The sequence below is a fragment of the Lagenorhynchus albirostris genome, chromosome 4 (genome assembly GCF_949774975.1).
Source record: "Lagenorhynchus albirostris chromosome 4, mLagAlb1.1, whole genome shotgun sequence".
NCBI classification, from domain to species: Eukaryota; Metazoa; Chordata; class Mammalia; order Artiodactyla; family Delphinidae; genus Lagenorhynchus; species Lagenorhynchus albirostris.
The window spans coordinates 73525896-73597984 of NC_083098.1; positions in this window are offsets into that span (position 1 = coordinate 73525896).

Below are 72089 nucleotides of genomic sequence, written 5' to 3' on the forward strand. Positions count from 1 at the left end.
TCAATGTGTTAGCATCAGGAAAATCTAATAATGTTCCTGGAGTTAATCTTATATTTTATTTAAGTGTATTATGTTCTCTTTAAAGTAATGGTCATCAGTTTCATTCAAGACTGAAATTACAGCCTTCAATGTCACTGTGGCGTATCTCAAAGATTGCAGTCATGGTGCTCTTATTTGGGAGTGCTATGCACATCTTGTGTGAAAACCACAAATTTAGGGCTCCTATTCTGACCACTCCTCACAGACTTTCTGTATTTTTTGATCTGATCACATCTTCTGAATCTTAAGAGACTTAATTTTGAGAACTTCCTGGAATCCAGCCAGGAGAAGGATGGAGTCTCAGTTCTGCTTTTGGGTCCTTGGTGTTCTAGGGTCACAGAGAGATGCCCAGGGGAGGCTGTCAGTGGTTCTTAAATGCTAGTTCATGCATCATTGATATTCTCTGATATTTCTTCACCTGCCAGAGAGCAAATGAGAAAGATATGGGCAAGGTATGCTTTTCAGAAAGCTGAATTTATTCAAAATTTAAAAACAAGGTCCTGTTTTAGATTTTCTTTCTTTCTTTCCTTCTTCTTTCTTTTTCTCTTTCTTTCTTTCCTTTTCTCTTCCTTCCTTCCTTTCTTCCTTCCTTCCTTCCTTTCTTTCTTTCTTTCTTTCTTTCCTTTCTCTCTCTTTCTCTTTCGTGCTTAAGTATCATTTATTTCATGAAATAATGTTGACAGTCCTTGGTAGCTGTTGTTTTAATGTTCTTACTTGACACACACAAGCAAAACAGAGGTTGCCAGCTGCACATCGTATTCTTCCACTGCCCAAATTTAAAAAAAAAAAGAACTGAACTGGGAAATCCCCAAATCTGGATGCTAGTGTACTTTGTTAAACTGTTTTGTCTTAATGAGGGCTCAGAGCTCAGTGTTGGGAAATGCATCCTCTAAACTTCTGGTTTGCTATTACTAGTTTTATGTTATCTATCAAAACAGCATTACTTAGTCTTGAAGAGCCTGGGCTGTGAGCCCAGGCAATTATGGTTCCAATTTCAGTGCTGCCTTTGTGAGCACTGGGCCACTTATTTAATCTTTCAGAGCCTCAGGTTCTCGTCTGTGTAAACAGTGACAACAGACTGCTAATTCATAGAGGGTTGTGACCACTGAGTGAGTTAATACATGTAAAATGTTTAGAATAGTGGCTGGCATATATTAACATATATGAATTTTGCAACTGATTGTATTTTCCTTCTTTGTTTTGGTAACAGAACATTTATAGCCAGACTTGTCCCTCTTTAGCCCAAGATTGTCTGGGACACCATCAAGTGAAATCATATGGCTGGCCTTGGTTTTTTCCGAGCTGTATTCTCTCCACCCTCTGATTCCCTCAACTGTTTATTTCCACCATTGATTATGTACATTTTAAAAACACCCCACCAATATTGGGATTGGGGTAAGATATAAATACATTAAATAATTAACTTAAGGGACTTCCTGTGGTAAAGAATCTGCCTTGCAATGCAGGGGACACGGGTTCCATCCCTGGTCAGGGAACTAAGATCCCACATGCCGCGGGGCAACTAAGCCTGCGTGCACCACAACTACTGAGCTTGTGCGCCTCAACTAGAGAGCCCACATGCCTCAAACTACAGAGCCTGTGTGCCCTGGAGCCTGCGCGCCACAACTAGAGAGAGAAAACCCGCACACCACAACTAGAAGTCTGTGTGCCACGACAAAAGATCCCGCATGCCTCAACGAAGATCCAGTGTGCCGCAACTAAGACCTGACACCCAAAAATAAATAAATAAATAAATAATAAATCTTTAAAAAAAGTAATTAACTTAAAAGTCCCATTTCTGGCACCAAGCCTTCACATGCCTCTTCAGGCTGGAGTGATTTCACCATCCTCTGACTTTAGAGCTGCTTTGATTATGCAACTCACTTGGCCATCCATGGACTCTTAGAATATTAGAGCAGGAAATGTAAGTGAGTTGGCTATGGCCTTGAGGCTCTGTGGGACCCCAGAGAGCCAGCTGCCAAGAAGAGGCCATTGATAGAGCCAAGCCCAAGTAGGAGAGGAGCAGAGGAACTGACACAGCTGTAACTCACAGTATCAAACACTACCATTTACTGGACACCTTTTAAAAGAATTGGATTTGTGATAAGTATATTACTTGCAGTAATATTTAATTCATTTAAGTCTCATAACTCTATTAGCTTTTATTCTTTTTTTTTTTTGTGGTATGCGGGCCTCTCACTGATGTGGCCTCTCCCGTTGCGGAGCACAGGCTCCGGACGCGCAGGCTCAGCGGCCATGGCTCACGGGCCTAGCTGCTCTGCGGTATGTGGGATCTTCCCGGGCCGGGGCACAAACCCGTGTCCCCTGCATCGGCAGGCGGACTCTCAACCACTGTGCCACCAGGGAAGCCCTATTAGCTGTTATTCTTATTCCCTTTCACAGATTAAGGAAAAAAGCTAAAAGATCTTTTAAAAGTTGTTCCAGGGTCCAAGACTAATAAGCTGTTGGACTTATTAGCCTCACACTCAGAGTCCCTGACTCTAAAACTCTGCTCCTAACCCCTGTAGTTTGTCCATTGAGTTATTTCTAGGGAGTGAAGCGGTGAAAGATATAGGTCTCCCATAAAGTTCCAAAAGATTGCTCTGGCAAGCTTGGAGAGATAGTTGTGAAACTTCCTGATTTCCAGGATAATTAAAAAGGCCTTTTACAGAAATATAGGTCAATGGGACAGGAAAGCCCAGAGATAAACCCATGCACATATGGTCACCTTATCTTTGATAAAGGAGGCAAGAGTACGCAATGGAGAAAAGACAGCCTCTTCAATAAGTGGTGCTGGGAAAACTGGACAGCTACATGTAAAAGAATGAAATTAGAACACTCCCTAACACCATACACAAAAATAAACTCAAAATGGATTAAAGGCGTAAATGTAAGGCCAGATACTATAAAAACTCTTAGAGGAAAACATAGGCAGAACACTCTATGACATAAATCACAGCAAGATCCTTTTTGACTCACTTCCTAGAGAAATGGAAATAAAAACAAAAACAAATGGGACCTAATGAAACTTAAAAGCTTTTGCTCAGCAAAGGAAACCATAAACAAGATGAAAAGACAGCCCTCAGAATGGGAGAAGATTTTTGCAAATGAAGCAACTGACGAAGGATTAATCTCCAAACTATACAAGCAGCTCATGCAGCTCAATATCAAGAAAACAAACAACCCAATCCAAAAATGGGCAGAAGACCTAAATAGACGTTTCTCCAAAGAAGAAATACAGATGGACAACAAACACATGAAAAGCTGCTCAGTATCACTAATCATTAGAGAAATGCAAATCAAAACTACAGTGAGGTATCATCTCACACTGTTCAGAATGGCCGTGATCAAAAAATCTACAAACGGCAAATGCTGGAGAGGGTGTGGAGAAAAGGGAACCCTCTTGCACTGTTGGTGGGAATGTAAATTGATGCAGCCACTATGGAGAACAGTGTGGAGTTTCCTTTAAAAGCTAAAAATAGAACTACCATATGCCCCAGCAATCCCACTACTGGGCATATACCCTGAGAAAACCATAATTCAAAAAGAGTCATGTACCAAAATGTTCATTGCAGTTCTATTTACAATAGCCAGGACATGGAGGCAACCTAAGTGTCCACTGACAGATGAATGGATAAAGAAGATGTGGTACATACACGAAATTGAGTTATTTGTAGTGAGATGGATGGACCTAGAGTCTGTCATACAGAGTGAAGTAAGTCAGAAAGAGAGAAACAAATACCATATCCTAACACATATATATGGAATCTAAAAAAAAAAAAAAGGTTCTGAAGAACCTAGGGGCAGGACAGGAATAAAGATGCAGACGTAGAGAATGGACTTGAGGACACGGGGAGGGGGAAGGGTAAACTGGGACGAAGTGAAAGAGTGGCATGGACATATATACACTACCAAATGTAAAATAGATAGCTAGTGGGAAGCAGCCACATAGCACAAGGGGATCAGCTCAGTGCTTTGTGACCACCTAGAGGGGTGGGATAGGGAGGGTGGGAGGGAGGGGATATGGGGATATATGTATAATATAACTTATTCACTTTGTTATACAGCAGAAACTAACACAACAATGTAAAGTAATTATATTCCAATAAAGATATTAAAAAAATAAAAGGCCTTTTTATTCATTTGTGTTAAGATTTATTGTATAGCAGTCCATCCCATAACATGCCAGAACAGATGTATGAACCTAGCTTTGTGGCCTGACTCACTGTCTTAGTCACAGACTTGTACACTCTATGCTTACTGTCTGGTTGAATCACGCATAGAAATGTTTACTTACTATTGTATATACTTCCAGTTTTCCCTAATTAAAGGTGGTGCTGGGTACTGAGCAGTAAGCAGCTGGCACTCCTAGGCCACTTTGCACTTGGCAGCAGAGCAGTCAGGGAAACCTGAGCAATGGAAGTTCATCTCAGGATGTAAGCATGTCCGAGAAGTCAGTGACTGCCCTGTATTTGGGATAAGAGTTCCATGCAGGTACATCTAGTACCATGCAGGCATTCTTTTCTTGTCAGGCAGTGGGGTGGTCTCAGCAGTGTTTGCCTTTTGGGGAAAACAAATACTGTGCCGGAGACTGAGTAGCCACAGGAAACATGGAAGCCCTCATTTTATATTTTGAACTCGTGCATTACAGGTTGTACCTAAAATTGAGTGGATGGTTATCAGTGGTACCTGGTGTGGTTGCCTAAGAAAGTTGTAGTGGACATTACAATCTCACAGTTTTCTTTTACTAGTTTTGTTTTGTTTGTTGTTTGCTCAGAAACTCAATGCATCAAAACTATTTCAGGTTTTATGGGATCTGGAGTCCTAGAAAAGAGAGTTCTAATTATTGAGAACTGGATATTCCTTTGGGAATGGCAATGAAGCCTCTTCAGCAGCATGCGGCTGATTGTTCAGCCAAGGTCCAGATTATGTAAAAGCTTGTCCCCAACAACTTTAGGAAATTGAGTGATTTTTGCATGTATTTTATCCAGTTATTCACAGCACACTTATAGTTTCCAGTCTTGACTTTATTTCTAATTCAGTTGGAACAACTCATTTAATATGAGCAACTTACTCAAGAAGTCTGAAAGCACTATAGTTTATTGAACAGAGTTTTGCAGTCAGAGAGGGCAAAGTTCTAATCCTGGCTCTGTCACTCCCTTGCTGTGTGACTTTGGGTAAATGACTTACCCTCTCTGAGCCTCAGAGAACTCATTTTTAAATTGGGGATGATAAGGCCTGTCATGCAGAGTGGGTGCAAAATGAATTCAAGAAAGCAACTCAAAGTAGTTACTGAGCCCTTACTATGTGTCAGGGACTGTTCCAGGCTTATGAATACAATGGTGAACTTGAACGTGCCTTCAAGGAGCTTGTGTTCAAAGGAGGGGGCCAAGCTAATGAGTGATTACAATAAAGCAATATGCAGGCTAAGATAGTTTGAAGCATGAAGGGCCTCAGGTGCTCAGGGAAAATAAGTAACTCAGTTTAGCTCAGTGGTTGTCTGCCTTGACTATTGATTAGAATTCCCAGGAGAGTTAAAAAAAAAACCAATACCCTGGACACACCACTGACCAGTTAAATCAGATTTCTAGGCTGTAGCTTGGGGATCAATAATTTTCAAGTCCCCTCAGTGATTCTGATGTGGAGCCAGGTTTGAGAACCACTGGTTTAGGCTGTGATCCAGGGGGTAATCAGAGGAAGCTGAACTCTTGAGGCTGAAGCCTGCAGGACGATCCAGAGATGGACAAATGTAGAGGGTTGTGAACCATATGTAAAACAAGAAAAGCCGTGTGTGTGTGTGTGTGTGTGTGTGTGTGTGTGTGTGTGTGTGTGTGTGTGTGTGTGTTTATAGAGCTGCAGGGGAAAGGCAAACGATTCTGTCTGGGTTGAGCACGGAGTCAGAGAAGAGTGGGGTGGGAGAGTTAAGCTGGGGTTGGAACCCAAGGGTCTTGAATTACATTCTAATGAAATGCCTGTGTAGAGGGCTTAGCGCTGGCTCGTGGCAGGTCATCAGTAAATGATAACGATGGCTATTAAGTTCTTAGACTCGTTTACATCTGGGGTGGGAGGGACATTCTAATTATGTCTGCTCAGGGGTCTTAATGGAAAATTAATTCTCAAAATATTTCAATATCCCAGCCTTGTGAGCAGGAAGAAGAGGTTACACTGTCTGGGTTGCTGGTTTCACTCCATTCAAATTGTGCCTTCTGAGTCTAGTGAGTGACTAATTCCTCACTAGATTTTTATTTGTTTTTATTGTGGTAGGATATACTTAATACAAAACTTACCATTTTAACCATTTTTGAGTGTACAGCTCAGTGGCATTAAGTACGTTCACGTTGTTGCACAACCATCACCACCATCTATCTCCAGAACTTTTTCATCATTCCCCAATGAAGGTCTGTAGCTATTGAACAAGAACTCTCATTCCTCCTTCCCCTGGGCCCTCGTAGCCTCTTTTCTGCTTTCTGTCTCTATGATTTGACTATTCTAGGTACCTTATATAAGTGGAATCATACAATATTAGTTCTTTTGTGTCTGGTGCTTTTCACTTAACACAATGTCCTCACTAGATTTTTTTAAAATTTTATTTATTTATGGCTGTGTTGGGTCTTTGTTTTTGTGCATGGGCTTTCTCTAGTTGCGGTGAGCGGGGGCCACTCTTCATCGCGGTGCACGGGCCTCTCACTGTCGCGGCCTCTCTTGTTGTGGAGCACAGGCTCCAGACGCGCAGGCTCAGTAGTTGTGGCTCACGGGCCTAGTTGCTCCGCGGCATGTGGGATCTTCCCAGACCAGGGCTCGAACCCGTGTCCCCTGCATTGGCAGGCAGATTCTCAACCACTGCGCCACCAGGGAAGCCCCTCCTCACTAGATTTCAATAGGTCTTTTGCTTGGACCTTTTTTTTAAAAAAAATTAATTTATTTATTTACTTTTGTCTGCGTTGGGTCTTCGTTTCTACGTGCGGGCTTTCTCTAGTTGCAGCGAGCGGGGGCTACTCTTCGTTGCGGTGCGTGGGCTTCTCATTGCGGTGGCTTCTATTGTTGCGGAGCACGGGCTCAAGGGCACGTGGGCTCAGTAGTTGTGGCTTGCAGGCTCTAGAGCACTGGCTCGGTAGTTGTGACACATGGACTTAGTTGCCCCACGACATGTGGAATCTTCCCAGACCAGGGCTCAAACCCGTGTTCCCTGCATTGGCAGGTGTATGCTTAACCACTGCGCCACCAGGGAAGTCCCTGCTTGGACTTTAAACTCCAACCTTTTAACAGTGTAGGAGTAGCTTCAGTGTTAGGGAGTTCATAATGTTTCAACCCAGCATAACATGACAAAGCAGTGTCTAGAGTGTGTGCAAAGATCCTGCTGAATCTCCATGACAAAGGTATGAGCGTCCTGAATTACCTGCTATGGCTTATCTCTCTCTGTTTCCTCAGATGACATAAGGACAACGTACGGGTTGTTATTCTCTCTTTATTTTTCTGTCAATCATATTTTTTGGTTGTAACTCATCACTGTAGGCTATTTATACCTGAGTCAAGTACTAGACAAATACAGTGGACTTTCAGATGTCTCTTTTCTTCAAGCTTGATAATACGTAGGAAATGGTTTTTAAATAATCTCAGTTTGTGTTTATATTAAAGCAGGAACAACTTGCATCTTCACAGCCTTGTGTTGTAATGAGTAGTCCAGTTACATGACTGATCTGTTTTCACAGTTTTCTCTGTTCTCCGAAAATGTTTATGAAAACTACTCAAAAGGATGGAAAGCACTTGGCCTAACAGTCAGCTTAATCTTCTGGAAAGAACCTGAATTCTTTCTCTTGTTTTCCCTATCTTACTTTTTCCTTTCTTAAAATTTTATTTATTCAAAAATATTTCTTGGGTCCCTAATATATGTCAAGCACTGCATTAGGGCCCAAAGCAAACAATAGATATGGTGTCTATTCTTGTACAATCTAATGGGGTTGATATCGGTTATTGATTTGTAGAGTTGATTTCTGATTCACCATCATCTAGCGCTAAGTTCACAGGATATTAAGTGGATCATGTACTCTTGCATGTTTCTTTTTTTGTAACATGAGAGGGTAGAGCCACTTAAGGGGGTCTAGCTGACTGGCTGCTAAGATGCCCCACAGGGTGGTGAAATTCCTGTCATGTGGGTCTGATGTTAGATTTGTAGTTCCAGAAGTTCATATGCCAGTGCCTCGTGAAATACCTCCTGATATAAGAGGAGAAGACAGACTCATGTTAATATATAAGAGAATGGTGTAAATCCAAATGTTGATTTATTAATTTTGATGGAGAATATCTGTTTCCAGCCGAAAACATATTCATTTTTATCATTCTATGAATCCTTTCTGCATCAGGGTAACTGAGGGGCTGAATTCATAGTCAAAGGGATACTTAAGTGAAGACAAAATTGAGCTGAAGTTATGTAGGTGGTCTCAAGGGATGTTTTATCCAGACCAAGGAGATGCTGGTGTAATCCAAACCCCGTAGCTAAGAGTACATGGAGGGTGAACCGATGTATCCCCCCAAGTCGTGTCTGGCCAGTGATGGGTCCTTACTGCGCTTTCCTTTCTATGCCCTCTTTCCTTCTGGTTCTAGGCTGATTACTGTTCTGAGTGACATATTCCCACATCACATATGCTAACATCATCAAGATTGAGCTATAGTCAGATCAGACTCTTAATTGAGCTATTCCATCTCTTATCTTTGCTTAACTCTGATCTCATCCATAATGGGTTATGATTGCCAGCCAAACTCTAAGAGTTCTAGGACTCTTCTTATATCTCTGTCTAATCATATTGTTCTCTCCCTCCACTATCACTGCATTCAAAAAAGTGCTAGATTTCTTTAGGACAGAAACATTACCCTTACATAATCCATGAGGGTTTTTTTAAATTAGTTAATTAATTAATTTTATTTTTGGCTGCGTTCGGTCCCCGTTGCTGCACACGGGCTTTCTCCAGTTGTGGTGAGCAAGGGGCCACTCCCCGTTGCGGTGCACGGGCTTCCAATTGCTGTGGCCCCCCATGCTGCAGAGGATGGGCCCTGGGTGCGTGTACTCAGTAGTTGTGGCGCACGGGTCTAGCCACTCCACAGCATGTGGGATCCTCCCGGACCAGGGCTCGAACCCATGTCCTCTGCATTGGCAGGCGGACTCCTAACCACTGCACCACCAGGGAAGCCCTGGTTAGGCCTTTCTATTCCTTCATCCATTGAATCCATTTCTACTGTATTTGCCTATTGACTAAATTTTAAGGAAGTGCTTTGAACTGAATTCAGACCCAGGCTTTCAGGGAAAGAAGATTTGGTTCTTCATCATGACCTAGACTGCAAGGGTTTAGTTTGAAAATATCAGAAATACCCATTTTTCACTCTTTCATCACTTTCTCAGGGATCCCACTTTGCCCTGAGACTGGGTCAGTTTCCCTGCTTCTGGAAGCCAGTCTCCTCCTTTTTCCTGTGGGCCCTTTCTAGACGTCAATGTCTTGACTGGACCTACTTGAGTTATAACCATCTTGGATTTATGTGCCATTTTTATGAGAGTCTTTGAAATGTGATAAGGTAAGCAGCCATTTGTTTTATATGTACTAAGTCTGGGCCTTTGTCCAGATGTCTTTATATTTTCAAAATAATACCTACTTAAATTTTATACTTTTATATTATATTCCTGACAATTTTACATTATCTTTCATAGCTGGAGAGAACTGAATTTCTTTTGTTCATGGACTTCTAACAGTGACTTCACGCCCCTGGACTTCATTATCCATTTGCAACCATCTGTTGGTAAATGCAAACTATAGAGTTTAACCCTTCACACTTCCCGCGTGGGAATCTAGTGCATTGATATCATCTTTGTCATCACTTATGATATTGCTTACCTCTGGAAAATTAATGTGCTGGCTAGTGGCATTTTAGGACTTCTGGGTGTGATGCGTTTTTATGAACTGTCCAGTTTATTAATAATGGACTAGCGATGGAGTCATACAAGCACACGGGGCCTTGGCGATTAAGGTCCCTGGGGATTCAGAAGAGCAAATTATAGAGCACATTTTATGTCTTGGAAAGGGAGCACATACTATAATGAATTTTTAAGTTAGCATTTTATTCAGTCTTCTGAGACCCTGGCAGCTTGCTGAGTTTACAGGGGTAAAAAAGCACCTGCAGAGAGGAATTTCTCAGTCAGAACCGACATTTAAAGTAGCGGTGTGTTCATGCTGAGACAGAAATCCTGCATGCATTTTTTAAAACTTCTAGCTTTTGCAGCTGGATCTAACGAATGATGCTCCAAGAGGTTGAGCCAGCTTGCCATTTTCCAGGCTCCAGTTCCATTATTTATGTCCTTTCCAATCAAGTCTATGGCACATACTTAAATTAAAGACTTAGCTTTGCTAAAAGTACAGCCCAGTACCTGAATGGACGCCTGTGTAAATGCCGTTGGACCTCCATGGTGTTCTTCTTAACCCTGTTATTCTTATTTAGGTATACTCGGCGATTTAACTTAAAATCAAGTACGTTTTCAAAGATTCTGAGTTCTTGAGGCTCTTCTTTGGAGAACGAATCTTATGTGATTAGTGTTTGATTAAGTGTTCAAAGGGGACAGTTTTCATCACCATGTCAAGTGGAGATGTGTCCTAAAAAATCAGATCAGAACTCAAAGGTAAATTGAAGATTCCATGAATTTTTATGATATTAGCACAGAGGAATTTGAGATTAAAAAGAGAAACCAAGTATTTTGGCAGTCTTCAGCAACAGGCTAAAGAAGTTATGACCTAAAATCAAATGTAATCCTATAGGCCACAGTTTTTTTAAGGCACCAAAACCATGGAAGTAAGGAATATATAATCTACTCCCCTGTCCACCCCCCATCAGAGCAGAAGCTATGGACCTTGACTCTTGGACAGGCTGACTAACTTCTGATACCGTGTTTGATAGTGCACACATGAGCCCCATATAGGCCTTGAGTACACATGTAGTCCTATTGTTGTCCAGATCATAGTAAGTCTTGGCCACCATTTTATCGTTTCCTTAAATGTCCCTCCGTATTTCAGGCATCCCCAAGGTGGTATCTGCTTGTGTTCCGGAACTTATGCACTCAAGTTCTTTTGCTGCCCTGGGAATGTTTCTGGTCCCAGAGCCAATTCTATACTATGATCTTTCTGTCTGTTGCTGGATGGGGTGGGCTTCTTCTCCAGGGCCTTCAGTTTCATGGTTAAACCTTCTCTCCATCACGGTTCAGACCAAGGCCTCGGATGGTGAAGGGCAAGACTCCATCCTATTCCACCCATCCATCTCCCTGTCTTTCTTCCTCCAGGCACCCCTGCTAACCTGGAAAAGAACTGATTCTTCAGTCAAAGAATGATCCCCTTTGATTACCAACTCAGGCTGATAGATTTCTGCAAGGATCACTAGGTTGTCAGTTCTGTAGACCACAATCAGTTTGGACACAGGACACCCTGTGGCAAATGCAGTTTACGTGAACAGCAGGAAATGAAGGAGCTGTAGAGATACACTAGTCAGTGCAACAGTGAGTTTTCAGACAAGCTTAAAGGACAAACAGGATTCATCCAAGGAATGTTAATACCTTTTGATTGATCTTTGAGATTCTCTGCTGTCATGATAAATAGAACCTTATTTATTTATCCCTCATTCCTCTGTGCTACAACTGGACACTAAAAAAGATGTAAAAACTGTAGAAACTTCAAAATGGAAATCCAGTGTTTCTACGCTCAAGAAGTAACCCCTAAAAATGATCCATCATATATAACTCTCTTTTTCATGTGTGCATGCTCTCTTTCTCCACACACACACATACATTCTGTATGTTGTATGATATATTTTCCTTTTTTCTCCTTTATTGGCATATATAGATGTACTTCATTTTTATAAATTTATTTATTTATTTTTGGCTGCATTGGGTCTTTGTTGTTGCACATGGGCTTTCTCTAGTTGCGGCGAGTGGGGGCTACTCTTTGTTGTGGTATGCGGACTTCTCATTGCGGTGGCTTCTCTTGTTGCAGAGCGTGGGCTCTAAGCTCACGGGCTCAGTAGTTGTGGCTCTCAGGTTCTAGAGCACTGGCTCAGTAGTTGTGGCACATGGGCTTAGTTGCTCCACGACATGTGGGAGCTTCCCGGACCAGGGCTCGAACCCTTGTCCCCTGCGTTGGCAAGCAGATTCTTAACCCCTGCGCCACCAGGGAAGCCCAAGATGTACTCCATTTTTAATAGGTATATTGTATGGTATATTATGTAGAAAATTAGAATTTTATTAACTAGCCATTCATTCATGGACATTTGAATTATGAAATATTGTATTTAGAAACAAAGCAATATAGCAAGATTATCTATCATAAATAACAGTTGAATGCCTGCCAGTGTCACAATGCATTTTTCAGCAGAATCAAGTCTGAATACTTTCTGTTCTGATTATTCTAATCAATGTTCACAGCAGCAAAGAACTCTGAAGAAGGATCTTGTTTGTGCTTATTCCATCTAAGTAAATCAGTTGTGTGTTTAAATTATAGGTTTGCCAAATCATTAGTGTTACAAGTGTGGTTGAGACCATAAGTTTAGTTCAAAAGCATGCTTGGAATTTTGTAGTTTCACAATTCACAGCAAGAACCAAACTGATTCAGTTCTTTCTAATAAATAATATCTTTAATAACTGTCCTACTTAAGCAGGTAAATGATTATTCTTTGTTGAACAATAGAACCAGAACTGTGATTAATTAATTTTCTGGTTCTTTCTTTCTGTTCTGCTGTGCCTGCACTGCCAGCCCCTCCCTGTGTGCAGACAGGTGAAGGAGGCCCTCACCCCCTGGCTTCTTGCACAGGCCACCACACTGTCAAGGTCAGCAGGAGAGGACTGTTGCCCAGTGGCCCCGTGTTGTTCAGCTTGGCCTGGACACCCAGCCTCCCCAAGGGCTCGTCAGAACTGATCCCCTCAGCCTCTCATCCCACCTGAAGCCCACACCCCTCCAACGCTTCCACATTGTCTGTGCCCTCTGCTACCGCTCACCACCTCCACTCATCTGACCCGATTTCCCGCTGTTCTCCAACCTCCCAAAACTGCCCCCTGTGCCATTTGAATTGATGGACTGCCAGGGCAAACTGGTGCTCTGAAGGCCCTTACCACCTGCCTGACCTAATCGAAGCCCGGGTGCTTCCTGTGGACATCACTTCCCCTGCAGCCCTCTTCAGTGGAAGCGGCTTATTTTCACTGTTCTATTATGATTATGTTATTAATAGTAGTAGTAGTCACAGTGCAAGTACCACAGGCCCTTGAGCTTGAGGTGAGTGTCCTCCTAGCACCCCATTGCAGCTTCCAGACCATATCTCTTCTGTCTTCCTTAGAACACCCAGCTCCTTTGAATTTTGTGCCTTCAGACTTGACTTCCCATCTCTGTTGCTGTTATCTACAGCCCCTAGGTCCTCCCCATTCATTGCTGACCAGACTGCTTCACTGTCTTCCTATCACTAGTGCCGGGCATCGTTCTTGGAGATTTGCATCCAGCACCTCGCTTCTTTGATCCTCTCCCCCTCTGTCACTCCTACAGTCCTAACTTTGACCTTTCTGTCACCAGTAACTGGACTACCTCCCAGATCTTTACTGCGGACATTCATCTCTTGACCACTATCTTCTGTGCTTCCAGCTTGCCTCTTCCAGTCCTCGCATTTCAGGTCATTTGGACCTTTACTCCACTGACCTTTCTTTCTCTTTGTTTTTCTTTTACTATCATTCTTCTGCTCCTATTGTTGGTTCCCTCCATGTCCAGCTTAGATTCTTTGTTCTGTCACCGTGATCACACCCCAGCAAATATCCGTACCCTTTCTTGTCTCCCTCCCTCTCTTAAACCTGAAACTAAATAAATAATGTCAGCCAGCCTGTCTTTAAATTCTTGGCCACTGCACCGTAATTCTACTTTATTTCCTTGATATATTAGCTTTCGCTTTCCCTAAAGTGACTGTTTCAATTAGTTTCCGCTCCTGAATTCTTCTCCCCACTTGCATTGATCCAATGATCTTGCCTTTTATACTGCTTAATCAGATAAATAATAAAGCAGGAACCCCCTTATCATTCTGTCATGGTTCCATCAAACAGCTTCTCTCTACCTGTAACCACAGTCTTCAATTCACTCCTGTTACTGTGGATGAAGCTCTCCTGAGCGTATTTTTTACTTAAAAAAATTTTTAATTGAAGTCTAACTGCTTATAATATTGTATTAGTTTCAGGTATACAACATAGTAATTCAGTATTTTTATACATTACAAAATGATCACCATGATAAGTCTACTTACCATCTGTCACCATACAAGATTATTATATTATTGAGTATATTCCCCATGTTGGACATTCCTGAGCGTATTGAACATCAACCTCCTGTTGTGCCCTGGTCCTGTCATAGTGAGAGCTATGAGTTTCAGTTTTATTTGGGAACTTGCTGAGGACGATAGCCCGGGAGACAGCCTCTCAGTAGCTCTGAGGAACTGCTCTGAAGAGGTAGGGGAGGAACCAGGATGTATATATGAACTTTCCAGGCTGGGAAATACATGTAGTCAAGCATACATCTTGGCAAAAGGTTACTGCTAGCCACGAGGATCAGATATCTTAGTTAATGAATTTAGTGCTTTTCTATGTATGGGAAATGCAAGAGTTTGGGCTCATTGAAATTCTCCCTTAGATATGCATTTTAACTATCGAGGGGCCCATATATCCAAAACACAGAATGCTTCATCCTGAATTCCTCTCAGGGTGTCCTTGTAGGTCAGCGACTGCAGTGGCCAATGACTTGACCCTTGTAGGACTGGAAAGGCGGGCAATATTCTTTGTTGACCGTCCCGTATCCCCTCTCATTCATGTCTTGGGGTCTGGACTCCAGTGGTAATCACTTGCCTTGGTGGCTAATCTCGTCTCTGCCACCTCCTAGGTGCATTTAGGAAAATTATGTAACTTTCCTGTGCCTCAGCTGCCCCATCTGTGAGATGCGGTGTTAATGTTATATACTTTGCAGAGTTTTTATGCAGATGAAAGGTGAATTTAGTGATGTGCATAGGACAGGCTGTGTCTGCCTTAGCTGTTCTTCACATGTCAGCCCTTCCCTTCAGCAGGCGGACTTGCTCTAGTAATTTCATCTTGAACCAATAGACCCTTCCCTTCTCTTTACATTTCCTTTGACCCCCAACTCCCACTTTGTTTCTCTGCTCCTCCAAACCACAAAGCTTCTTGTTTTCATCTGCTTCTCTTCACCTTCAATCATCTCGCTTTAGTCCAAGCTTCTCTTGCCTGGATTGCTGCAGTGGTTTTATGATACCTTCATTGTTAATCAGATAATGTGACTGACTTTAAAAACCTCTCCCAGGAATAAAACCAACACTCTTATTCTGGTATACAGAGCCCCACAAGATCGGGACTGGTTAGATATTGCTTCAGTGATACAGAGAAGCAAACCACCCTAAAAACTCTGGCTTAAAACAACTCTCGTTCTCCTGGATCTGCTGATGTCAGCTAGTTTGCGCATGTGCCTGCAGGTTGGCGGGGAGAGCTGGGGTTGCTGGCTGACCTGGGCTCTGCAGACTGGGCAGCCCTGCTTCACGCTGCAGGTTTGCTCGGGGCCAGTCTGCTCCAGTTGTCTCTCATTCTCCTCTTGGCATCAGTCACCAGCGGGCAGTAGCAGAGCGCAAGAGGGCTGCCTATGCACAATTCTTGTGTCCTATCTGCTGACATCCCATCGACCAAAGAAAATGTCATGGCAAACCTGGAGTCCAGGGGTAGGGAAATACTCCCTCTTTTGTGAGAGGAGTTGCAAAGTGACATGGCGAAAGGCATGGACACGTGTGTGTGTGTTTGTGTGTGCATGCATGTGAGAGAGAGAGGGAGAGAGAGATAGATTGGGTCTAATATTTCAATTTACCACACCGTCCTATGACATCTCACACCAGTTACCTCCTTGCCCACAATGCTCCAGCCATACGGGGCCTTTTCCCTGTTCCTTGAACACAACCGATTCCTTCCCGTTCTAGGGCTGTTTGTACTACATTACACTATGCTATAAATTTACATGTAGATTTAGCACTGGTTTGTTTTCCAGAGGATTCCAGTGACATGACAGCTATTCCTTTTCTCTCTCCACTGTTTTCAGCCCTTAAATTTTATTTTAGTTTTGATGATCTATTCCCTTAGAGTCTTCATTGACTTGAGGATAAATCTGAAAGCCTTTCAGAGTTACCATCAAATCAACAAAACACTTTTATTTTCCTCTAATACTGTGAAACCTGCCAGAAGATGAAAAACAAATTAATTTGCTCTACATTTGCTCAGTAGGAATAATGGATAACAGGCAGAACACTATGAGGAAAAACCAAATTTAATGGAACTTTAGTATTTGGGAGTTGAGATGATTTGGATTTTGTGAACTTCTGCATTTAATAGATGTCATTTTCTAAGCATTTGTGAGCTCGTTTATTTTCTTTATTCACATTACAACATATTCAGTGGTCAGTTAGGTGTTAATTTGCCAAGTGCATCCCAGGCAGCTTGTGGGGTATCCTGTGACTCTGGGGGAGCAGGGTTTGCAAAGATGGAAGGGACCCAATATAAAGTGCAGGTTGGGCTTGGGGGTTGACCCAGGAGGCCCTTCAGCAGCAGGTTCATGGATGAAAGGGACCAGTGTGTGGGGGGGGGAATTCAAAGCATGGTACTTTTTGCTTCCAAGAGAGGAGTTTGGGACCTGGGAGCAAGGCATGCTGTTTTCTTATTCAGCAGGCGTAGGGAGAGCAGGCAGGAACCACTTTCCTGGTGGAGAAAAAGGGCAGCTTTACAGCAGTGCTTGGTAGCCCCAGGCCCAAAGTGGGGGAGGTGTGTGTGTGTGTGTGTGTGTGTGTGTGTGTGTGTGTGTGTGTGTGTGTGTGTGTGTGTGTGTGTGTGTGTGTGTGTGTGTGTGTGTGTGTGTGTGTGTGTGTGTGTGTGTGTGTCCTTCTGCACAGCTGAAAGGCACATGTTTATCACGATCGTGATTAACATAACAGCAGTAGCTAACATAAGTGAGGGCTTTCTGCAGGTCAGCTATTATGACAAATGTTTTACAGCTGAACTCATTTAACCCCTGTAATAACTCTCAGCAGCTCTATTAGTGTCATTTCCATTTTAAAGATGAGTTAATAGAGGAGCAAAGAGTTTTCAGAGGACATTCAAGTGATAGAATCAGATTTGAGTTCAGGTCTGTCTGATGGCAGCACTGTGTGCTTAACCGCTGTGTGACTCTGCCCCACGCAGGGGGCTGCAGAGTCCAGGTGAGAATCACCGGGACCCACTATAGCCTGCAAACCCCTCTTACTACACCCCCTCCAGGGAATGCAGTACATACAGCACCTGGGGCTCCAGGAGTGGCAGCAGCCCAGCAAGGAACAAAGGGACTCAGTCTGCAAGCTGCTACTGCCTGCATTTCAGCCACTCTGGGAGGGAAAGGTGCTGTGACTGCGGTGACCAGAGGTGAGGATTGCGGCAGAAGCAGTGAGCTTGTTGACATCTGGGTCAGGAACAATCTGTGGGGCACCGTGGGCCCCTTCTGGACACCAAAGGGCCTAACACCCCTAAGAGCCCTGGCTGAGTTGTATCAACTGGGAATTCACCTACCTTATTACCTATCCCATCATGTTATTTATTAACATGAATCCAGCAAGGTACACCTGGAGCAGACACCCTGCCTTCTCATTATGAATATTTCTTTCGCTCTTCAGGGACGCAGCTGCACGCTGGTACAGCTCTGTGTCCTCAGATCTGATGACCAGGCTTCATTACCCTGGGGCAGGGGCGGGGGGGTTCCTTGGGTCCCACTACAGCCCTGTCCTGTCACTCACCTCCCCTCTGGCCCCACCCACTCCACTCCTGGGATTATTCGTGCGGACAAGGAATTGGGAGCACTCAGAAGGTGGGAACTAGAATGGATGAAGCTGGTGGGCATGAGAGCAGCTTGGAAGGAGCCTTGGTCTGGCTTGGTCCCTCCCCTTGTGTCAGTCTGATTGGCTGATGTGGAAGACCAGAAATAGCAGAAGCAGTGCACACTGATGAGTTCGTTCAGCTGAAATGCTCTGCAGCATATTCCCACTTTCCTGTACCTTGTATCACCAGGGGCTGTTATCAGGATCAAATGAGATGATGTAGATAGCCTATTTCATGAACTATAATCCTAGGTATAGGGTACTTTTTGAGCTTGCAGAAGACTGTATTATTTATAAACATTTAATGGCTCTCTGTGGAAGGACTGTTCATCCCCACCCTGTTGCTATCAGGCTTGGTCATGTGACTTGCTTTGGCCAATAACCTGTGACTGGAAGTGATATATATGTCATTTCTGGGCAGAAGCTTAAAGACCCAGCCCATGGTTCTCCATGTTCTCTCTTCCCTGCCTCTGTCTTCATTAGGATGGAGCCAATGTCAGCTTGGGTTCCCTTGTGATTCACTGAGCAAATGAAGCCCATTGCTGACCCAGGATGGATATGCACATGAGTGAGAAATAAAGGTTGTTTTAAATTGCTGAGAGTTTTCAGGTTCTTTGATCCTGCAGAATAGCCTAGCCTAGCCTGAATGATACACAGATAAACCCTGAACATCTTCAGATATTTCTGGAAATTAGTGCTCAGTTGTGAAATGCAAATGCTGCTATCAATAACCAAGTTTGAAACATTTAGGAAAAAAGCAGAGGAACAATCCTATCCTTGGTTTCAGTTTGAACAGAATAGAAAGATGCCTTTTTATTCATTGTTGTATTTTTTATTTTTCTCCATATCTTGTGCTTTGGTCTTTAGTGGGAGTTTGGTTTTTAACTGGCATGTACCCATCCCAGTGTGCAGAAAATGCAATACAGTGTATTTCTTTACCTTCACTGCACAAATTTTATATACTTTTTATATTAGTGCTAGGGGATATGACAAATCTGATTATTGTCTTAAAAATTATTTTATACATTTGTACTCCATTATCTTTTTATGTAGTATTATGCACTTTGTGGAAAAATATCATCTATGACATAGATTAGCTTGTTTGAAGCAATTAATGTCACTACAATTTATATCTAAAAATTAAGGAGAAGTTTATTTTAACAAATTTACTTTAGAAAAATTAAGGCTACCTGAAAGTATCATGCATTTAGTTTTAAGTGAAAGTGGAAATACTTTAAAAATATTACTGCCGTTGAAATTTATTTCATGAAATAAATGATGAATTTTTTTTTAACAAATCTGCACTCCAGGGGAGGTATATGAGATGTAAAAATATTCAAGTCTTGTGGCTTGACTGGAGGAAGATAGAGCAGATGACTTTACAAGGTTGCTTCATATGTGTGTGTGTGTATAGTTTTGTGTGTTTTTGTATATGTGTGTGTGTGTAGTATGTGTGTGTGGAGAGAGGGAGAAAGACTTATTCTTTTTTATTTTGGTTTTTAGGATTTTTATTGTATTCTTGCACAGAGAGTACAAGAACAATATCAAGAGACTTGCAGCTTTTTAAGGCATGCATTTCCTGTAGACAATTCTTAGAATTTTAAAGGAAAGTCATTAACAGATTCATCTGATATTTTTGACTTGAAATTCAGGGCAATCTCCTATAAATGTTTACTGTGGTGGAAGGCAGCAAAGGGTATTAAACAATACATGGGCCTTGAAGACACACAGACCTGGATCTGAATCCCAGTGTTACCACTTCTTAGTTATGTGCCTTTGGACAAGTAAATATACCTCTTACCCTCAGCTTTTTTCATATATAAAACGGACATAATGGTGCAGTTCTCTATGCTATAGATTAAAAAAATAAGACAGAATTCTTTTTTTGGATCTTTGTTTTAATCAGGATACCTAGAACAGTGCTTGAAACATGTTCAATAAATATTTGTTGAATGAATGAATGATTGAATGAGTGAATAGCATAGGTAAAAATACTAAAACAGTTCTATAAACCATATGAGTTTGTATCTATTTCTGGATCCCTTATTCTCTTCCTCTGCTTTGTCTATTCCTGGAACACCACCAAATCAGGCAGTGCAGTCATCTGTCAGAAACCAGTAGTGTATTTGTGTGTGTGTGTTCTTTAGAATACTGTTCATTTTAAGATTTCATGACACCAATGCACCCAATGAGGTAAATACATTTTCATGCTTTTAATTTACATATGATTTATGCATTTCCCACAACTGATATCAGACCAGCTGTATGTTACATTACCTATGAATAAGTGCATGAATTAAGACAAGACGAGTAGTGGAAACATTTTTAAAATCAACAATAATAATCACCAAGCAACTGAGAGCCACGAAGCTTAAAAGCAGCTCAATTGGTTTCTTATTTCATTTATTTTTGGTTTTGTTACAGCAGTATTCTTATAGCTCATTTATGCTCATGCCTCCTTCTTACAGCCTGGACTTTTACATGGGAATAATGGCTCAGAGAAAGGAAAGAACAAGAGACACAGGATACTTTTGTCAATAGGAAGTTTGTAATCTAAAAAGAGACAAGCTGCAAAAATGTGTCATTCAATCCAATAAGGTACCAGTAAGGTACCTTAAGGTACTTTGTAAGTGCACCAATAAGGTACTATGTAAAGTCTCAAAATGTGTAGCACAGACAATGGGAAAATGAGAGTAGATAATAAGGAACAAAATGTGTCTAACTACACCAAATTCAGAAGTCAAGGTAGGGAGAATCAAGGTGAATGGGCATTTTCAAGAGAGGCTTCACCTATCAATCTTGAGGTGAGGGCTACTGATCCCACAGTCGCATATTCAGATCAGAGTCTTAATAGCATCTTAGAAATAGGAAAACCGCTACGTATCTTTGCAAAAGATTAACCATACCATGATATGTAATACCAATTCTAAATGACAGGTAAGTGAAAAATTAGCCATTGATATTCTGGGTAGGTGTGAATTCTCTGTGTTATTGCTTGAAGGGAACAGCACTATTGTAGCTTGGGAGTTTGCTTCCAAAAGTGATATTTTCCCTTCCAAGAAGGATCAAAAAAATCTTTTTCATGGGGTTTTGCTTTTGCTTTTGTGGAGTCTGAGTCCTACGCCCCATATTATCCTACAAAGAGACTGGAGTCCCCGGACCAGCGGGAGGTTTGTGGAGGTACAGTAGAAGTAGTGTGGCATGTTAGCAAGGCACTGGGCTTTTTAGTCCTGGTGTTGCCTCTGATTAGCTCTACAACTTTGGACAAGTTCCTGAACCTATTTTAGAGTATGTTTGGATATAAGTGTGTTAACCATGCTTCTAGCTTCTATAAATTTGATGCTTTCACATCTGCCTTAACACGCATATGCTGGACATCCCTTGTTCTGGGCAGCCCAATAATATGCCTCAGTCACTTTTCTTGGCCTCCCACCTCTCTCATTCCCTCCCGGCCCCCTCAGGAGGAGCCCTCTCACCAGGGGCACACTTCTGCAATGCAGACCACCCAATCCAGAGTTCACACCACCGACCATCTCCTTTCTCAGGCTCTTACACTCTGGGCCATTGCACACTTGTTCTAGTGACCCCAGGGCCAGGCACCAAACAACTAGGGACAGCTCCTGTGCCCCAGAGCTTGCTGACATTCTTCAAACTTGTCAATCCTGAACCTACTGACTCTGTCTCCCCTGTCCCTTTCAGTGGGAACCACAATAAAGGCTGTTGATCACTGTTCCCCTCTCCTTCTGCTTAATGTGCAACCCCGGTGCTTCCTCCTGTGGCCCACTGCTCTTGGGAACTGTCTTTCCATGGCAGTCATCTCCTGATCTGTTGGCCTAACTAGACCTCAACTTTTCTATTAATATACTCTATTTTAAGACCGTAAGGAACTGACTCCACTCTAAGTCCACTTAACTATAGTGGAGGCTCAGAAGTATGAGAACTGGGAACTGTGGAGAAGGTTTTTCTAGGTTGCCAGGGCTGCTTCTCTGTGCTTTGCTTCATTCCTCTTGCTTTCTGAGAGCTGGCTTCCTTTGCTGTCCTGGGCGTGACTCATCTGCACTGCCCTCAAATGGTGCCCTTGGCTGACAAGTCTGTTCAAACCCAGAGTTAATACCTTACTGCCTTAGGCTTTCTCTGTCCTTCTTCCAAATTCCTGTGAGAAAAAAAAATCCCATCAGGCCAGTCCAGCCTTGGGTCAGTTGTCCATTAATCAGCTGCTGCCAGGGGGTAGGCCGGACATGGCTTACAGAGGGGAAATGGGAGGAGCAAGACCTTTGACTAATGTCTAGTACCTGAGGGCATTTTGCAGTATTTTTTCAAAAAAGTATTTAAAGGGATTCTATTTTAAAAAATCATAAATAACTGAAAATATGACAAGTTATTATTCTTCAAAACCAGATTTGCTTGGTCAGGTAGCTCACTTCCCAAAGAACAAAGATAAAATTGAGAGGTCTAGAATGTTATTAAGTCCAATCTCCTGATAGGAATTATAAATTGAAGGCTTCCCAGAGTTCTAAAGCAAATCTGAAAAAACATCATACCTATTGTTTACGTTATAAGTAACAATAAATTTTATTTTTTGAAGTCCCAGGAGAGCTAAAACTTGGAAATTATTTAGCAATAAAGGAAGGATTGTTTCAGAGACCAAGTTGAAACATTATGAAAGGCTAGCAAATAAGGTAACAGCAAATATACCTATTAGAGTTTGAAAAGATTGTAGGTCAGGGTAAAGAGATTTGAAAGTAATTTGGCTAAAATAAAGAATCCAACATTAGAACTTATAATTTTAAAAAAGGAAATAATTTAATTATCAATATTTTGGTTTCAAGAGGAGTTCTGCAAATGATAAAGAAGTACAGTGCAGCTCCTTTGTTATGGGCTGAATGTTTGTGTCCCTTCCCCCACCCCAAATTTGTATGTTGAAGCCCTAACACCCAGAACAGCTGTGTTTTGAGATGGGTTCCTTAGGAAGTAAAGTTAAATGAGGTCATAAGGGTGGTGCCCTGATCTGATAGGTATAGTGTCTTATAAGAAAAGACACCAGAGGGCGCTCTCTCCATGTGCATGCAATGAGGAAAGGCCACGTGAGGACACAGCAAGAAGGTGGCTGGCTGCAAGCCAGGAAGAGGGTCCTCATCAGGAACTGAATCAGCCAGCACCTTGATCTTGGACTTCTAGCCTCCAGAACTATGAAGAAATAAGCTGCTGTTGTTTATGTCACCCAGTCTATGGTATTTGTCATGGCAGCCCAAGCAGACAGACATCCTTTGTCTTTTTTGCCATGATACTTTTAAAAATATCACGGTTTTTAAAATATCACGGTTGTGTCCTCTATGAGTTATTTCCATGCCAAACAAAGAACAAAAAATTCTTCACTGTTTCCTGTAGAACTCTGAGGAAGGAAGCTAATATTTTTCTCTTTAAAATGTATAAATGGTGTCAACATCTTTCCTACGTCAATTAGCGATTGGTTGCCTCTTATTGCCCCAGTAGAGTGTATGGATGGGGAAGCTTAGTTGTAAGGTAAGATGGCCCAAATTTGAGTTAAGGTATTTTTTGCTTAAATATATTCTAAAACTTGCATATTAATTTGTTTGGAAATGCAGTGCAAACTTCAAGCCCACGAGCTCCACAGCTGCTTTTCCCAGCTCTGCTAAATTGTTTCTAGCTGGAGCTGAAATCTGAACCTTGGATTATTTCAAGGCACATGGATAGTCACAGGGATAAAAGGCCACTGCCAGGACATCTTAACTCTCCATGATCCTGTATTAAGACTTTGTTAAGGAACAGGGGATAATGACACAGACTTGCTGATTGTGAAGTGGTAGAGGTTCTTGGGCATGGTAAAAGTGATGTGCTTAGGGATTGAATTGGGTTTTAGCTGCAGACTGCTTGCTCATTCATAGTCTATCATCCAGTGAATGAAGTCCAAATTCCCACAACTTCAAATCAGAGGTTGGCCTATGGGCCACTTCTGGCCTGCAGACATTTTTTGATAAATTCTCTCATAAAAATCAAGCTTTTCGGCTTCCCTTTATTTTTCTGTTAATTTTTATTATTTATTTAATTATTTTTGGCTGTATCGGGTCTTAGTTGTAGAATGCAGGATCTTTGTTGAGGCATGCAGGATCTTTCATTGAGGTGCACAGGCTTCTCTCTAGTTGTGACGTGCAGGGTTTTCTCTCGTTGAGGCACGCAGGCTCCAGGGCACATGGGCTCTGGAGTTGTGGCGTGTGAGCTCCAGAGCACGTGGGCTCTGTAGTTGGCAGCACACAGGCTCTCTAGTTGAGGCGTGCAAGCTCAGTAGTTGTGGCGTGCCGGCTTAGTTGCCCCATGGCATGTGGGATCCTAGTTCCCTGACCAGGGATTGAACCTGCATCCCCTGCACTGGAAGGTGGATTCTTTACCACTGGCCCACCAGGGAAGTCCCTTGGCTTCCCTTTAAAAACAGAAAGAACTGGCAGGATCAGAATATTGTATACCTCTGTGGACAAGTCATGAGGTCTCTAGGTCCCCAGTCTCCACCACTCCCTAATGTCTTTGCTTGTCCCCTTCTACTCATTCATATTACTAGTGGGTCATTTGGGATCAGAGACGTTTAAGACATTTGCTCCAAACCAACCTTCTCTTTCTCAAAAGTCAGTGGGCAGCTAGATCAGGACAACTGGCTAAAACACTATAAGTTAGTCAACTTTAGTCATTATTTACAAATAAAATATGAAAGAGGGGTTCTAACAGGATGATGGTTTCTATGTAAAACAGATGAACAAAAACTCCTCCTTGGAAAACACAAACCTATCCTTGAGAAGAAAGATTCAGTCTCTGGAAGAAGACTGAATTTTGCAACTTCAAATATATTTGCCTTTATACTTGAAATTTAGAAACCCCTTAGATTTTATGAAATTAAGCATAAGCGAGCCCCTTAGCCACTCTGAAGACTCAGCGGTACTCATAGAGGCAGGACAAGCTTAAAGTGTAAACAGAGGCAGGAGAGATTGGATATGAAATGAAAAGAGGGAGAGGAGGAGAGAGAAAAAGAATGAGAGCCAAAGAGAGGAAAAAGAGAAGGGATGAGCCTCGCAGGGTTCCATCACCCGTTGTTTCAGAGCCATTTTGATTCACTTTTGTTCTGGGCTGTTATTGTTAACTAATCCACCAGGTGGTGCTCTGAAATACCAAATAAATTTTGGTCCTTAATTTTAAAAAATTACATTTGCCTGGACTTTCCAGTGCGTGTTGTTATCAAAACTGGAAAGGATACATGTCTGATTATTCTTTATTTGAAAATATTTATATTATAAAAATACATGAAGTATTTTTATAGAAGGATGAAATTTAGGAGGAAAATTTGAAATCCATTTAAATTATGTTATTATCAGCACTATTAAAAATGTCGTTATAAATTACAATGAATATTTGTGCCCCCCAAATCAATATGTTTACATATCCTCTTCCCAGTTTCTTAGGGCTGAAGCCAGCCCCCTGTTAGAGCCATCTGTCCCCACTATGTGCCTGTGGAGTGCTGAGAAAAGTTCACTGGAGGAGTCTAATTTTCTGTATTCAGCCTGGGCTCACCAGTCACACCCCAGCTCCATTCTTCATGTTTTGGTCTCTGCTTTTGGTATAGCTGTATCCTCTGGGGACCCTCAGAAGCCTAGGTCTGGCTTGTTCATCCAGCATCCGCTTTCCTCTTAGCCGGCTGTTTCCAAGCACCATTCCAGGGTAGGTCTGACTCTACTCCCCACCCCAGAGCCACTGGAAGTGAATTCAGACTATTTTAAAAGTCTCTAATTTATGGTACAATATAATTCAAGGAGGAAGAAACAAATGACATGAGGAGAAATATGCTTTGGGCAAATATGCATTGGGGGCTGTGTTCTCAAAGATTTGGCGTTAAATAATCATAAATATGATAAATGATAATGTGAATTTAGCAACAATATCTTTTGAGTTAGACTGTCCTGAGTTCAAATTCTGCTACCCCACATGTTACCTCTGTGATTATGGCAAAACTAGATAGCCTCTTTGAACCTCAGTTTTCTCTCCTGTGTAATGAGGATAATTCCTATTTTGCATGGTGGTTGCGGGGATTAAATGAGATCATGGTGCTTAAAGCACCTAGGTTAGTCAGCTGCCTAGCAATTTCAGTGCCCTTTCCTTTCCCTTCCTTACCTTATACCTGTGCTCCAACTCTAAATTTGTACTCCAGTGCCAGTAACAAGGACAATTCTGTGCTCCCCGAAGCCTTACTCCTGCCGCGGTAATCTGCTTCCAAACTTTCCCGACCCTGCCCACTAGCTGCATCTCCACCATCTTGCTTCTTCTAGCTGCTCATTGCCCTGTGCTCTGTCCTGCTGGGATGACCACCTCATGTGGTTTGTTGTACCTCTTTGTGGCCTGTTGTCTACCTGCCTTCTGGAATGGCTACTATCCCTAACACCATGCCCTCTGGGTACATCTTCCACTCCCCTTCCCCCAATGAGATCCTACTCCTGCTGCTGGGTTAACCCCCTAACTAGTTAACCCACTTTGAAGACCTCTTCTTAATCACTGGGCCTGATACTTTAGGAAGAGAGCTGTCCAGCTGCACTGTGCATAGTATCTCTTGCACACCTGGACGTGTGCAGAAAAGTTATGATTTTTAAGTTGGACTTGGAATCGGGTGGTCTGTATGTCCTGACAGAGACTGCTGGCCTCTGGTAGTACAGCTTGAGGATCTGCAAAGGGACCCCCTGGGTCCCTCATAAAACCTGTCTCCTCCCTCATAAAACCTGAATCCTTTCAAGGCAGGAGTCCACCTAGGGGAGCCCAAGGCAGCATTGCCAAGGTTGTAATAGGAAGTCTGAAAAGTGAGGGGAGGCTATCAACAGAAGACTGAATGAAGAGCTCAGAAGCTCTGTGTCCTCAGAGCAAGTGGTTCAGGCTCAAGTCCAAATACACTGACAGAAGTAGTTATAGGAGCCTGTGGGAATGGAAAGCTGCCAGCCGGGAATACCCATTAGAGACGTGTGACTGTTACAGTAGTGGTTTAGCTGGGCATTCCCATTTACATATATTTAAAAACTAATTTAATAGTTCCTGGATACAACTTGCTACCATATTTCTGAAACAGTTTTTATGCTACAAAGAGCCCTTTAGGAAGTCCACTTTTCTGAATTATTTTGCATTCTCTACAAATCCTCTTTCTGCCATGAAGGATTGACTCAACTTATTAAAATTTAGCCTCACACAGATTTTACATTAAAGTCTTAAAATCAAAGCATTTAAAATTCTGAGAGAAGTAACAAACATATTTTAATAGACTCTTTGCAAATGTGCCACTTTGTTTATGATAGAAATGGTTGTGAAAATCTGCTCCTTTTCCTAGATAGTATTCCTGATTGCAGATACAGAAATAGTGCAGTAATTGGCATTTGATCAAGTTCAGGGTTCTGTTAAACTCGTTCTTTTTTTTTTGTGGCTGTGTTGGGTCTTCGTTGCTGCACGCAGGGCTTTCTCTGGTTGCAGCGAGTGGTGGCTACTCTTCGTTGAGGTGTGCAGGCTTCTTGTTGCAGTGGCTTCTCTTGTTGTGGAGCACAGGCTCTAGGTGCTTGGGCTTCAGTAGTTGCAGCACGCGGGTTCAGTGGTTGTGGCATGCGGGCCCTAGAGTGCATGACCTTCAGTAGTTGTGGCACACGGGCTCCGTAGTTGTGGCATGCAGGCTCCGTAGTTGTGGCTCATGGGCTCTAGAGCGCAGGCTCGGTAGTTGTGGCGTAAGGGCTTAGTTGCTTGTGTGGGATCTTCCCAGACCAGGGATCAAACCCGTGTCCCCTGCATTGGCAGGTGGATTCTTAACCACTGTGCCACTAGGGAAGTCCCTACACTTGTTCTGAATGCAGATTTTATCTTCAAAACTTTAGTCTGCTCTCCACAAACAGTAACAACTATTTGAGCAATAAACCAAAATGCTTGTGGTTCCAGTGATCCCAATGTCATAGTTTTAGGGAGGCCAAAATAAGATGCTTCAACTTGCCAAAGCCGTTTCTTCTTAACCTCCTCCAAAGAGTAATGCCATTAGCAGCTCTGCATTTCATTCCAAATTGCACATGCAATCATTCTCTCTCTTTTAAAAAACAAAACACTAATTATTCTGAATTTTTTTTTCCCCGAATAGTGCAAGTGGAAAAAACTTAGATAAGTTCTGATCACAAGGTGTTTTTGGTTTTATTTTAAGTTTTGCTTAAGTGAACTTTAAAAATCAATGTAAAGGTTGGATCTTAAGGGCAAACACAAAAAGCCAATCTCAAAAGCTTATGTACTATATGATTATATATTATAACAGCCTCCAAATGACAAAGTTACAGTAATGGAGAATGGATGGGTGTTTGCCCGGGCCAGTGCTGGGGGAGGGGTGTGACAATTAAGGAATAACACTGGGGAGTTTCTTTGTGGTTATAGAACAGTTCTATATCCTGATTGAGGTGTTGGTTACTTGAATCTACACCTGTGGTAAAACTTCATATAACAATAGACCAGAAAAAGAAAAGAAAAAAATGTATGTAAAATTTGTGAGATCCGAGTAAGGACTACATGTTAGTAATAAGGTGAGTTAATAATATTGAAAAACATCAATGTCCTGTCTTTGGCTATGTGCTAAGGCTGTGTAACATGTTATTATTGGGGAAGCTGGGTGAAGGGTACATGGGAACTCTACTATTTTTATAATTTCTTGTCTGCCTTAAATTACTTCAAAGATAAAGTTTATTTTTTAAGAAATACTTTTAAAAAATGAGTGGAAGGAAATAATTAGATATATGAAAGGTTTCTTTTTTCTTTTTAATGCCAGAGTGTAGGTTCTTTGAGTACCTATGGAAATGATATTAAATGTTTTAGGAAAAAAGGAAGGTTAGCAATAATGCGTAGCAACTTTCCAGTAATGATTTCCTAAATAATGTTTCCTTTTAGTCATAGTTTCTTTTTCCCTCAGTAATTTCCATTTATAGTTATGAATTTGGTCCCTAGTCTGTGTGCATTTCTGCGTATTTCTGGAGAGAGGATGGGGTATTGGAAGAATCTTGACCAGCAGGTATAGGTGAGGCAGAGAAGAGAAATTCTTATTTTTTTATACTTACCAAGGGTAAGAACCTAAGCATTTAAACTTATGAATTATTCCTTTGCATGGCAAGGATGCATTTAGATTGGAAAAAAAAAAAAACCTACAAATGAATAAAGGTACCTCCAGTTGCCCTCAATCCCTAGATGGCTCACTTTTACGAGTGTTCTTCAGGAGACATTTGGGAAGGGGCTGGAATAAACAAGAATAAGGTGGTAATATTTTCTGCAGTATTGGCCTTAGTCAAAGTGTTGGCAATATAAGAACATGCTCAAAATTGCTAATTTTCTCATTCCAATGCAAGACCTCTTCATACTACAGAGGTCAAAGTAAATTTTCCCAAAATTGTTTTAAGGTTGATGCTTACCCTGAATCTTTAGGTCAATATGGCACCAAATATCAAGGCAATAATCCTGAGTTGATTTTTAGTCTATCCTTAAAAGGAAAAAAAAATATCGATGCAAAAGAAGGTTTCTGTTTGATATTCAAGAATGATTCTACATTGCTCAGTAATATAAACAAACTTTCGAGATTCTTGGAAATGGCTTGCTAAGTTTAATTTCCTTTGTAGTTTTGGCCACTCTAAACTCTTCTCCAAAGCCTTTGGACATTTTGAGGTCAAGGGAGGCCACAATAGGAATTACAATTGCAGCTACATGGAGTGTCTGTGTGGAATGGAGAATATGACTTCTTTTATTAAATATGACACAAATAATTACCAAAGTGGACCCTGGTACCTACGGCTATATAATATGCTTTGGTGCTGTAGAGTAGTAGTAGTTGCAGATGAATCATGAAATTAACATTTATGAGACATTAATTAGTCCCTTTCTAATATCATTCAGTGCCTGTATGTCTTCTCTGCCTTTCATTGATTTTGAAATAAAGAAAAAAGTTGCCCTGGTTCTAGTGAGCCTTATAGAAATGATGGCAGAATATCTCTGGATGGGGTTCTTGTTGATTTAGGACCCAGATAGCATCGTCATTCCTTTCTCAGTGTCTCTCCAGACATTTTAAAGATATCTTAAATATCCCGAATGATGATTTGAGAATCCCTAGAATATAGATCCCTTGAAGACAGGGCTTTTATCTGTGTTCCATGCAATACCCCTGATGTCAGAACAGGTCCCGACACAAGTGCTCAATAGCTTTTTCGTTGACTTGAATTGGTCACTTGGTGTTGGGAAAAGAACTATCTCTGGAGTCAGACCAACCTCGGTCAGTATCCTAACTCTGCCACTGGATGACCTGGGACAAGTTACTTCACTTTCCAGGAGCTTCAGTTTTCTCATGTATAAGCTGCTCTCCAGACTGAAATAGCATGAGCAAAGTGCAAGGCACAGAGCTTGGGAGGTACTGAAGGGCTTAGTGAGTGACTGACCATTCCCTCATTAACTCCCATCAATCCCATCCTTTTCCTGTTAAAGCTTTCTGTTTTTCAGAATGTCACTGATTTAAAAGGAAGCATTTCAGAGAAGGCTATCATGATATCTAAGAATTCCTGGGCAGTAGAACTAACTCCTTCTTGTATTCCTCAGCTTTACCAACCCTAAATGAACTTCCACATTTGATCTACGCCAACATATACGTGGAAAGCACCACTTTCTAGATTTCCACCAATGTTCACATTCATTATTTTCAGGTAGGAGGGGAAGCCTGGGTTTTGTTGTGTTTTTGTTTGTTCTATTTTATTTTCCAGTTATCCAGTACATTCATATTTGGCCCTCTTGGATGTCTAGGATGGCCCAAAGAGCTAAAAATGCAGACCTTTCTTCTTCCTTGACATTCATGGTTGATACATGAAATTCCTTGACATTCATGGTTGATACATGAAATTCCTTGACATTCATGGTTGATACATGAAATTCCTTTAACAAATGATTTTCAGGCATTCTAGTCTTTGCAGTTGATAAACGTTCTCACTATCACTCAGCAGTGATATAACTTAAGCCTCTCATTTATTTGATTAGTTAATGCTGTAGTCAGTTTTTGATTGCTTACTGTGTATCTGTGCATTCTAGTGCTGTGAAGGATAAGTAGGAGTAAGAAAGAAGTTGAGGGGGACTTCCCTGGTGGCGCAGTGGTTGGGAGTCCGCCTGCCGATGCAGGGGATATGGGTTCGTGCCCCGGTCCGGGAAGATCCCACATGCCGCGGAGCGGCTGGGCCCGTGAGCCATGGCCACTGAGCCTGCGCGTCCAGAGCCTGTGCTCCGCAATGGGAGAGGCCACAACAGGGAGAGGCCCGCGTTCCGCAGAAAAAAAAAAAGAGAGAAGTTGAGAGTATGGACTCATTCTCAGGGAGATAATAAATATAAAGAAAAATGTTAATATATTATTGTATTTATAAAATAGCTTGCATAAATAAAAGTGTTAAATAAGTGGTTAGTATAATTTCTGGGTTTATGGTTAAACTCTGTAGACTAATTTTGTATGCATTAGACAACAAGGAAAAATATTTGGGAATATAGGCATATGCATGACAGTGTGGTTTATGCCATATTTATATGTTGTTTTGAAGAGCAAGAATGATCATAAATAGGCTGCTTACATCATAGGCTGTCCAGCAAAGAGGAAGCTGCCAATAAGGGCCAAAAGAAACTAATGGGTATAAAGAGCTGGTGCCCTTTCAGGAAGGCCCAGAGATTAAAATCACCATGTCCATGGAATGTAGAAAATTCCGTTCTGGTATGGGCCTGCAATTCTGTTCAAGGGAGTGAATCCAAGAGGGTCAGCAGATGGGGGTAGGAACTCTTAGGTAGAGATGGTTCTCTATAGGCAAGTGACAAAATCATGTGTCAGGGAGGTCCTTCTGGGTAAAAGAACTGTCATGGTCTGGGTGACCCTGTCTGTAAGACATGCTGGGAATGTGGAAGGAAGAAGGGCTGGATTAAGAGCTGGCCGGGGTTGGAACCAGGGGGAATTAACTGGGACAAAAATGTTGACCTCCCCTTTAGAAAGGGACTAAAAGTCCAAATCACTAGGTCTAAGAAGGTATAGCAAACTCTAATTCACTTTTTCCCTAAGTGGCAAAAAGTCCTAGGGATGGATCATCTAGGGTACTTGTTAAAAATATGTTGTCAGGCCCTCCTTGGATGTCCTGAACCAGCACCTCTAGGAGAAGGGCTCGGGATTCTGTATTTTTCATGAGTGCACCTGACATTTTATGGCAGTAAGTTTGGAAAATGCTGCTTTAGTCCAATGCAGTCTGGCATCAGAATTCAAGTTCTGTTACCCAAGAGGCAGGACAAGGCTGGGAAGCAGGGCTTTTTGGATTCAGAGGGATATTGCAAAGAGTATGTCAGGAAGGGATCCTGGAAACAGGATGCAGTCCTGAGAAATAGGACTGTTACTTTCTGGGTGTTAGAATTAGGGCTCCGGTGAACTGATCTCCTTACATACGGCAGGGCTCTAGTGCTCATCGGAAACTAGAGGAGATCCTGAGAGACAAAATAGCAGTCCAGCATCCCAGCCACAGATGAGTGTGGTGGTAAAACTCCTCCAGCCCTCTTGATGCAAATGAAAGATTTAGGCTTGTGTGGTATTCCTGTCTGATGGCCTGTGGAGGCCATGGGGTAAAGCCACACACTTGTGGGCAAGCAGCAGGTGGTGTCTCTCTTGAAAAGGATCTTGTTCCTGGATGGCAGCCATTGGGGAAAATGGATAGTCCCTGACCAATTTATTTTAAGCCTTCATTCTTTGGGTCCAGATGTTAAAGGGTCTGGGTGTCCTTGAAGCTTCACCCTCTTGAGTTCATCAGGGTCATGTGATAGATAGATCTCCCTAAAGAGAAAGAGGGATATGAGAGGATTTGAATAGTGCTGTGAAGCTGAGGAGACCCTTCCCACAAGAGAACCTAGTCTCCTGCAGCCTTGGAAGATGCTCTGGAGGTGGACATTACTCTCAGGTGAGGCTAGAGCAGGCAGGTAGAGGTGAGCATGAGATGTAAGGAAATGATTAGTGGGTTCTATCAGGCCAAGAGTAGGACTTGTTAGCCTGGGAAGTAGTGCATTTTGACTTTGATCTCTCCTAGAAACTGAATGTCTGTGTTCCCCACCCCCCCAAATTCACATGTTGAAACCTAATGCCCAGTGTGATGATGTTTAGAGGCATTTGGCAGGTGATTAGGTCATCAGGGTGGAGTTATCAAGGATGGGGTTAGTGCCCTTTATATAAGGGGATGAAGAGACCAGAGTTCTCTCATTCCACTCTCTGAGGACATAGGAAAAACATGGCCTCTGTGAACCAGAAAGTGGACCCTCACCAGACTGAATCTGCTGGCCTCCTGATTGATCTTGGACTTTCCAGCCTTTATAACTGTGAATATTAAATTTCTGGTGTTTATAAACCACCCAGTCTATGATATTCTGCTTTAGTAACCCGAATGAACTGAGACAATCATAGAATGAATAATAGACATTACAACTGCTTAAAGAAATTCAAATAGTAGCTTGGAGTATCCTTAATCCTAAATTCTGATAAATTTGTTTTCCTCTCTCAACTGGAATCTCCCATTATTCTTTTCATGGCCGAAAAAAAAGATAGACTTCCTGGTTCACTGTTCGTTACGCCGATACTACCAGTTATATTGTTATATTTTGTATCCTAAGCTTCTCTCTTAGAATCAGTAAATAAATATTTGAGCAAAATTTATTAAACGAATTAGAAGAGTAGGCTCTCTTCATCTATCAGAATCCTCTCTGCCATCACATTCCTATCTATGCTTATAGGAGTGTCAAAATCACCTCTTTGAAACCTCACTGGGCTTCTGTATCCATATGTGACTTCTCCATCCTTTGAAAGCCCATAGCACCTTGGTTTGTAAGTCTTTATGACACCCATTCACATGGCACTGTTTACATTCTTCCTTTTGCTCTTCAAGAACATTTCATTTACCTTTATATAGTATTTACTTATAACACTTCTTGTTCCATGAAGGAAACCTGTGAAAGAAAATATAAATAAAATGGTAAGAAGGGAAAATAAAATAGGAATATGAGATAAAGCCAACTGTTACAAACATTTATTGGGTACTTGCCATGTCCTACATGCTAGACAGTCCCTGCTTTCCTGGAATGCAGAATTGAGTCAGGGCAGAGCTGTGACTAATAGACCAGTTCAACCCTAGGAAGCTCTCAGACACCAGCTTCAAACCATCACCAGAGGTTTGCTGTTAATAATTTAGCCCCCATACCTACCCAATTTCTCCCTGAAGCACCCACTTCTTACTATTGTTCATCCCAGAAATCGGTCAACATTGTATTCTCAATTGTGCTAGTATTTTTCATTAAAGGACTTATTTTCTAACTCCACGGATAGCTCTTTGGTAGCTCTTTCCTGAACCTTCTTCAAGGTTGAAGGGCTTGCATACCAGACTGTAAGACCATTCCTATAATTATGCTGGGGAGACAGGGTATCCCTCAATTTTTCCAGGGAATTTCCATTCCAGCTTGTAAGTACTTTAACATATAATATGTAGGAAAATGATTCCTTGTCAGTTTTTCATCAAGTTATAGCTGCCTTTGTAAAAGAAACCTCATTTGTATGTTGTTTTCTCTACATTGGCTAAATGGCAGCAAATAAGATAAGGAAACGATTATCATTTTTTAAATGTTATGAGAGCAACTGATGGCACCAATGTAGTCATTTTTGGCTCCAGAGCAAACTGTGAATGGAAAGTTATGACTATACAAATATGTGGAAATATCGATTATTACCATGGTAATGTAAAAAGCTATAAATTTCCCCCAAATCACTACCTAATTTCTATATTTTGACCAAAATAATTCTGGAGGAAAGTCCCTACTAGGTCATTTTTAAAAGCAAAGCATTTGCACTGGGAACATTTGAAAAAATTATAAGAATATTTACTTTAGTTTTCTATTTATATCTCTATGTATGAAGCAAGAATAAGAAAAAGTATGACTGCAGTATAATTGTCATTCTAATTGACCTTTAAAATAGTATTTTTATTATAATAACTATCACCTCAGACAATAACTAGTAATTAGAATTTTTTAATGCTGAATTTTTGCTGCTCTATTTTCAAAATTTAACTAAGTTGTTATTTTAAGATCATGGGTTTAATTGCTCCTCCATGAATTGGAGTTTTACTCCTAGGGAGCGCCAAGAAATGTTCCTCAGTCTTATTTTTCATTATATAATAAAGTCAGTTACTTTAACTTGGAAAGAGGATATTAGACCCTCCTCCCTAAAAGAGCCAGCTGTGTGCATTTATGTATATCAGGAGCTTTGCCATCATCATCTCTGGGCTTTTTCTTGAGACAAGTTTGGATCTGGTACAACGTAAGAGAGAAGAGTGTAGAGACCAAGGCACACAGGGTTAAAGTGGATGGCTGCATGCAGGGGTCAGCCTGCGATCCATGGGGCAGGCAGGGTCTAATCTGGGAGGTCATTAAGTGATGCTCGGAGCCAACAGGGGTGACATCAAAAGCCAAAGGGAAATAAGCCAGGAGCCCAGGAGCAAGGGCTAGGGGGATCCAAATAAATGTGCAAAAGGTAGCTTTCTCACTTAGGATAAATATGTAGTCAATCTCTGGCCATATTTCTCAAGGTTTTCAGATCACAACTTAGTAAGAAATACATTTTATATCATGGTCTAATGCACATACACATACAGCCCTGTGTCAGATTTTTAAAAATATCCTTGCCCTCACCATGGAAGAGGCACTCTGAGGTGCTATTCTATTTCCTGTAAAAGTTGTTGGTAGGAGGCTTACAAATCTGATTTCATGATCTGCTAATTGATAGAAATCCATAGCTTAGAATGTATTGTTTTGGAGACTGGGGAGATGGGTTGAACAGAGTACCAAAAAACCCCCCAAAACTAAAATAAACAAACAAACAAGAAAATCAAGAAACAAAGACTGGAGGACATGGTATCTGATTTTAAGGAGATTGAAAGTTCTTTGGGAAGTTAGCATGTAACACGTGAAACAACAAAATAACATATTTGGAGTAGAATAAATCAAAATAAGCAAATTAATAGGCGTCACTATTAATGCAAGTTAGTTCTAGAAGTGTCTGCTTGAGATGTGAATAGTTAAGGTCAGTGACTAGAGGTTTCCTGGAAAAGTAAGTGTAAAGCCTGCTTTTGAATTATATGGATTGAAGGAGGGTCCAGGGAAGTAAACAGCCCAGATAGCATAACAGCAGGTTCCTACAGAGGACCCTGAAGTGTGGTTCTTGGTTGGAGTAGAGAGTGCATGTAGCACAGAAGGAAGATGAAAATAACTCAGGAGAGAGGAGGTAGGTAGAAGCTTTCGGTACTTTAGCTAACCTCAAAGGCAGTAGAGGAAAACTACCTTTGCTTATAGAAATGACATGATGTAACTGTGTTTAAGCATTATTCTAGTGACGTTGCTGAGAGAGGATGCATTGCCATCAGATTTTTTTTTTATTGGAGTATAATTGCTTTACAATGGTGTGTTAGTTTCCACTTTATAACAAAGTGAATCAGTTATACATGTACATATGTTCCATATCTCTTCCCTCTCGCGTCTCCCTCCCTCCCACCCTCCCTATCCCACTCCTCCAGGCGGTCACAAAGCACCGAGCTGATCTCCCTGTGATATGCGGCTGCTTCCCACTAGCTATCTACCTTATGTTTGGTAGTGTATATATGTCCATGCCTCTCTCTCGCCCCGTCACAGCTTACCCTTCCCCCTCCCCATATCCTCAAGTCCATTCTCTAGTAGGTCTGTGTCTTTATTCCTGTCTTACCCCTAGGTTCTTCATGACATTTTTTTTCTTAAATTCCATATATATGTGTTAGCATACAGTATTTGTCTTTCTCTTTCTGACTTACTTCACTCTGTATGACAGACTCTAGGTCTATCCACCTCATTACAAATAGCTCAATTTCGTTTCTTTTTATGGCTGAGTAATATTCCATTGTATATATGTGCCACATCTTCTTTATCCATTCATCCGATGATGGACACTTAGGTTGTTTCCATCTCTGGGCTATTGTAAATAGAGCTGCAATGAACATTTTGGTACATGACTCTTTTTGAATTATGGTTTTCTCAGGGTATATGCCCAGTAGTGGAATTGGTGGGTCATATGGTAGTTCTATTTGTAGTTTTTTAAGAAACCTCCATACTGTTCTCCAAAGTGGCTGTATCAATTTACATTCCCACCAGCAGTGCAAGAGGTTTTCCTTTTCTCCACACCCTCTCCAGCATTTATTGTTTCTAGATTTTTTGATGATGGCCATTCTGACTGGTGTGAGATGATATCTCATTGTAGTTTTGATTTTCATTTCTCTAATGATTAATGATGTTGAGCATTCTATCATGTGTTTGTTGGCAGTCTGTATGTCTTCTTTGGAGAAATGTCTATTTAGGTCTTCTGCCCATTTCTGGATTGGGTTGATTGTTTTCTTGTTTTTGACCTGCATGAGCTGCTTTTAAAGTTTGGAGATTAATGCTTTGTCAGTTGCTTCATTTGCAAATATTTTCTCCCATTCTGAGGGTTGTCTTTTGGTCTTGTTTATGGTTTCCTTTCTGTGCAAAAGTTTTGAAGTTTCATTAGCTCCCATTTGTTTATTTTTGTTTTTATTTCCATTTCTTTAGGACATGGGTCAAAAAGGACCTTGCTGTGATTTATGTCATAGAGTGTCCTGCCTATGTTTTCCTCTAAGATTTTGAAAGTTTCTGACCTTACATTTAGGTCGTTATACATTTTGAGCTTATTTTTGTGTATGGTGTTAGGGAGTGATCTAATCTTATACTTTTAAATGTAGCTGTCCAGTTTTCCCAGCACCACTTATTGAAGAGGCTGTCCTTTCTCCACTGTACATTCCTGCCTCCTTTATCAAAGATAAGATGACCATATGTGCATGGGTTTATCTCTGGGCTTTCTATCCTGTTCCATTGATCTATATTTCTGTTTTTGTGCCAGTACCATACTGTCTTGATTACTGTAGCTTTGTAGTATAGTCTGAAGTCAGGAAGCCTGATTACCCAGCTCTGTGTTTCGTTCTTAAGATTGCTTTGGCTATTCGGAGTCTTTTGTGTTTCCATACAAATTGTGAAATTTTTTGTTCTAGTTCTGTGAAAAATGCCAGTGGTAGTTTGATAGGGATTGCATTCAATCCCTAGATTGCATTGGGTAGTAGAGTCATTTTCACAATGTTGATTATTCCCATCCAAGAACATGGTATATCTCTCCATCTACTTGTATCATCTTTAATTTCTTTCATCAGTGTCTTATAATTTTCTGCATACAGGTCTTTTGTCTCCTTAGACAGGTTTATTCCTAGATATTTTATTCTTTTTGTTGCAGTGGTAAATGGGAGTGTTTCCTTAATTTCACTTTCAGATTTTTCATCCTTAGTGTATAGGAATGACAGAGATTTCTGTGCATTAATTTTGTATCCTGCTACTTTACCAAATTCATTGATTAGCTCTAGTAGGTTTCTGGTAGCATCTTTAGGAGTCTCTATGTATAGTATCATGTCATCTGCAAATAGTGACAGCTTTACTTCTTCTTTTCCGATTTGGATTCCTTTTATTTCCTTTTCTTCTCTGATTGCTGTGGCTAAAACTTCCAAAACTATGTTGAATAAGAGTGGTGGGAGTGGGCAACCTTGTCTTGTTCCTGATCTTAGTGGAAATGCTTTCAGTTTTTCACCATTGAGGATGATGCTGGCTGTGGGTTTGTCATATATGGCCTTTATTATGTTGAGGAAAGTTCCCTCTATGCCTACTTTCTGGAGGGTTTTTATCATAAATGGTTGTTGAATTTTGTCGAAAGCTTTCTCTGCATCTATTGAGATGATCATATGCTTTTTCTCCTTCCATTTGTTGATATGGTGTATCACGTTGATTGATTTGCATATATTGAAGAATCCTTGCATTCCTGGAATAAACAAACCCCACTTGATCATGGTGTATGATCCGTTTAATGTGCTGTTGGATTCTGTTTGCTAGTATTTTGTTGAGGATTTTTGCATCTATGTTCATCAGTGATATTGGCCTGTAGTTTTCTTTCTTTGTAACATCCTTGTCTGGTTTTGGTATCAGGGTGATGGTGGCCTCGTAGAAGGAGTTTGGGAGTGTTCCTCCCTCTCCTATATTTTGGAAGAGTTTGAGAAGGATAGTTGTTAGCTCTTCTCTAAATGTTTGATAGAATTCGCCTGTGAAGCCATCTGGTACTGGGCTTTTGTTTGTTGGAAGATTTTTAATCACAGTTTCAATTTCAGTGCTTGTGATTGGTCTGTTCATATTTTCTATTTCTTCCTGATTCAGTCTTGGCAGGTTGTGCCTTTCTAAGAATTTGTCCATTTCTTCCAGGTTGTCCATTTTATTGGCATAGCGTTGCTTGTAGTAATCTCTCATGATCTTTTGTATTTCTGCAGTGTCAGTTGTTACTTCTCCTTTTTCATTTCTAATTCTATTGATTTGAGTCTTCTCCCTTCTTTTCTTGATGAGTCTGGCTAATGGTTTATCAATTTTGTTTATCTTCTCAAAGAACCAGCTTTTAGTTTTATTGATCTTTGCTATCATTTCCTTCATTTCTTTTTCATTTATTTCTGATCTGATTTTTATGATTTCTTTCCTTCTGCTAACTTTGGGTTTTTTTTGTTCTTCTTTCTCTAATTGCTTTAGGTGCAAGGTTAGGTTGTTTATTTGAGAGGTTTCCTGTTTCTTAAGGTAGGATTGTATTGCTATAAACTTCCCTCTTAGAACTGCTTTTGCTGCATCCCATAGATTTCGGGTCATCGTGTCTCCATTGTCATTTGTTTCTAGGTATTTTTTAATTACCTCTTTGATTTCTTTTTGATCACTTCGTTATTGAGTAGTGTATTGTTTAGCCTCCATGTGTTTGTATTATTTACAGATCTTTTCCTATAATTGATATCTAGTCTCATAGTGTTGTGGTCGGAAAAGATAGTTGATACAATCTCAATTTTCTTAAATTTACAAAGGCTTGATTTGTGACCGAAGATATGATCTATCCTGGAGAATGTTCCATGAGCACTAGAGAAAAATGTATTCTGTTGTTTTTGGATGGAATGTCCTATAAACATCAATTAAGTCCATCTTGTTTAATGTATCATTTAAAGCTTGTGTTTCCTTATTTATTTTCACTTTGGATGATCTGTCCATTGGTGAAAGTGGGGTGTTAAAGTCCCCTACTATGAATGTGTTACTGTCGATTTCCCCTTTTATGGCTCTTAGTATTTGCCTTATGTATTGAGGTGCTCCTATGTTGGGTGCATAAATATTTACAATTGTTATATCTTCTTCTTGGATCAATCCCTTCATCATTATGTAGTGTCCTTCTTTGTCTCTTCTAATAGTCTTTATTTTAAAGTCTATTTTGTCTGATATGAGAATTGCTACTCCAGCTTTCTTTTGGTTTCCATTTGCATGAAATATCTTTTTCCATCCCCTTACTTTCAGTCTGTATGTGTCTCTAGGTCTGAAGTGGGTCTCTTGTAGACAGCAAATATATGCATCTTGTTTTTGTATCCATTCAGCCAATCTGTGTCTTTTGGTGGGAACATTTAGTCCATTTACATTTAAGGTAATTATCGATATGTATGTTCCTATTTCCATTTTCTTAATTGTTTGGGGTTCGTTATTGTAGGTCTTTTCCTTCTCTTGTGTTTCTTGCCTAGAGAAGTTCCTTTAGCAGTTGTTGTAGAGCTGGTTTGGTGGTGCTGAACTCTCTCAGCTTTTGCTTGTCTTTAAAGGTTTTAATTTCTCCATCAAATCTGAATGAGATCCTTGCTGGGTAGAGTAATCTTGGTTGCAAGTTTTTCTCCTTCATCACTTTCAATATGTTCTGCCACTCCCTTCTGGCTTGCAGAGTTTCTGCTGAAAGATCAGCTGTTAACCTTATGGGGATTCCCTTGTGTGTTATTTGTTGTTTTTCCCTTGCTGCTTTTCATATGTTTTCTTTGTATTTAATTTTTGACAGTTTGATTAATATGTGTCTTGGCGTATTTCTCCTTGGATTTATCCTGTATGGGACTCTCTGTGCTTCCTGGACTTGATTAACTATTTCCTTTCCCATATTAGGGAAGTTTTCAACTATAATCTCTTCGAAGATTTTCTCAGTCCCTTTTTTTTTCTCTTCTTCTGGAACCCCTATAATTTGAATGTTGGTGTGGTTAATGTTGTCCCAGAGGTCTCTGAGACTGTCCTCAGTTCTTTTCATTCTTTTTTCTTTATTCTGCTCTGCAGTAGTTATTTCCACTATTTTATCTTCCAGGTCACTTATCCGTTCTTCTGCCTCAGTTATTCTGCTCTTGATCCCATCTAGGGTATTTTTAATTTCATTTATTGTGTTGTTCATCGTTGTTTGTTTCATCTTTAGTTCTTCTAGGTCCTTGTTAAATGTTTCTTGCATTTTGTCTATTCTATTTCCAAGATTTTGGATCATCTTTACTCTCATTATTCTGAATTCTTTTTCAGGTAGACTGCCTATTTCCTCTTCATTTGTTAGGTCTGGTGGGTTTTTATCTTGCTCCTTCATCTGCTGTGTGGTTTTCTGTCTTCTCATTTTGCTTATCTTACTGTGTTTGGGGTCTCCTTTTTGCAGGCTGCAAGTTCGTAGTTCCCGTTGTTTTTGGTGTCTGTCCCCAGTGGCTAAGGTTGGTTCAGTGGGTTGTGTAGGCTTCCTGGTGGAGGGCACTAGTGCCTGTGTTCTAGTGGATGAGGCTGGATCTTCTCTTTCTGGTGGGCAGGTCCACATCTGGTGTTGTGTTTTTGGGTGTCCCTGGACTTATTATGATTTTAGGCAGCCTCTCTGCTAATGGGTGTGCTTGTGTTCCTGTCTTGCTAGTTGTGTGGCATAGGATGTCCAGCACTGTAGCTTGCTGGTCGTTGAGTGAAGCTGGGTGCTGGTGTTGAGATGGAGATCTCTGGGAGATTTTCGCCATTTGATATTATGTGGAGCTGGGAGGTCTCTTGTGGACCAGTGTCCTGAAGTTGGCTCTCGCACCTCAGAGGCACAGCACTGACTCCTGGCTGCAGCACCAAGAGCCTTTCATGCACACGGCTCAGAATAAAAGGGAGAAAATGTAGAAAGAAAGAATTAGTAGAAGTAGAAAGAAAGAAAGAAAGTAGGGAGGGAGAAAGGAAGGAAGGAAGGAGGGAAGGAAGGAAATAAGAAAGAAGATAAAGTAAAATAAAGTAAGATAAAATATAATAAGTTTATTAAAATATAATTATTAAGAAAAAATTTTTTTAAAAAAACAGAGAGATAGAACCCTAGGACAAATGGTGGAAGCAAAGCTATACAGACAAAATCTCACACAGAAGCATACATATACACACTCACAAAAAGAGGAAAAGGGGAAACAATCATAAATCTTGCTCTCAAAGCCCAACTCCTCAATTTGGGATGATTTGTTGTCTATTTATGTATTCCACAGATTCAGGGTACATCAAGTTGATTGTGGAGCTTTAATCCACTGCTTCTGAGGCTGCTGAGAGAGATTTCCCTTTCCCTTCTTTGTTCTCACAGCTCCCGGGGCTCAGCTTTGGATTTGGCACCGCCTCTGCGTGTAGGTCGCCAGAGGGCGTCTGTTCTTCGCTCAGACAGGACGGGGTTAAAGGAGCCTTTGATTCGGGGGCTCTGGCTCACTCAGGCCTGGTGGAGGGAGGGGCACGGAGTGCGGGTGGAGTCTGCGGCGGCAGAGGCCGGCGTGACGTTGCACCAGCCTGAGGCGCGCCGTGCGTTCTCCCGGGGAAGTTGTCCCTGGATCCCGGGACCCTGGCAGTGGCGGGCTGCACAGGCTCCTGGAAGGGGGGTGTGGATGGTGACCTGTGCTCGCACACAGGCTTCTTGGTGGCGGCAGCAGCAGCCTTAGCGTCTAATGCCCGTCTCTGGGGTCCGCGCTTTTAGCCGCGGCTCGCATCTGTCTCTGGAGCTCCTTTAAGCAGCGCTCTTAATCCCCTCTCCTTGCACACCAGGAAACAAAGAGGGAAGAAAAAGTCTCTTGCCTCTTCGGCAGGTCCAGACCCCTCCCCGGACTCCCTCCCGGCTAGCGGTGGCGCATTAACCCCCTGCAGGCTGTGTTCACGCCACCAACTCCAGTCCTCTCCTGGCACTCCGACCGAAGCCCAAGCCTCAACTCCCAGCCCCGCCCGCCCTGGCGGGTGAGCAGACAAGCCTCTCGGGCTGGTGAGTGCCGGTCGGCCCGATCCTCTGTGCAGGAATCTCTCCGCTTTGCCCTCCGTACCTGCGTTGCTGTGCTCTCCTCCGCGGCCCCGAAGCTTTCCCCCTCTGCCACCCGCAGTCTCCGCCCGCGAAGGGGTTTCCTAGTGTGTGGAAACCTTTCCTCCTTCACGGCTCCCTCCCACTGGTGCAGGTCCCGTCCCTATCCTTTTGTCTCTGTTGTTTCTTTTTTCTTTTGCCCTACCCAGGTACGTGTGGAGTTTCTTGCCTTTTGAGAGGTCTGAGGACTTCTGCCAGCGTTCAGTAGGTGTTCTGTAGGAGTTGTTCCACGTGTAGATGTATTTCTGGTGTATCTGTGGGGAGGAAGGTGATCTCCGCGTCTTACTCTTCCGCCATCTTCCCGGAAGCCTCTGCCATCAGATTTTACTGGAGACAAGGAAGACTGTTGTTGTACCCTAGAGAGTGTGAAAAACTTGATCTAATGTCACAGAAATGAAAATATAAGAAGGGAGGGTCCAGGAGGTGGGAACACATTTGGCTGTTGTAGATCAGCTTTGTGACTTGTCTTCTTAGTATAAACCTCCAGTGCTGGGTGTGACTTGAGAGGTGATTAAAGGGGCTAGTTGTTCACAGTTATATCTTTGTTGATCTGGCAAGGCACTGTCTTTCCTCCAACTTGACCTGGAATTGCCAGTGTTCATCGCTGGGTTAAACCACAAAGACAAAACTCATTTGAAAGTCTTTGTATCTGGTAGGGTGGGACAGTAACCTTTTATCAGCCTGCCTCCCATCTCTGAAAAGTATTGTTAGTATTTAAGGAAATCTGCCAGCTCTTTTGAAAAATCGGCCGTAGACCCTCCAAGGCAATGAAAGTGGCTGGACCTCACAGCCCAGGCTTCTCTTTCTAGAGGTTCATCTTTCCCTTGGAGATCTCACAGATTCCTCCCGTTAGTGCTGGAATTGCTCTTCTCTACCTCTCCTACCTAGGAAGACCCAGGCTGGGGTTCATTAAAGGAGCTTGATGACAGGTTTAGGTGCAATAACCTATTGACCTCAAGCAATGCTGTACCCCAGAACCTCAAAAGTTCATAAGTGGCAGCCTGTGTGGGATGAAAGCTCAGCCCTCTCTTGGCCCTCATGCCCATGCCGTCCCCGCTGTTCACTGCTTTGAATAAAGTTGCTCATGTATTGATCTCTCCTCCTTATAAGGTCCCTTATAAACAAGGTTAATGCCTTATTCATCTTTGTAGCCCCTTACCGTTGAACACACAGTACCTTGCATTGGTGCTTGTAAATACGTTAACAGCACAATGAGAATATACGGCATTGTTGTTATTCTAGGTTTATTTAGGAAAATAACCCTAAATTAATTAGTAGAAATCAGTTCATCAGATTAGTTAGGATAAACTAGTTTAGTAGATGCTTTAGTAGAAATTAGTTTGTCAAATTAGTTATTTGGCCTTGGATTAGCTTTGAGGCCGTGGATAGTGAACATCAAGGCCTTAGGAAAGTGCCAGGGAGCCTCAGAGACACCGAAAGAAAGGAAATATATAAAAACAGAAGCAGAGAACCAAAGTCAAACTTCATTTACTTAATAATCTTACCTCAAATTATTCTGCCTATACCATTGCACATTCACTTGAATGATATCTCCCCCTGCCCTTTTTTAATGGTGTATTTCCTCAATATCTCCAAAGAGAGTACAAATAGAGCATAGTATTGCTTTTCAAGACTAGGCACTGTGGGCTGTCTCTCCCCCCAACCCCCCGCCCCAAATCTATAATATTGGCACAAAGACGATGCTCAAGAATTGCTTGTGAGTGGAAAATACATAAAACTTCATACAGTGAGGCACTGTCTCTTTCTTGTTCCTTTTATCTTTAGCCTAGCATGCAGTAGTTTCAATGAGTATTTTTGTATGAATAAATATATTTTCTCGGTGGTCTTTGAATCCAGCCCCCCACCTTTTTCTTTCAGGGCTGGAACAACCAATATCTCTGACAACTTAAACTCTCACTCCCTTGTATTGATCACATCTGTAAGTACACAATAGGAGCATTACACTCTTCAGTTAAAATTCCAGCAGGGAGCTATGACCAACAATTACTTCCCTTAAATGACTTTCATATCTGTGATCAGCTCTAGAGCTAAGGGGCTAGTTGAACCTGACCACAGATGACATTAGATGATTTAATAGTATCAACTCGGTTTTGAAGTTGTAAGTTAAATAACGTTGATATGTCAATATAGAAGATGACGCATTTAAGAACCCCAAGTTTCTTTCATATTCAGTTATTCAGAGTCTTTTTCAGGGTCATTGTCAGATAATTGCTCAGATGAACTCTAAGGAAATACCTGTATGTTCCAGTGTAATGAAGACCAGTTCTTGCACCCTGAAAGAAGTCCACACCATTCCTCCATCAAGAGGAACTCTTGATGTAACTGAAAGAATTTTAGAAAGTAAGAATATATCTGTGTAATAATGTTGCACAAACACTGGAATTTATTTCTGAGTTGCAGTTCATCAATTCTAGGTCCATATGCTTATTTATTTTTATTTATTTATTAATTTATGATATGAATTATATATGTAATTTGTATATTTTATTATATTTTTATTATATGAAATATTTTTCGATATACCATAGAAAGAAGGAAAATTTTAAATGAACATTAACTTTTTCATTAAATTGTTCTATACTGCCATTTTAAGAAGTGCCTAGTATTCCATTCATCCATTCCATGAATGGATCATAATGTGAATAAGTTTAAAATAAAATTTGCTAAAACAAAATATCTTCTCTTAGTCAGCCATCCACAGTTTCTTCCAAGACTTCATTCTCAGCTGCTAGGGAGAAAACACTCAACACAAAAGAACCTCAGCTCCAGGTAAGATAAATGGTTTAAATTTCACTTAAAAAAAAATTGAAATAGAGTTGATTTACAATGTTGTGTTAATTTCTGCTGTACAGAAAAGTGATTCAGTTATATGTATATATATATACATATATATATATACACATCCTCTTTTTTAATATTCTTTTCCATTATGCCTTTTCACAGAATATTGAATATATTTCCCTTTGCTATGCAGTAGGACCTTGTTGTTTATCCATTCTATATATAATATTTTGCATGTGCTAACCCCAAACTCCCACTCCATCCCTTTCCTCCCCTCACCCTTGGCAACCACAAGTCTGTTCTCTATAACTGTGACTCTGTCTCTGTTTCATAAAAGTTATTTGTGTCATATTTTAGATTCCACATAATAAGTGATATCATATGGTATTTCTCTTTCTGACTTAACTTCACTTAGTATGATAATCTCTAGTTCCATCCATGTTGCTGCAAATGGCATTTCATTCTTTTTTATGGCTGAGTAGTATTCCATTGTATATATGTACCACATCTTCTTTATCCTAAATGGTTTAAATTTGATGTCTCATTGAAGATCTGGATCTTAGGTTCTTTTCTCTCTAAAATACAGGAGGTTGGTCCCAGGACGCCCAGTAGATACCAAAATCCAGGGAGCTCAAGTCCCTTATGGCATAGTATTTGCATATAACCTATGCAATCCTCTCGTATACTTTAAATCATCTCTAGATAACTTATGATACCTAATATGATGTAAATACTATGTAAATAGTTGTAAACACAATGTAAATGCTATGTAAATAGTTGCCTTACATGGCAAATTCATGTTTGGCTTTTTGGAACTTTCTGGGTATTTTCAATCTGTGGTTGGTTGAATCTGCAGATTTGGAACCGTGGATAAGGAGGGCTGACTGTATCAAGGATCTTTGTTCCAGGGGGTGCAGAGTAGACATAGAAAGATCCCTTTTGTCTTGGTTCTCACCAAGGGAGCACCCCAAATTCCTGTGTTTGTTTCTTTAAGTCTTGGGTAGCACCTAGATGTCAAACAGATAATTTCTTTTTCAGGAAGTTTTCTGGATGAGAAAGCCACTCCTTCTCTGTGATATAGGGTGGTCTAGCAAGCTAGGTAAAATAAATAGCAAGATTTTGTAGGCTCTTCCTTGATTATACTTAAATCATGTTCTTGCTCATACTTAAAGTATAAATCCACAGTCATTTATAAAGCAGCAACTCTTTGCTGAAATTGGGGCACAAGCATGAGTAAGACTGAATCTTTTAAAGAAGAGAGCTTTCCATCTCTATTGGCAAAGTGAATCATTATTGTAAATGCTTCTGAAGAATGTAAATTATTTGTAAATAACATTTGTAGGGTTTTTTAAAATGTAAAATTTATTGTCATACATATATTTATGGCATAAATGGCCTGACCTGCTTCTTTCAGAGTCTCATACTTCTTCTGTCTTGAGGCCCCATACCTGGGACTTTGGGTTGCTTCCATATTTACTAGTCCTTAGTAATAAATTACCAATAAAGAAATGTTTAATAACTAAAGACAGAAGTTGTATTTGATATCTACATTGATAATCATCAACTTGATGCCATTCCTTAATGTCCCACAAAAACACATGTTCTTTCAGAGGAGGATCTAACCATTGCATCTTCCTCCATTTTGTGGATGTCCTATCAGTCCTTCTTAAGGTTAATGGCTCCCTATTCAAAGAGGGATTTCTGTCCTCCTCGCAGCACTAGCTACGTCTTTTTTCTTTCATTGATTCATCAGATATTTACTGAGCGCCTACTCTATGGTACTGTTCTCTGCTTATGATACCACGTCTTGGGCCCAAGGCATTTCCCTGCCTCTGTCAAAGTCACAGTTTTGATCATCGTTCCAGCACACGTCCTAGATACACTAGAGGTTTTCCCTGGGACTTGGACTAAAAGTAAGGTAACTCAGCTTTAATTGAATATGCTCTGTCTTATTTGATGAAACTAATGAAAATTACAAGCATTTAAAATTATGAATTACTTTAATAAGGACAAAGTAATTTCATAAATTAATTAATATATCATTTATTAACTGCCATTAAATCCTTGTTAATTAAGTAAAATGGTAAAGTTAAATTAAAAGATGGATGATTTCCTAAAGGAGATGAAATTGTGATTTAAACATCTTTTCTTAATTGGTTTAATTGACAAGCACGGCATTGTACAATATAATTCATCCAGGACTGGGAACTACAGGCTGACAAAAGATGTCACACAGATAGAGCATTTTGTGAGCAGGAAGCAGTGAGGATTATTCTCTAGAGAATGATCACATTGTATTTTACTCTACTCCAGTGGTTATGAACTTTGTCTTGGTTAAGAGTTCAATATACATAAGTCAACTAATGTTTATTGAGTATCTCTTATATGCCAGGCATTTAGAGCATAAGAACTAAGGATTTATTTGAACAAAAATAGATCCTTTTGAGAATTTGATGAAAGCTAAAGATTTCTTCCAACAGAATAAATAAAATATAAACATGCAAACTCACACCAGCTTTTACACGCAAACTCTCAGGAGGTATATAGACCCCTAAAGTTCATTCATGGAGACCCTCAGGTCTGTGGACTTAATTTAAGGACCCTCCCCTATTTGAAGTTATTCAAGCAAGGAATGATGTGTGTGTCTTAGGACCAGGCACTTCACCTCTCTAGGCTTCCATATTTTTGCCTATTAAATGAGAGCAGTAGATGAAAGCCTTCCATTTTTAAAAATCTGTAAATCTATGAATGGGTGTTTATATGCCTGTGTGTTTACATCGTCTGTCTCTCTGTTGCTCATATTTGTGTGTGGAGGTAGGAAAGAATAGCACAAAACAGAGCATAACAAAACAGAATAGGAATCAGAGAATCTTCTGGAGTTTAGATATCACATCAACTCATCCATGAGAAGAGACAGTGGCAATCCAGATGGTAAATGGTCCCACAGTGAGTGAGTGTCAGAGTCGGGACTTGGCTCTGCATTTCCTGACCTCCAGTCAGCTGACCACAGTGCCTCAGTGTGTATGAAGATTTATCTCCCACTAATGCCTACAAGTGGTTACACTAGCTTAATAACATCTTTCAAAATGGATATCAAAATTCATACATTGAAGTTCCACCCCCCCAGGACCTCAGAATATGATCTTATTCTTTACCAAGGTAATCAAATTAAAATTAGGTCATTAGAGTGGGCCCTAATCCAATATGTCTGTTGTCCTAATAAAAAGGAGGAATTTTGAGATGGGTGCTCACACAGGGAGAGTGTCATGTGTAGATAAAGGCAAAGATCAGGTGATGCTTCTATAAACCAGGGAACACCAGATGTTGTTCACAAACCTCCAGAAGCTAGGAGAGTCTTGGAACACATTCTCTCTCACGGCTCTCAGAAGAAACAACCTTGATTTTGGACTTACAGCCTCCAGAAATGTTGCTTAAGCCACCCAGTTTGTGGTACTTTGTTACAACAGGCCTAGGAGGTCAAATGGCCCTCTGGGCTTTGGTTTCCTCATCTGTCAAGTGAGGGGTAACCCCGATAGGTAAGTAGTTCTCAGATGGTGTTCTGGGAGCCCTTCAGGGGCCTGTGTGTTTGTGATACAAGAAAACTGTGAAGAAAAAAATATATCTATGTATGTATATAAGTAAGTATGTCTGTTCGTTCAGGATTCCCCTCACCCCCTCCTCCTCTGTACCAGCTGCTTCCTGAGAAACAAGTCCTCTCTATTTTCCTGTTAGGGAAAGATCTCTAAGATACTGTGTGGAAAAAGCAATCATGCTGCAGTGTGTATGGTATGCTTTCTTATTTTGTGTTTAAAAAATGGAGGTAATCGGGGCTTCCCTGGTGGTGCAGTGGTTGAGAGTCCGCCTGCCGATGCAGGGGACACGGGTTCGTGACCCGGTCCGGGAAGATCCCACATGCCGCGGAGCGGCTGGGCCCGTGAGCCATGGCCGCTGAGCCTGCATGTCCAGAGCCTGTGCTCCGCAACGGGAGAGGCCACAACAGTGAGAGGCCCGCGTATCGAAAAAAAAAAAAAAAAATGGAGGTAATCAAAAAGACGAACAGTAGCAACTGTTGGTGTGGAGAAATTGGAAACATGCATACATTGTTGGTGGGAATGTAAAATGATGCAGCCCCTTTGGAAAATAGTCTGAAAGTTTCTCAAAAATTAAACATAGAGTTGCTATGTGACTAGCAGTTCTACTCCTAGGTATATCCCAAGAGAACTGAAAATATGCTTACACAAAAGCTTATATGCCACTGCTCTTAGCAGCATTACTCATAGTAACCAAAAAAAGTGGAAACAACACAAATGTCTATCAGCCAATGAATAGCTAAACAAAGTGGATTTAAAATTCCACTAATGGGCTTCCCTGGTGGCGCAGTGGTTGAGGGTTCGCCTGCCGATGCGGGGGACACGGGTTCGTGCCCTGGTCCGGGATGATCCCACATGCCGCGGAGCGGCTGAGCCCATGAGCCATGGCCGCTGAGCCTGCATGTCCGGAGCCTGTGCTCCGCAGCGGGAGAAGCCGCAGCAGTGAGAGGCCCGTGTACCACAAAAAAATAAATAAATGAAAATAAATAAAATTCCACTAATGTAATTAATTAATTAATATAAACTTCCATTTTATATTCTTAAAATGGAATATTCAACCATAGAGAGGAAGGAAGTACTGATACATGTTACAACATAGATGAACCTTGAAAACATTATGCTAAGTGAGAGAAGCCAGTCGTCAAAGGCCACCATCAAAGGCGATCATATGATTCCGTATATATTAAATGTCCAGAATAGGCAAATCTATGAACTCAGAAAGTAGATTAATAGTTTCCTAGGCATAGGGGAGTTGGTGGGGTGGGGGGAGGTGATAGCTGGGGGATGTGGGCATTCTTTTTGGAGTAATGACAAAGTCCTTTAGTTAGAGAGTGGTGATGGTTGTACAGCCTCGTGAATAAACAAACCAAAACCCACTTAATTGTACATTTTAATTTGTACATTTTTGAATTTTATGATATGTGAATTGTATTTTAATTTTAAAACCCTCTGGAAGGGAATAAAAAATTTTTAAAGGGAGGCAAATAGTTCATATTTTCTTGACTATGCACAAAGAAATTCTGTAAGGAGACATAAGACACTTATCAGTGGTTACCAAGATTGGGATGGGCTTCAGAGAGAGTGGGAACTGAGCAGATGGCGAGACAGGTGAGAGAGAGAGATTTTTAAAAAACCACAGAATTATATACACCTTTTTAAAATGTATTTATTTCTTTTTGGCTTTGTTGGGTCTTCGTTGCTGTACGTGGGCTTTCTCTAGTTGTGGCGAACGGGAGCTACTCTCGTTGCGGTGCATGGGCTTCTCATTGTGGTGGCTTCTCTTATTGCAGAGCACGGGCTCTAGGCGCGCGGGCTTCAGTAGTTGTGGCACATGGGCTCAGTAGTTGTGGCTCGTGGGCTCTAGAGCGCAGGCCCAGTGGTTGTGGTGCCCAGGCTTAGTTGCTCCGCGGCATGTGGGATTTTCCCAGACCAGGGCTCGAACCCGTGTCCCCTGCATTGGTAGGTGGATTCTTAACCACTGCACCACCAGGTAAGTCCCAATACACCTTTTAATATTTTATAATTTTATATTAAAATTTGAACCATGTGAATAGATTGTCTTTTGAAATTTAGGTAAGCATAAAATTAATTAAAACTATATATGTTGTATTAGAGTTTTATTATGGTTAGTTTGGTATCATATAGGTTTCAGTTCCTAGATATGAGATATTGAGTACACATATTTAACTTTTGTTTTTACAACATTTGGTTAATTTATCATTAGGAAACGGGTTTGTTGGATCCCTTTTCTACATGATTATGTTGTTTGATTACCCATGCTGAACAATCCTTTCTCTTTATTTTTTTTCTTTTTAACTAATTAATTAATTTATTTATTTTTGGCTGTATTGGGTCTTCATTTCTGTGCGAGGGCTTTCTCTAGTTGTGGCAAGCGGGGGCCACTTTTCATCACGGTGTGCGGGCCTCTCACTGTCGCGGCCTATCTTGTTGCGGAGCACAGGCTCCAGACGCGCAGGCTCACTAGTCGTGGCTCACGGGCCCAGTGGCTCCGCGGCATGTGGGATCTTCCCAGACCAGGGCTCGAACCCGTATCCCCTGCATTGGCAGGCAGATTCTGAACCACTGCGCCACCAGGGAAGCGCTCCTTTCTCTTTTTGATGCAATTTCTTTTTTTAATTATTATTTTTTTACTGAAACATAGTTGGTTTACAATATTATGTTATTTTCAGATGTACAACATAGTGATTCAAAAATTCTTAATAGACTGTACTCCTTTTAAAGTTATTATACAATATTGGCTGTATTCCCTGTGTTGTACAATATATTCTTGTAGCTTATTTATTTTATACATTGTGGTGTGTACTCTTAATCCTCTATCCTTGTCTTGACCCTCTCCCCTTCCCTCTCCCCACTGGTAACCACTAGTTTGTTCTGTATATCTGTGAGTCTGTTTCTGTTTTGTTGTATCATTCGTTTTATTTTTTAGATTCTACATATAGGTGATAACATACAGTATTTGTCTTTCTCTGTCTGAGTTATTTGCCTAAGCATAATACCGTCTAGGTCCATCCATGTTGTTGCAAATGGCAAAATTTCAATCTTTTTTATGGCTGAGTAGTGTTCCTGTGTGTGTGGTGTGTGTGTGGGGTGTGTGTGTGTGTGTGTGTGTGTATCAGTCACATCTTTATCCATTCATCTGTTGATGGACACTTAGGTTACTTCCGTATCTTGGCTATTGTAAACAATGCTGCTATAAACATTGGGGTGCATATATCTTTTCAAATTAGTGTTTTTGTTTTCTTTGGATATATACTCAGGAGTGGAATTGCTGGATCATATGGTAGTTCTATTTTTAGTTTTTTTTTTACAGTTTTTTATTTTTAGTTTTTACAGTTTTTTATTTTTAGTTTTTTTTTAACAGTTTTTCACAGTAGCTGCACCAGTTAACATTCCCACGAACAGTATACAAGGGTTTCCTTTTCTCCACATCCTTGCCAACATTTGTTATTTATGGTCTTTTTGTTGATAACCATTCTGACAGGTGTGAGGTGATATTTCATTGTGGTTTTGATTTGCATTCTCTGATGATTAGTGATGTTGAGCATCTTTTTATGTACCTGTTGGCCATCTGTATACCTTCTTTGGAAAAATGTCTTTTCAGGTCTTCTTCCCATTTTTAATTGTGTTGTTAAGGTTTTTTTTTATATTGAGTTGTATGAGCTGTTTATATATTTTCGATAATAACCCCTTATTGGTCATATCATTTGCAAATATTTTCTCTCATTCAGTAGGTTGTCTTTTCATTTTGTTGACAGTTTCCTTTGCTGTGCAAAAGCGTTTAAGTAGGTCCCATTTGTTTATTTTTGCTTTTGTTTTGTTTGCCTTAGGAGACAGATCCAAAAAAATATTGCTATGATTTATGTTAAAGAGTGTTCTGTCTATGTTTTCTTTTAGGAGTTTTATGGTTTCAGAGCTGAAATTTACCTTTTTAATCCACTTTGAGTTTACTTTTGTATATGGTGTGAGAAAATGTGCTAATTTCATTTTTTACATGTAGCTGTTCAGATTCCCCAGCACTGCTTATTGAGGAGACTGTCTTTTTTCCATTGTATATTCTTGCCTCCTTTGTTGTAGATTAATTGACCATAGGTATGTGGGTTTATTTCTGGGCTTTCTATTCTGTTCCATTTATCCATGTCTGTTTTTGTGCTAGTACCATACTGTTTTGATGACTGTAGCTTTGTAGTATTGTCTGAAGTCAGGGACCATGATTCTCTTCTTGGTACAATTCTTATTTCTTGTAGGACTATTCAGTTTACCTTTTATTCCTCTGCATTTGCTCTTCTCAGCATACATAAAAGGAAATAAGTACTCATCTTCTATACACATAAGCAGACATGTAATTAGTGAAACAAAATGCCTACATATAAGAATATTCCTACTTAATAAAACCTTAAAATCAGTAAAAGGGAACCTTATCCTTTTTCATTTCAACTAACTTTTTGTAATTTTAATCAGTGTTTTATAAACTATAGATTGCAACTAACTGTTTTTTTATGCAGTTAGTTTCTTAAATTGATTAAAAAGTTGAATAAAATAGAAATAAACAGTTCATGAGACGTAAGAAGAGTGAGTAGAATTTTGTGTAGCATTTAAGGTGTGTGATGTGTATGTGTGTGTAGTATAATTCTAGCTGTGGGCCTTGGTTTAAAAAAAATGTCTGAAAGTCACTGCTTTCTATTAATTCTTTTCTTTAGAGTATTGTTATGAACTTGTGTCTTTTATAGACTTGATTTATTTCAATTAACCAAAATGATGTGTAATTCTTATTACTCAGGTTACTAATTACTATTATTCATATTATTATAATTAATAATTATTATTATTGTTTTCATGGATCGCCAAATTATGACAACTTGACTAGTGAGAGATCTTTTACATTGGCTCCTGTGAGATTCATCAGTGGTAGTGTATCAGTAGTTTGTTCTTTTTTATCATACAGAATTTCATTGAATCAATATCCACAATTCATTAGTCCATTTTCCTATTGATGTATATTTGTGTTATTTCTGTTTTGAGACTATTATTAATAAAACTGCTACAGACATTCTTGTGTAAGTCTTTTTGTGGACATAAGCATATCTTTCTCTTGGATATACTATATAAATATATGAGGGGTAGAATTATAGGTCATTGGGCAGGCAGATGTCTGTTTAACTTTCAGAGAAATTGCCAAGCAGTTTTCCAATGTGGTTGTACAGTTTTATACTTCCACCAGCAATGTATAAGAATTCTTATCGCTCCATATCATTGCCAGGGTTTCATATTGTTAATCTTTTAATTTTAGCTACTCTGATAGGCATGTGGTGGCATCTCATTGAAGTTTTAATTTGCATTTTCCTGATGACTAAAGATATTGAGCACCGATTCAGCATGCTTATTTGGATATCTTCTTTTGTGAAGTGCCTGCTTAGCTCTTTTGCTCATTTTTTTAAAATTACTATTTTTTAAAATCTTTTCTGTTAATCTGTGGCTTGCTTTTTCACCATCATAATGAATTCTTTTGGTGAACAGATATTTTTAAATTTGATGAGATCCCATTCATCTAATTTTTTTCTTTTAGGATTAATATCTTTTTTGTATTAAGAAATCATTGTCTACCCCAGTGTCTTGAATAGTGAGCTATTCTGAACAGAAACAGAGGAGAGGATTTTTTTTTATAAATTTATTTATTTATTTGTTTTTATTTTTGGCTGTGTTGGGTCTTTGTTCTGTGCGTGGGCTTTCTCTAGTTGCAGTGAATGGTGCCCGGGCTTCTCATTGTCGTGGCTTCTCTTGTTGCAGAGCACGGGCTCTAGAGTGCAGGCTCGGTAGTTGTGGCACACGGGCTTAGTTGCTCCGTGGCATGTGGGAATCTTCCCAGGCCATGGATTGAAGCTGTGTCCCCTGCATTGGCAGGCAGATTCCCACCCACTGTGCCACCAGGGAAGCCCAGAGGATGTATTTTTTTAAGGTTATGAGTTCACATCTATTTTTTAATTTCGCCTATTATTTCTTATTTGTTTCATGTTTATTTCTTATTTAGCTTATTATTCTCTACTTTCCTCATAGTATTGATCACTAAGACTTTCTACTGCATTTATAACATAATCTTTTATTTGAAAAAAAGGTGTTGAAACTTAAGAGAAAGATATATGAAACCCCCTACCAGACTACATGGTATTTAAAGTCAATATCATCTTTTAGATATTATGATTCACTGTGTGAGGATAATCTAGGAAGAATTGCATACAAGGGACAAATCCAGGTTTTGTGGGACTTGGAGCTTATATGAGTTAGAGATCGCTTTTTTTTTTTTTTAAGAAGATGTTGGGGGTAGGAGTTTATTAATTAATTTATTTTTGCTGTGTTGGGTCTTCGTTTTTGTGCGATGGTTTCCCTAGTTGTGGCAAGCGGGGGCACTCTTCATGGCAGTGCGCGGGCCTCTCACTATCGCGGCCTCTCTTGTTGCGGAGCACAGGCTCCAGACGCGCAGGCTCAGTAGTTGTGACTCACGGGCCTAGTTGCTCCGCAGCATGTGGGATCCTCCCAGACCAAGGCTCGAACCCACATCCCCTGCATTAGCAGGCAGATTCTCAACTGCTGTGCCACCAGGGAAGCCCCGAGATTGCTTTTTAAGAAACAGAATTTTACAGGCCATTTCTCCTAGGGTTGCGACATTTCAAGATGTGTCAGTCATGCCAAGATGTGATCTGATGTGTTGAGATGCATAGATATGTGAGTTTGCTCACAGAAACACTCATAGTTTGTGGTGTTGCTGTAAATTTGTACCCTACGTTCATAGGAATTGTAAAAACTTTTGTAAGATTTCCATAAAAAATACATATGATGTGTTTATGTTTGTATACATTGCAGTATAGAGCATATATATGAAAAAATAGAAATTCCATTTTGAGTAGGAGACAATGAGGTCAGACCTTCAACTTACAATTTTATACATCTGATAATTGGAAGAATTCCTCACAGACTAGCTTTTGGCTGTTACTCTCCAGTTTTCATAACACAATATAGTCAGTGCCCTTCATCTTCATATCATGATGCAAGATGAGTCAGAGTGGGCACTGGAATTGTTCTTGGAAGAAATTATGTCCTGGGAGGCCAGCAGTACCTAATTATATAGAAGAGTGACTGATAACTGCATCAGTTTATCCCACTAAATCCAAGTTAACTGTGTGTCCAGCTCAACTTCCATTTAGCCGGATCTTTAGAATACCTCTGGTCACTGCAATACCACTCAACAAGATGGAAAATGTGATTGTAGTGGAAAGAGAAAGCTACCTTAAACAGTTATAATTAAAATATTTCACTTCTACAAAATTTATAAAAATATAAGTTCATGTGAATATGTTACTGGAGCCTCTCCTAGACTTTGGAAGGGGAGTGGCTCTAAAGCTTAAGATTCATTATTTCATGGTAAATTTGCCTCTGCTTATTACTTAAAATTAGAAATTTAAAAGAAGCATGATATACACATTATTTAATAATTACTCCCTGCTGTAAATATTAGATAATATTTAAATTTTAGCTTAGAGTATATTAGGTGCTGATGCATATGCAAACATCCACCATGTGTTGTAGAAAACAACCCCTCAGTACCTGGTCCATATCACGTGGTCAAGAATGTTTTAGGAATAAGTATATGCATGAAAAAAATACTTAAAATATGTGATAGTGAGGACCATTACCAGAGACTAATGTAAAAGTAACATATCCCCATTTTCATTAGATCTTATTATTGAAAATGTCATGTGATAATGTAATAAAAAAAGGTTCCATTTATTGTTACTCTGTGCCAGATATCATGAGACAGATAAATATACTATGTTACTTTATTTACATTAGTATCTTTCTGAAATCTTTTTAATATTTCAATAATTATAAGGGCTATGCCTTTTTATTCCACTAAATGACTCATGCACTCACTGATGTCAACAATATTTGAGTATTTGAGTTAAAATGTGGTTCCAACATTAAATAAATCTACCACATTTCACAATGAGTATTTTTAGAAAATATTTTCCAGTATCTATTTTAGTAGAAAAATAGTACATTTTTCCATTAACTGTTTGCCCTGATCTGAAAAATATTTCTGGCATCCACAGTTACATATTTTGACAGTCATGTGAATCTAATAAGAACAAAGCAAACTCTGAGATACTGAGAGAAGATACCATGGAAAGAGAGATAAAATAATCATTATGGAGGAAATTATTATTTACTCCACGGCATAATTCAAATGCATAAAATGAAAAAAATTTTAGAACAATTATAATAAATTTTGTAAGCATATTTTAAAGTATGATTACTGCTATAAATTATTTGAGAATATGCTTAAAAATGTTATAAAGCATACTGAATATTTTAAGTTTGACATTTTCACGATGACGAGGTGGGTCAAGGCAGAAATTTAGGAGTCTGAAGAATGATCTCTTGGGTAGCTAAATTAGTTTAACCAGCATTTTTAAGTTGATAAAAATAATACATCTTATTTGTCCATCCTAAATGCATAATGTTTATGTGTGACTCACATTGTATTCCATTTAATTAAATAAAATTATTCATGCAAAGTACCAAGATCCTTGCCTGTAACAGAGAAACTTGTTAAGTACGTTATTGCAACCCCTTATCTCTTAATTATATTTAACAGAGATGTCAGTTGCATACTGTTGTGACCAGTTATGGTAGATTATCTAATTAAGAAAATATATCTTTTGTTTAATTTATTTAAGATTTAAATATAACTCAGACTTTGAAAAAAAACTGTGAAGAGTAGCATTCAATCCAAAAAATATCGATTTAGGGAATTCCCTGGTTGCCCAGGGGTTAGGACTCCACACTTCCACTGTAAGGGGCACGGGTTCCATCCCTGGTAGGGGAACTAAGATCCCACATGGCACACTGCCAAAAAGGAAAAACAAAAAACAAATAATATTGATTTAAGTTTTAAGCTATAACAGGTAAGAATTTTTTTTAAAGGATTCTGACATTGTCTCTACCCTTGAGGAGTTTATAGCTTTGCTGCCACAATTTGAGAATAAAACCATAAGCAAATAGACATTTCTCCAAAGAAGATATACAGATTGCCAACAAACACATGAAAGGATGCTCAACATCACTAACCATTAGAGAAATGCAAATCAAAAGTACAATGAGGTATCACCCCACACCAGTCAGAATGGCCATCGTCAAAAAATATACAAACAATACATGCTGGAGAGGGTGTGGAGAAAAGGGAACCCTCTTGCACTGTTGGTGGGAATGTAAATTGATACAGCCACTATGGAGAACAGTATGGAGCTTCCTTAAACAACTAAAAATAGAACTACCATACAGCCTGGCCATCCCACTACTGGGCATATACCCTGAGAAAACCGTAATTCAAAGAGTCATGTACCACAATGTTCATTGCAGCTCTATTTACAATAGCCAGGACATTGAAGCAACCTAAGTGTCCATCAACAGATGAATGGATAAAGAAGATGTGGTACATATATACAATGGAATATTACTCAGCCATAAAAAGAAACGAAATTGAGTTATTTGTAGTGAGGTAGATGGACCTAGAGTCTGACATACAGAGTGAAGTAAGTCAGAAAGAGAAAAACAAATACTGTATGCTAACACATATATATGTAATCTAAAAAAGAAAAAAGAAAAGGTTCTGATGAACCTAGGGGCAGAACAGGAATAAAGACGCAGATGTAGAGAATGGACTTGAGGACACGGGGTGGGGGAAGGGTAAGCTGGGACAAAGTGAGAGAGTGGCACTGGCATATATACACTACCAAATGTAAAATAGATAGCTGGTGGGAAGCAGCTGCATAGCGCAGGGAGATCAGCTCGGTGCTTTGTGGCCACCTAGAGGGGTGGGATGGGAGGGTAGGGGGGAGACGCAAGAGGGAAGGGATATGGGGATATATGTATAGGTACAGCTGATTCACTTTGTTATACAGCAGCGACTAACACAACATTGTAAAGCAATTATACTCCAATAAAGATGTTAAAAAATCATATGCAAATAAGTGCTCAATTGTCTTATATAAATGGCAGGTAGGTAACCCTTTAGGGAAGGGCAGTTGCATGGCCTGGACTGGTCAGATAGAATGTGAACCGAATCTTAACGAATGGGAAAGGTTTGGCTAGGCAATGAAGAAAGAGCTTCCTGGGAGAGTAAATGTTTTCTCATTCATAAGTAGAGCAGGTCGTTTTTTAAAACTGTTTTGAAATTTACTCTACAGATTGTGACATTTGGTGATGCCCTGTTAGATTTAAGGTTATAGAACCCTCCCTTAACAGGTGCTTTGCTTAGGTCATGTTCAGAATCTCCTTTAGAAATTCAAAGGACTCAGAATAACCAAAACAATCTTGAAAAAGAAGAGCAGAGTTGGTCAAGGTTGTGCTTAAACCTCCTTAGCCAGTTATTTTTACCTTTTACCATTGAATGTGTGTGCAGCTCAGAGGCTGCTACATCGTTCAGAGAGTTTATTACTTTGGTTGTGTTTGTTGTTGGACCTTTATAGCCAGAAGCAGGAGCTTGGAGCTTTCTTCTCTGATTGCTCCTGAGGTATGTTGGGAAAATATAATTAAAAACAAAATCTCTCAACCCAGAGAACTTCTCCATAGAGATCATAGAGAAAGAAAACAGTTTTATTATCGATTAAGAATTAAACCAGAATGTGATGTGCGTCCCTGACAATCACTAAAAGATTGTAAAGACAGAAAGAAATCCTCACTCTTAGGCAGCCAAGCAGATACAACCCATCGCATGCATGTTTTCCAGATAAACAGCGGCTAGTCAAGTAAGAGGTCTTGATGGCACGTTTTGTCACACATAAGTTTGTACTAACTTTACCTGGTAATTGGGCTGACCATCTGTGTTGGCTAATTGGCTTTATCCAGGAAAAAAAAAAAGCGAATTTCTCATGTTTTTATGACAGCTGGTAGTTTTGCAGCTTGGAACAAGGTCCCAGGCTCTTACCTTCTTCCCACAGACACTGGGAGATAGAGGTGCTGTCTCTGCTGATCGCTGATAGTTACATTTCAGAGAGATGGCTCCCAGGTCCTTGAAAAAGACAGTTCTGGATCTTAAAGCTGAAAAAGGCTAATCTAGTCTTTGAAAGGATTTATATACATTTCAAAGAGAGGAGAAAGTACTTACCATTATAAGTTTTCTACAGCAAATGACCTGAGAAAAAGGAAGGTAGGCACACAGTTTTCTAGCCCACCAGGGGTGACTGTGGTGTTATTTTTAAGCCTGGCTTCCTAGGAGTTGCCCCGCAGTCAGAGCAGCTTATTGTCCAGTCAGCATTTGCTCAGAGGTTGTGTTTAAGCCCCTTGTGCCAGTGAGCCTTCTGCCCTGGGTTGATGGGTCTGTGTGCAGCTTGGAGAATGCTTTCCACTTTGCCCAGTGATTGCTTCTGAGTAGGGGCTGCCCAGGCTTCCTGACCCCTAGAGTTGACTCTGATCCCAGGATGCCTCTTCCTGGCTATTTCTTTCCTGTTTCTCTCTCTTAAACTTCTAGCTGCTTTACTGTTTGGCTAATTCAAGGAGCTACTAGCCACCTCTTAATGGTTCTCCGCTGAGATGGGTATTATTTTTCAGCAATGCCTGTAGGCATGGAGTTCTTCATTCTCAGTTCCAAATAAAGTCATTCTTCTCAGGCAGAGCTACAGACCTTCATCATGTGGACTGCCTTTCCTCTTGGGAAGAACCCCCTTTCCACTCTACCACATTTGGCTGTGAGGACTCGCTTTCCCTGGAATGACACTCCTGCTCTATTAGTTTGCACTGAGGTGGGCGTGGGGAGGAGTTGGCAGCCCCTGGTCTTCTCAGCTTGCGCCTCCAAGTGGGAAACTTTTACCCCATGAATGAGCTGGGGCGGGGGTAACTGGAGCCCCAGGATATTTGACCTTCTGTACCTGGGGTATAGCTTCTGCCCTATGAGTGGGGGGTTGGGTAGAGGATGAGAGACCTGGTCCTTAGCCATGCCTGCCTATAATAGAGCTTCCTAGAATAGATGAGAACTGTCAACAACCTGTCCTTCCTGGGATGAAACTGTAGCCCCAGACTGTAGCTGAGGGGGAGAAGGAGCTCCCATTTTTTTGTCTGCACATGAATAGAGCTTCTATAATGAGGAGCTGGTGAGATAGTGGAGTGGGTTGTGGTTCAAATACTACTATTTTTACTGATATTTAGTAGATTTTCTTGAATGAATATTTCTCTATTTGCTGTTTGCCCCAGGACAATTTCCAGACTTTAAAAAAATAAAAAATTATTTTTTCACCCATTAAATTATTTTGCTGGAAATTCAATTGAGCTCCTTACTTTATCATTCCATAAGTCCCACTTCTCACCTTCATTTTGAAATATGTTTTCACTAGATATAGAATTCTTGAAATCTTGGTTGACTTTCTTTCTTTCTTTAAGTATTTTGAAGATGTTGCTGTATTGTATTTTGACTTGCATAGTTTCTAACAGTCTGATGTCATTCATATCTTTGTTCTCTGCAAGAATTTTTCTTTATTTGGCTTTCAGCAGTTTGACTATAATGTGGTCAGGTGTAAATTTTTTTCTATTTTTCCTGCTTGGTGTTCTCTGAGATTCTTGGATTTGTGTTTGTTGTCTACTGCTAATTTTGGAAAAATTATCAGCCATTATCTCTTCAAATATTTCTGTTGATCTGTTCTCTCCTTCTGGTACTTCAACTATATCTATACTAGACCATTTGATATTGTCCCCAGAGCTCTTAAGATGTTCTGGTTTTGGTGTTATTGTTTGGGTTTTTTTCTCACTCTGTTTTTACTTTGTGTTTCAGTCTGGATAATTTCTGTTGGCTTATCTTCAAGTTCATTGATTCTTTCCTCTGTTATGACCAGTTGCCTAATAAGCCCATTGAAAGAATTTTTCAACTGTGTTACTACAATTTCTTCAATTTCAATTTGACTGTTTTTTATATGTTCCATCTCTTTGTTAAAATTCTCCATCTGTCTGATGTTTCTACTAGAGACTTTAACATATTAATCATAATTATTTTAGTCTCTATCTTAACATCTGAGGCATCTCTGGTTCTACTTCTATGGGCTGCTTTAACTTGTGACAATGATTTGGCCTTATTTGCTTTTTGTGTCTTATAACTTTTAAAATTGAATGCTAGAAATGTGTAAAAGAACAGCAGAGGCTAAAATTACACCTGGAAATGGATGTGCTCTTTCTTCAGTTAGGTTAGTCAGTAGTTTAGCTAGGTTATTCGTTGCCGTACTTGCCTTCAGTATAACATAGACTTCAAATTCCTCCATCATGGATTACTGATACCTGTACTTAGTGTGGAACCTGGAGTGAAAAAGAGTTTTTCTTAGTTTTCCTGCTCTACCTTCAGTCTTCAGTGGGCTCTGCATACTTGTATCACAAAGAGGTTCTCTTGTCCTCCCCCAACCCCTGCCCCACCAACAGTGGTATACTGTTATTGCTTGTTACTTGGTACAATAATTAGGGTGGGGACATGGGGTTTCTCAGTTCCCCTGCTCTGTTTTCAGCGATGGATAAGCCCTGTGTGCCTGGGCCTTAGAGCTAATGTCTTTCTCAGCCTTTCTGTCCTTTCATGTCAATGAGCTTTGCTTTGTTTTGGTGGGGGATCTTTGGCAGGAGCTAGTTTCACACCTCCCCTTCAATAGATGTGGGCCTTTCGTTTGTATTAGTGCGGGATTCTGGGCCTGAGTAGGTTTACTTCCCCTCTTCCAGTGGCAGAGAACTTTTGTTTCTATCTCTTTCTCAGTGAAAAAGGGCATCCTGGGGCTTCCCTGGTGGTGCAGTGGTTAAGAATCTGCCTGCCAATGCAGGGGACATGGGTTCGAGCCCTGGTCCAGGAAGATCCCACATGCTGCGGAGCAACTAAGCCTGTGGGCCACAACTACTGAGCCTATGCTCTAGAGCCCGCATGCCACAACTACTGAAGCCCGCACGCCTAGAGCCCGTGCTCCGCAACAAGAGAAGCCATCACAATGAGAAGCCCGTGCACTGCAACCAAGAGTAGCCCCTGCTCGCCACAACTAGAGACAGCCTGCGCGCAGCAGCGAAGACCCAACACAGCCAAAAATAAATAAATACAATAAATAAATTTATTAAAAAAAAAAGAAAAAGAAAAAGGGCATCCTCCTAGAATGGGGGAAATTGGAGGATTTCCTACCCGTCCTCCAATGGTAGCAGGTCTTTGTCTGGGACCATGGGATGGGAGTGTTTCCTTTTCTTCTCCTGGAATCTAATATTTTTTGCTTTTTATGAGACAAGGGTCTTTGAAGCAACTGGGTTTCCATGTCAGTTACCTGGTGGGGGGGGTGGTTCTCTCAGTTTTCCTACCCTGACCCCAGTTCTTTTTGTGAGTACCCAGTGACTGTCCATGGAAATAGCTGGTGAGAAAGTTCAGACTCCTTTTGTGTCTGGGGTTCCTAGAGATTCTAAAGCGTTATGCTATCCCACACTCATCTTTTAAGAATTCTTTGGAATTTCAGTTATTTTCCATTTGTCTGCTTTTTGGGCAGCCGCCTCTTCTCTGTCAGCTCATCTCTCTTTGCAGGGGCTTGTTATCCTTTGCAATTCTTTTTGCCTGGTTGCTTTATGACCTCAGCTCTCTGATAGTGGTGTGTCAGTCCATTACAATCTTTATACTTTGCCTAAAGGCTAAATGTTTAGCCTTTTTTAAACGTTTTTCCTCCTTCAGTTTGATTCCTGTACCTTTGGGGATGACCCAGTAATCTTTGAGTGTTTCCTTCCTTTCTGACATAATAAGATAGCCCAGTCTCATCTTGTATGTTTCCTGCTCTACACCTGGAATTAGACGTTTCTTCAAGAAGATCTAGTTCCTTTTAGTGGGAAGTAATATTTAGAAATCACACTCTGGGGACTGTGGCTGTTTTTGACATTGAGTTGTCTTTGCTTCTACACTTTGCCTTTATAGTACATAGAGCTAGAAAATATGTGCTTTTCTTTAAGAGGGAAAAATCTTATGGTTTATACTGATATTTTTAGTTCATGTCTAAGATTAATGTGTTTAATTTTATACTTGTATTTTTTTATGTTACAGTTAAAGTCTTGGTTCCTAATGACTATAAGATACTTATTTGCTTTATCCTACAATATATATGGAATACTTTCAAAACAATGATACAACTATTAACGGTAAGATTCTTGAATGCAGTTTAAGATTGCTTTGCAATTCTTTTAGTCATTAAGATATATGCCAGTGAAGTACAAGTGTCCAACTCAAAATCCACTTTCTCTGTGAGACCTTTGTGTTGGTCTACTCTACAATAGCTTTTTTCACCTCTGAACTTTTATAATTTTGATCTTAAATCTCATACTCTGCACCTGACTCAGAAGATCTTGAATTGCCTTTTACTGATTTAAATATCACAGTTGAGTATAAGGCCATGAGAACAATCTTCCTGAGAGGCCTATGGAGTCAATCTAATTTATTATTGCCACAGTAAACTCTGAAGGGCAGGTGCATTTCTTCTTTTATATACCAGAAGGAAATAGTCTCCCTAATTAAATTAAGTGTAATTCGATTCTTTTGAGAACTTGTCTCAGAATAACACAGACTGGACAGGTAGACCCTCTCCCAGGATCAGGAAATAGGAAGGATCCCCAAGATTTTTTTTTTTTTTTTTGTGGTATGCGGGCCTCTCACTGCTGTGGCCTCTCCCGCTGCGGAGCACAGGCTCCGGACATGCACGCCCAGCAGCCATGGCTCGCGGGCCCAGCCGCTCCACGGCATGTGGGATCCTCCCGGACCAGGGCACGAACCCGTGTCCCCTGCATCGTCAGGTGGACTCTCAACCACTGCGCCACCAGGGAAGCCCGATCCCCAAGATTTAATGAGAGATGACAGGTGGGACTAAGGTCAGAAAAAAGCAGGGCAAGATATTTGAGCATCTGTACCAGTCCATTGAAGCTGGATAGTATGCAGATGAACGGATCTTGTGTTCAGAAACCTACACTTTGGAAAGCTATCTTCCCCTTCACATTTAGTAAATTTCTCCTTTAGAAATGTTTGCTCATCTCAGACAAGGACAGGATATTTCTTTGTCCTTGCATGAACCACCATACTTCAGGGACTTGGACAAGATGAACTCGATAGAAATCAAAGCACGAGAACCCCAAGAGGGAGCCACATTCAGGAAATCAGAGTGAGAGATGGGGCATAGTCACTTTTTCCATGCCTTTCAGAGCTGAGCCAGCCTGTGTTTTCTTTGGGTGAGTGGCCATTACCTCTCATGTTCCCCACTGAAGCAGAGTGTCAGGGGGAGAGCAGAGGGACCTCGAGCTATAAATTAGAAGATTCAAGCTCTAGTCCTTATTGCTTATGCAGCATCAGAATAATCCCTAAAGCCCAGCATGATCTGACAGCTGCCTCCCATGCTGACCTTAGCTCGTATCATCTCCCACGCTCTCAGCCCAGTCACTGTGCTCAGTGGCCAGCTTGACTCCAGGCCCGCTGCTTCCTGACTGACCACTACACTTACTGTTTGCTCTGCCCGATGCTCTTCCCATGCACTTTCCTCTCATTGTTCCCATCTCAGGTTTACAAACCACCTCTTCAGAGAGGCCCTCCCATAACATGACCTCTTCCCACCCAGTCTCTCTCACATGTCTTTATCAAACTTTTCAGAGCTCTTATAAGTTTCTGAAATCATCTTGTATTTCTGTTTGATCTCATGCTTATTGTCTATCTTCCTCCCTCTGAATGAGCAGCTTCACAAGGCACTTGGTAGGCACTCAATAAATATTTGTTGAATGAATTGAATAAATGATGGTGAAGTGATTTCTAGAAGAAGTTATATGTATGTGTATGGGTGTGTGTGTGTGTGTGAGCATGCATTTATTTATGCCTTGATTTATTTCACAAAAGGGTATGAGGTGGCTTATGAGAAATACCCGACCTTGAGTCTAGGGAGCAATTGATTTCTCACTTTATTGGTACTTATGCCATTTTCATTGTGATCTGCTATTCAACTGCAGTAAAGGGCATAGATTTTACTTTCTGGTTCTCACTGACTATATAAAATGGCTGCCTCTCTTCTTCCTGTCTGTGACACACTGTTATTAACCTATTGCTACAGTTGCTAGTTATTTATCAAGTCACCACTAGCTGTTTCAGGTTTTTTTTTTTTTTTTGCTCTGTTAGATACAGTATAAAAATCTAGGAGCAACTAAAACAAGTTATATATTTTACTGGCAAAAAGATCAATGAGTTTTCTTCAAATGCGAGAGTACTTGTCAGTATTTTGTTGACCTACCAGGTTTATTCCCATAAGACATGAAATTTTAGTAAATTTGCATCTCTATCATTATTCATGACCAGTGAAGACATGTAAAAAGAGAGGTCAGATTAAAATTTTTAAATGACATAATTATAAGGCAGAATGCCAGACCCCAAATTGCTTGCTGTCTCCTTGCAAGAATTAATTTTGCCATTCAGGCAATAGAAAAAATGCATCTAATTGGTTTGTTTCTTGTATATAATTGGAGTATGGAAGGATAGCAATCCATCCTTATAGTAGGAATTAAAGGAGTGAGACTATCATTTGAAGTAGAGTCCAGGGAAACCCCACGAAAGTGGTTTTCAGTAAGTTGCTTATTATGTCTTTGTTTATTATTCCTGCCTGTCTCCTCATCTGTAAGTCTAGAAGGTTAGACCCCCCTAAGCATCCACTTCTAGCTCTGGAATTCATTGATAGATCTGTCTTCTTTCCTCAGTCTCCTTTGGTTACATTTCAGAGGACACCAGTAGGCATCCCCAAACTAGTATAAATTTTCTAAAATGATCTCTTGTGAATTTGGGGAGAGCAGAGAAAAAGTTTCCAACTGAAGAGGTTATGGGCAATACTCCTACCTGCTGGGCATCACTTCAAGTTCATATCATAGTCACAGCCATCTTGGACCTCCAGTCTGGCCTGTGGCTCGTGGTCAGCTTGTGGGACATCGTGTTCAAAGGACAAACATTACAAACATTACAAGATACAAATTTTCCTTTTGTTGTCAAAAAGAACCTCCCGATTAGAATTCACCATTTATCAGTGGTATCTGGACATTCAAGCTACATGTGGATTAGGCTGTTTTTATTTAATAGTTTGCAGTGTAGTTTATCTCAAAGTATATGGTCTGTGGACCTCAAGCATCTGAGATCTCCCCCACCCCACCCCTCCCTATGTGTGGCTAAAATACACATTCCTTGGCCTCACCCCAGACCTGCTGAATCAGAATCTGGTGGAAGCAGATGGTGCTCAGGGATCTGCAAAGTTTCACAAATTCTCCAGGTGATTCTTACTCACACTCAGGTTTGAAAACCATCATGTTAATGAGCTGGAAATAATTCCTCTCTTGACTATCCTGCTGAAAGCATAGAAGTAAGGCAGACCTACACAAACTTAGTAGGTGAATCCTACATCATAATACTGAAAGAAAATGAGCTTGACCTATATAACAGGTTGACTTGCCTTGTAATATGTAATTTGTACAGCAACTTCATTTAAATATTGTCCTCTTTAATTTCTGTTCTTGAATTTATTTTTGAGTGATTGTAAACACAAACAATTTGTGGTATTTCTGCTGTTTTAAGCTACTATTTAATTAAAAGTAATAGAAAACATCATTTGATTCCCTTCTTAATGTTCCAAAAGTATATGCTAGTTTAATTTAATTTAGCATCAAGTGGGAGATAGTGTATAATAATTTCTTTGACTATGAACCACTACCTCCCTCCAACAAAAAACAAAATAAGAAAAGAAACACCTCACACTTTTTTTTTTTTAAGATTTATTATTTATTTATTTTTGGCTGTGTCGGGTCTTAGTTGCGGCACATGGGATATTCGTTGAGGCACGCAGGATCTTTCGTTGCAGTGCGCAGGCTTCTCTCTAGTTGTGGCATGCAGGTTTTCTCTTCTCTAATTGTGGCATGCAGGCTCCAGGGCGTATGGGCTCTGTAGTTTGTAGCACGCAGGCTCTCTAATTGAGGTGCGCGAGCTTAGTAGTTGTGCATGCAGGCTTAGTTGCCCTGTGGCATGTAGGGTCTTAGTTCCCTGACCAGGTATCAAACCCACATCCCCTGTACTGGAAGGCGGATTCTTTACCACTGGACCACCAGGGAAGTCCCCCCTCACACTTTAAATGTTTTGAAACTAACTCTTTTATATCATGTTCATTGTTCATAGAGCCCTTTAATGCAGTTTTTAATTTATTAAAGATCATCAATATATCATTAGTATATTTTAAAGTCATAGCAAAATACACTTAACATAAAGCTAACCATCTTAGCCAGTTCGAGGGTAAGCCTGTTCACTTGTGTTAAATATATTCACATTGTTGTACAACCAATCTCCAGAAATTTTTTATCTTGTAAAACTGAAATTTTGTAACCATTAAATAACAACTCCCCATTTTCTCCCTCTCCCAGCCCCTGGCAACCACCATTCTACTATCTGTTTCTATGGATTTGACTATTCTAGGGATCTCATATAAATGGAATCATAACAGTATTTGTCCTTCTATGACTGGCTTATTTCACTTAGTGCAATGTCCTCAAGATTTATCCATGTTGTAGCATGTGTCAAAACTTCCTTTTTTTTTTTTAAAGGAAATGAATAATATTCCCTTGTATGTATATACCACACTTTGTTGATCCAGTCATCCCTTGATGGATACTTGGGTAGCTTCCATCTTTTGTCTATTATGAATAATGCTGCTATAAACATGGGTGTACAAATATCTCTCTGAGACCCTGCTTTCAAATTTTTGAATACATACCCATAAGTGGACTTGCTGGATCATATGGTAATTCTGTTTTTAATATTTTGAAGAACTCGCATACTCTTTTCCATACATTCCCATCAACATTGCACAAGGGTTTCGTTTCTCCACATCCTCGCCAACACTTATTATTTTCAAAGATCATCAATATTTGAATTTTTTCTTTTTCTGGAACTTCACCAGCAATATGTTTTGTTGAGATAAGAGTTCTGGAACAAGGTGAAATTTTTTCAAGTCTCTTTAATTTATTATTACAATTCATTTCTGATTGAAAATTTTGTTTCATAGGTTTATTTATTTAAATAAGTACATAGAATTCATATTTTATCAATCATGCATGGTCTATAATATAGCAAATCATGACTTATATTGAACTAAGTATAAAAGCAAACATTTATATAGTGATTTATATAGTGATCTGCAGTTTACAATGGGTCTTCTTGTTTTCTTATAACATTCTCATACTGATTCTCCACTCTATAGCTATAGTCTTTCTCAAATGCAGATTTGATCATTTCACTCTAACTTAGGGGTTTTTAAAGATTTCCCAATGCCTGTAGAATAAAATGAAACCTCCTCAGCATGGCAGATCATCCTCCCTAGCCTCATCTCTAGCTGCGTCTTCCTTCCACCCTGCGTTTCAGCCAAATCAGGCTGCATGTAGTTTGCTGGCTATCACACTATAGCATACCTTTGAGTATTTACTTATGTGGTTCCCTCCAGCTGGAACACCCTTTCCAGTATCACACCCCAGATTCACTGGGAAAAATTACTTATACCAGCTCGTGCGTCACTTCATGACGCCTGTCTTACCCCTCGCATGGTGTCAGTGAGATGTCCTTCCAGCCACCTTTCACCAAGTAGAAGTGACGTCTCCTTTCTGCCTGCTGTGGCCAAGACAGGTTTTCTTTACAGCACTCACCACATTTTACTCCACTCCTTTGTGCCTTCCTTTATGTTCGTCTGTTTCTCTTCCTAGACTGTGGACTCCTTGAGGGGAAAGTATGAATCTAATTTAACTCTAAAATGTCTCCAGTGACTGGCACTTAGTAAATGCTCAATAAATGTATGTTGAATGAATCATTGAATAAATGAATGGGTGGGTGGATGAGTAGGTAGGTGGGTAGGTGAGTAGATGGCTGGATGGAGTCAGATAGGTATTAATATTCCTACAAGATTAAAAGCGATTAAATGAGCTGCCCAGGATCATACCACAGTAATCTGGGGGCTAAAAATCAAATCCAGATTTTCTAATCTAATGATTTTTCCTCTCCACAGTGTTGTCTTCTAAATTTAAAATGCCAACATTAAAAGCATTGCATAACAGGACAGTAATACATTTATTTAAATTTTTGAGTCTTTTTAAATAGGTGGATAAAGCTAATCTGATTCTTTTTTTTCAAATTTTATTTATTTATATTTTTGGCTGCATTGGGTCTTCATTGCTGCACGTGGGCTTCCTCTAGTTGCGGTGCGCGGGCTTCTCTTGCAGTGGCTTCTTCTCACCGGCTCTAGGCATGCGGGCTTCAGTAGTTGTGGCTCGTGGGCTCTAGAGCGCAGGCTCAGTAGTTGTGGCGCACGGGCTCAGTTGCTCCGCGGCATGTGGGATCTTCCCGGACCAGGGCTCGCACCCGTGTACCCTGCGTCGGCAGGCGGATTCTTAACCATCGCGCCACCAGGGAAGTCCCGCTGATGGTTTTTCTTAGGCATGTGTATTTATAAAGTACTTCTCAGTAACTTTTATGGATTATCATTCACTATGTACCTCAAACAAAGAAATGACTTTTCCTGGAATTTCAGATGGTCACCAATGAAGTTAAGGTGACTGATGATGGCCTTTGCATGTTGTCACCATGCTACATGTTTATGGATGGGGCCCAGGCAGAGAATCAGAAACAAAGTTCATTTGGCCTTTATGTTATCTGGCTTTTTATACTGACTCCATTCCTGATGATCTCTGGAGGAAGGAGGCTTGAGATTAAATTATAGTCTTCTCAGAGTCTGCTATTAGAAATCTAATATATACAGTATTTAATTTTTAGATTGCATAGATGTCATTAAAACGGTCATTTTCAAATTAATATTTACATATTCCCTCAGAGTCTAGACAACTATAATTTTTAGATTGAGGACGTCTGTGCTCCCTCATACAAAAGGAAAAGTCTCTCATTTGCTGAGTACCTAATACAGGAACACTGCACTAGGGGTTTCATGTATGTTCTCTCATTTGATCCTTACAAAAACCTTGTAAGTTAATTATTATCTCTGTTTTACAAATTAAAAAACAAAACAAAACTGGGCTCCATGGAGTTAAGGCTCCAGGGTCCCTTAGTTAGTAAGTTGCAGGACCAGGATTGATAATGGGGTCTATCTGTCTGATTCCCCAACTCCTACTCTTATAATCATAACCAGTATTTTCCAATGATGAGACAAAAGATGTGGAAACATAAGCTGGAACGATGTTCACAAACTTAAGTAAGAACAAGGTTCACAGGTAGTAGAAAAACATCACCAAACAAATTCAGACGTATGTTCCAGAAAATTTTAATATTT